The following is a 72089-nucleotide window of genomic DNA, read 5'->3' as shown; positions in this document are numbered from 1 at the left end:
AAATACACCAAAAAATCCAAAATCGTTGTTAAAAACCTTTTTCGGCTAATTTCAGAATTCTGGCAAAGCGGCACCATCGTGCTCCGATAACGGCATCGTCGCCCGTAGCGGTGGTTTGCCTCGGGCTAACCGTTTTTGACCGATTTTATACTCATCCCTGCGAGAAAATACGTTAAGAGACTTCGGTTAGCCGAAAAAATTTAAAAAACAAAAACTTACAGGCAGTGAAATTTTTCGGTGCGGCAGCTCCACCGGCTCACCTTCACGGTTAGATATTTTTCTTCGATCAACGTGTAGAAAATAAAATGGTGAACACAATAGTAGAAGAATCGTACGAAACCAGAAACGGGAAGGGGCTCATCAGAGGTGATTTTTTATTTTTTCGTAGCGGCGTCGCCAAATTTTACCCGCAGTTTTCGGCTCATCCCCCATTCTTTTTGCTCTGATTTGGCTACGGGGGTGTTCAAAATTAAATTCCGAGCGAATAGAGAATTTTTACCTTTTTTGGCAGTTGGAGGTGGCTCCAGCACAGCGACAGGCGGCGGTCGGCTCCTTTTTTTAGCGACTTGTTCTTCTTCTCCTGTGGGGGGTTGGTGGCCAGGGTTAGAGTTTGGTGTGAAGTGAAATATTTATACATATTTTCTTTAAATTTGTGTCATTTATCGCGTTTGATCTCGACCGTCCGATCGCTTTTAAAGAATGAATGAATCTGAACTTTTTATCGTGATTTGATCTAGACCGTATGATCGCGTTTAAAGAGAGAACGAATTTGGACCGTTCATCACATTTAATCGCGACCATCCGATCGCACTTGATGAGAGAATCGATCCAGATCGTCCACGTGCGCGGGAACACATCTAGGCCGTCCAATTACAGGTATGCGGATTGCCAATGTGGCCTCCCGCGTGACACCGAGTCAGCTTACCTTACCATGCAGCACGCTTCCATTCGTCGGAACTGCTGAGTAAGCGGTCCTACGTGGTATAATTTTTTTTAATTGCTTTTTGACTTCCAGTTTTCGATTTTTCTTTCAAAAATACCCACCCAAATTTTCACCAATTTTTTCTAAAATTATTTTTAATTTCATCGTCCACCTATTTTTTTCTTAATTTTATATTAAATAAAAATTTATAAATTTAAAATTTATATTTTATATTTATATTTTTTAAAATTAATTTCGAGCCAAATCTTGCGCCCGGGTATTATATATATACAAGTAGAAAGAGATAAGTAAGAGATAAGTGATAGAGCTAACTAATGATAAAGACAAGTTTATATAATTTTAAAACAGGATAACCACATTCTCTTATCTCTCTACAAGTACTTGGTTAACTTCGAGTAAACTGAAGGTATACAAAATGTTGATGGTTTTCCCAAGTGTGAAGCACTTTAAACGTCGGGCAATTCAAAACGTAATGTTGGTATAATGGAGTTTGGCGTGTATGAGAGTGGATATTAATACTATATATCCAATGCGGGGAGAAGAGGTAGAATCTCTTAAACATGTCCTAAAGTAATATTCCCTATAAAAAATTTGGAGAGTAAGTCCTTTTTGCATTATACCATATGATCTATTAGGCTACAATGATTAAATTTCAAAATGCACACTCGGCTTATAAAGGAGTATTTTAACGTAGTTTCTATTTATCTTATAGAATATTTGTTAATTTTGCAATCTGTGGTCCTTGCAAGGGCGAAGATTGGTGCTTACTGAATTTGATTGCAAACTTGGGTGGTAATATAAATGAATGGAGCGTGTCAAGCGAGAGCTTATGAATAATGGAGGAGAACATGGTACCTGTTGTAACGTCTTTTGTTGTATGGTCTCCTACTCGAGAAGATACATTTAAGTTAAACCATGATGCTTTGTTAACCTTCAATGGAATAATTTATAAGTTAAAAAAAAAATATTTATAAAATTATTTTCATTTTTGTTTGTATATATATATATATATATATATAAGTAATTTTGTGGTCTTTTATGCTTTTCTATATATTAGTTACAAAAGTTAGTTCATCAAACACATTGTTTATGTAATTTTATAAGTTAAATAAAAAAAAAACTAATCAAATATGTTTTACTTATTTTTAACACATATATACATGCATAGAATTTATAGACTTAATAATCTTATAATTTTTATGTACTTATAAATCAAACCACAATGACATATGCTTTTCAGTAACTGATTTAGTTTCAAATCATAGCTACCCAGATATATAAAATTAACTTAATTAGTATTTAAATAATTTATTTTTAAGTAGATTAATCGATTTGTGCGTCACATAAACACATTTCTCACGTGCAAATGTTGAAGGCTGAGGTGTGTTTCATGCTCGGGGGTTTCACAGGAGAATCACTTTTTAATCAAAAAAAAAAAAAAATCATTCTACGCAAGTAATGATCCACTATAACGTTATTTTATTAATTTTGAATAATATAATATTGTTCGTTCTCTCCAATAATATGGCAAAATCACCGCAGTGATTTTCTTTAGAACACGTGAAAGAATGTTATGGTAAATTAATTTTTTATTGTGATAAACAAGTAATCACTTGTTGGATTGCATGTGTTATGTTTTCTTGTCTATTAAGTGCGAAATATATATATATATTCTTATACTGTACATATTTTTTTGTTAATGGTAAAATATTAATTATTTAAATTTTAAATTAATATTTACAAGATAATGTGAAAGAGCCCGCTTAACATTGTTTCCTAAGCCCATTGAGCTAAAGTTGTGGACTTTAATATTATAATTGTTTTCATGGAATTTTACAAATTAAAATATTTTTGAGAAACCCTTATTTCAAGTATAATATTCTCGACCTTCCCCGGTATAAGGTATCAGCTTCATTGTTTGTAGCTCGGACAACCATTAGTGAGTCGCAAAAGACTAGAGTTGATGGATACTATTTATTTTAGCACAACAACATTAAAGTATTAAAAGTATGTGATTGATCCTTCAGATTCCAATATACTAAGAAGTAGTTATTGTGTTGCCCCTTTAATCATAGCATGAGAATATATATATATATATATATATATATATATATATATATGGGTAATAGCTTGATCTTACGGTATTTGTTTGTCTTCTGAATAGGTACCTGCTTGTAAAATAGAAGGCTATGTGAACTTTGTTTATCATAGGTGAGTGCAACACTTCCAAACCCTGTTTAATTCTAGTTATATTATATGTAATGTAAATCCAAAAAATATATATATATATTTTTCTTTCCTGATATAAAAGCTAATATATCTTTTCATACTTGATTATATTATTTATTTTGAAAATATTTTAGAATTTATTTTTCTATTATATTAAAATAAAATAAACACTATCATTTAATTATGGATCAGCAACTTAGTAAAAGAATAGAATATGAAGATATAATTATCAGTGAATGATTGGGGACACACTCATACCATTTGTTGAAAATACACGATTAGATGATTGAAAATGAATAATTAGCACTGAATTCAACGCATCTTGGTTTCAAATATTAATTAAAAAGTACTTAAAGTGGGTTTAAGGCAATTATAATCTACTTAGTTGTCGATCGCCCATTTCATGCTTGTGAGTGCAAGCAAAAGTTTCCTGCACAACTACAAGTTCCCTGTTCGTGAAACCTCGACCAAAAAGCTTGTTTTTTTTTTTTTTTTTAAATTTAAAAAAATTAATTTAGAACTAAATTATTATTTTTTTTTAAAAAAAAAAAGATGAAAATCATCAGTTAATTAGATATGTAGCAGGTGTTAAGCAAAAAAAAAAAATTATATTAATTTTAAGGTTTCTAATTTAATTATAATAAAATTTTTAATTCGACTAGTTTTAATTATAAATACAATTTATTTCTTTCATATTCATTCTTCCATTTTCAAATCATAGAATTTTCAATTAAGTAATTTAAATTTGATATAATTTTTTAATTAGATAGCACTATAATCTTTAGCCACATGGAGAAAATATTAAGACATGCACAATCTGACTACTACCTCTAAGAATTCAAATAAAAAAACATAAATAAAAGATTAAGTCATCAAAAACAAAATATTCCTCAAACAAAAATCTTATATTCATGCTATTTATAAATTGAGAAGGCAATTTACTGTAGAATTTTTAATTACATAATTTTAACTATTTAGCTGAATTTAAATAATGTAAAGAAACCCAAACAGGTAAAAATAGAGTATTTAATGCTCTTTAATTTTCTGCCTTATTTATTGTGTGGAGGCATTAAGAATTTATACCCATGCAGGAGAGTAAAAGAAAAAGGGGGAAGGTAGTCTCTGTAATCTACTGAGACCAACAACTGTCTCCAACAGTAACCAATTTTAAAATAGAAAAACTCTTGACCCTTCATTTTAGGGTTTTGATCTAGGCGGTCCATCTATCCATTTCATTTTAGTCTTTCTCTTTTTTACACTTAATTCTATTCACCCGCTCCTCAAGATGAAGCCTATTCACTTTCAACACTTCAAGTCCCTCACCATCACTTTTTTAACCCTTTGTGTTTTCTTGTTGCAGGTGCTTCATCTTGAACAGAAGTCGGTGATGTGCTAAGGTTCCTAAAGGTTTCGAGAGTAGATCGGTGAACTGTTCTCTCAAGGTAACGTGTTTTGTTTTGAGGAAGCCCTTTTGTACCTGGTTGCGAATTATATGCCAATCGATGTCGAGGTGTTTCGTTCGTTCGTGAAAGACTAGATTTGCTACGATATGCTCGGTGGCTTTGTTGTCGCAGTTCAGTATTACGAGTAAGTGAGGTACTATTTGAAGATCTCGAAGCAGGTAGGTTATCCACTGAACTTCACATATTGTGGATGACATATTTCTGTACTCAGCTTCTGCGGAAGACTTGTTCACCGTAGTTTGTTTCTTTATTTTTCAGGAGATTAGTGCAGGACCGAGGAAGATACAGAAGCCCGTGAGGGATTTGGGGGTCATCGGACACGATGCCCAGTCCGAGTCACAAAAGACTTAAACTTTAAGGTAATTCCTTCTCGGGAAGAAGATGCCTTACTCCGGGTATTGCTTTAGCTACATGACAACATGTAGTGCGGCGTCGAGATGCGATCGTCTGGGCTATTGCATGAACTAAATGAGATATTGGGTGGAGCATGTTATGTCGCATATGGTAAAGTTGAGGTAGAGCAAGCGGTCGATTAGACGTTTGTACCTCTCCGAATTTGGTAAGATTTCTCCTTCTTCTGCATTTAGTTTTAGTCCGAAAGACAGGGAAAAGTGGCTTCCTTTTGCATCTTCCATCTTTGTATCTTGTAAAATGTCTTTAATGCATTTTCTCTGGCTGATGTAGATCCCTTCTTTTGACCTAGCTATCTCGACTCCAAGGAAGTATCTTGTTTGGCTAAGGTCCTTAACCGTGAAGACTTCATCTAGGGCGCTTTTAACTTCACAAATCTCTTCGTCGCTAGGACCTGTAACAAGTAAGTCATCCACATATACCATAACTGCAACATAGTTTCCTTTTATTCCTTTTGTGAATCGACAGTGGTCGGCTTCTGACTTGGTGAAACCGATGGATTGCAGCTTTAAAGTAAGCTTTTTATTTCGTTGGTAACCCGCTTGTTTCAGGCCGTACAGGCTCTTGGTTAAACAGCAGACTTGCCCTTCACTGGCCTTGAAGTAGCCCTCTAGGGGTTTTAGGTATAGCTCCTCTTCTACAAACCCATGTAATTACACATTATTGATATCTAACTGATATACTGGCCAGTTGCTTGTGGCTGCCACGGCTAAAAGTAGTCGAACTGTGACCATTTTTGCCACTGGTAAAAAGCTATCACGATAGTCTATGCCAAACTCTTGATTGTAACCTTTAACAACGAGTCTTGCTTTATATTTATCAACTGATCCATTGGTATTGTATTTTATTCTATACACCCATTTTGAGTCAATTATTTTCTTTTCTTTTGATAGCGCAGTTAGTTCCCAAGTGTTATTGTCTTTTAGTGCGGACAGCTTGACTTGCATGGCTTCAACCCACTTGTTGTCCTTTTTAGTATCCCTGTATGATATTAGTTCCTTCGTAATAGACAATTATGCAATAAAATTAACATAACCATGATTGTATGCAGGTGAGGTGGACATGAGGAAGGGAGGTTCGGGCACAGGTTGTTCGGTGGTATGGGCAACAAAGTTTTCCATCCAAGCGGGCCTACTTCTCACCCTGGTGCTCCTCCTTGTTTCAGACTCTTGGAGAATGATGTTTGGCAAGGAAATTTCTTTTCTTCTTTGTAACTGATTTTCAGGTATGGTTACTGTGTCGATACTTGGTATTGGTAGTGGTGTGTCATGGTAATCTGGTTTAAGGTATTATGTTTGATATGGGTGAATATGTTCATGGAATATGACATCTCTTGACAAAATCATTTTTCTGTTTATTATATCATATAATTTGTAGGCCTTAGTATCTGGTGCATACCCTAAGAAAGCACATTTTAAAGCCCTAAGTTCAAACTTGTCCTTTTGGGGGTTAATATTTGAGCAAAACATAGGTAGCCGAACAGTTTTAGGTTTGAGTAATCTGGTTGTTTTTTATATAAAATTTCATAAGGAGTTTTTCACTTTAAAACAGAGCTTTGCAAAACGTTTATTATGTGTGTGGTTGTGAGTATGGCTTCGTCCCAAAACCCTTTTGGTAATTTTGATTCAAACATCAATGCCCTAACAATTTGCAGTAGGTGTTTATGTTTCTTTTCCACCACACCATTTTGCTTTAATGTGTATGTATAGGTTTTTTTATGCATGATTCCCCTTTCTTGAAAAACAGTTTTGCATGAGATGTTTATGAACTCAGTGTCATTATCTATCATAACTGTTTTGATTGTTTTCTAAAATCGGTTTTGTATTAGATTGTAAAAATATTTTAAAATATTTGGTACACTCGTTTTCTCTTTTAATAAATAAGTTCAAGTGGCTCTTAAAAAATATCAACTATGGTTAAAAAATAGAGTGTATTAGAAATACAATTGACTGGATAAGGTCAATATGTATTAAACTAAAAATGTCATTGGTATTGATGGAACTTTTAAGGAAAGACAAATGTTGTTGTTTTGCCAATGGGCATATTTCACAATCATGTAAAGCTACATTGCCTGGTAACTTTAGACTGGGAATGTGAGTCAATTTTTTTGTGGATGTGTGGCCGAGTCTTTTGTGCCATAGTTGTAGGCTATTTTCTTGGGTGTGGCTGATGCATGCTTTGTTAGAGTCTATCTTCACTCAAGGTGTACAGGCACTTCATTATTGTTCCCTTCTTCAATATTTTGTTAATTGTTAAATCCTGCACAAAATAATGGTTGGGATGAAAAAAAATGTAAGTATTTAAAGCTTGGGTTAGCTTTCTAACAGAAATAAGGTTACAAGTGAATTTTGGTATATAGAGGACATCCTGTAGAATTAAATTACCTTTGTGGGTTAAATGACTCATGGTTCCATCTGGTAGCGAGATATGCACTGTAGTTCTAGTTTTATGGGTTTTGAAAGCATTTTAAAATCATGGCATATGTGTGATGTGGCACTTGTGTCTATTATCAAAGTTCCTATATCATTAGAGGCATGTAAAAAATAGCATTTAGGTTGCTTACCAGCAAGGCCAGAGTAGCCCACGCATTCTGTCGACTCTGCCATGTTTGCTCCTTGATTTTTCATGTACTTACTGATCTCTTGTTGTATGAGTGTGACCATTTATGTCCCTCAGTTTGTGTTGGATGCTTCTGTTTTGGTGCCATCTGGGGCATTGTTTACCACTGTATTGGCTTTTTTTTTTGTTCCTTTTCTCTTTGAGTTCTGCAAACCATTCTGGGTAGTCATGGAGTTAGAAGCATGTGTCCTTCGTGTGCCCTGTGTTTCTACAATAAGTCCATGTCCTACTGTTTTTTTCAGTTTAAAAATTTTGGATTGTCTTTCAGGTTGGTGTAAAATACAGCAGGTGTTCCTTCAATTGAGTTGATATTATGTTCTTTCGTTGTTTTTCAACACTAATCACCATGGAATAAACTCTGTTCACACCGGGTAAGGGTTCCATGATCAATATTTGGTTTCTGACATGGTCGTATGAGTCATTAAGACCCATTAGAAATTGGATCAGATTGTCGGTATTGTTTATTTCACTGTGTTATATTGCAGCATGGCAATGCAAGTAGGTGAGGGCCTTAGGTGAGTTAACTCATTCCATAGCAATTTGAGTTTTGTATAATAAGCTGTGACAGAAAAGTTAGATTGTGTAATGGAACTTATTTCACGTTTTAATTAATACAGCAAAGGCCCGTTGCTTTCACCATACCTTTATTTTATTTCATCACACGGGTTTTTTGCTGATGTGGTAAATAGGAAGGCGCTAGCGAGCTCTTTGTTCATCGAGCTTAGGATCCAAGACACCATCATGCTGTCTGTTTTGTGCCATTGTTCATATTCTGCTACATCAGGCTCGAACTTTTCGCATCTGCCATTAACGAGAGCGAGCTTGTCCTTGGCTCTCAACGCAATCACCATGGCTTGGCTCCAAGACAAGTAGTTGGAGCCATCAAGAGTAATTGTAACAAGTTACTTTCCAGGCTGATCCGAGTTTAGGAGTGTCAATACATCTGTATTACGGTTTGCCATTGAGTAGTAGAGTAATAGTATAGTGTAAAAATCAGATAAATCAGTACTTATCACAGGCAATGCTTTGATACCATGTAAAGAAATCCAAACGGGTGAAAATTGAGTATTTAATGCCCTTTAATTTTATGCCTTGTTTATTGTGTGGAGGCATTGGGAATTTATATACATATAAGAGAGTAAAAGAAAATTATGATCTAAGCAGTCCACCTGGCCATTCCTTTCAACCTTTCCCTTTTTTACACTTAATTCTTTTCAAGTAACAATAGTAATTATGATAGAAATAATAGTGAGTAATAACAATAGCCATAATACTAGTGATCAATGATAATAATTATAATGAGAGAAATAATAACAATAATGATAACAGTGATGGTAGTAATAGTGATGATAATAAAAATCGAAGTGAAAATTAAAGAATATAGAAACATCATTTTAGTGTTTTTAATTAGTGTTTATTCATCCTTAAATATATAATACATGCATGTAATAATTCTATTTTTCTGTTTAAGCTGATATAATCTTTTTTTCTAAACTAGCTCTTGTACTTTCAAAACATTTAAAAAAAAAAAATCCCTAATCGTCAGTTTTCCATTAAGTCAATATTACATCAACAACCATATGTTAAATTTTTTTCAATTGTTAGAGATGACTTTTGAACTTATAATTTCTTGGTCTAATGCTCAAAATTGATAATTTTAACAAACTTATTCATTATGTCTTTGTTATTAATAGTTTGTTAATAAAATATTTAACAATGAAGCTATATTTTATTTGTCAATAAAAATGTTAATACATACATATATATATATATATGTATAAAAGGTCGATAAATTATTACTACTAAAAATATTTTTGTCAATTAAATTTTGTACATATATATATATATATATATACTAATTTCATATATATGAAGAAATATATGATTACAATGATAAAATACTTTTTCTTAAAAATGAATAATGTAATTTTGGATATATGATTATGATTGTGAATTTATTACTATTGATTATATACTAAAATTATGCTTTAAATTTGGATGAACGAATTTGTTTTATGAATTATTATCTGATGTATTAATAAATTAGACAATAATTTATAAACAGAAATCATTTATCTAAATTTAATGCATTATATTAGTACATAATCAACCAATATAAATTCATAATCAAACTGATTAAGCACATTAACAATTATCCACGTTGGAAACACTGATAATCAGTTCATAGTGGGACGAACTGTGTTCAGCATCAACATTAAAGAAACATACATACACGTATACACACACACACACACACACACACACACACATATATATATATAGAGAGAGCACAGACGATGTTGGATTATTAGAGCATGAAACATGGAAACATAAGGGCGGGCCCCGTATAACATCATGAAATTTGAATTTAGAGGAATATCGGTCTCCATTGATGTTAAAATTCGAGATTAAACATAACAATAAGTGACGTGGTGAACTGGTGGTAGATTGACCATATCTATATCTATATATATATATATATATATATGTATATCTCTTTATTTGTACCTGTGATCATAAGTTTATTAATTAATCAATTTCTTAAAACGCCATTAATTATTATAGACTTGCGTCATGTTGGTATCATTGATGATGTCATGAAAAATTCAATGGAATATTAAGAGGGTTTATCATTTTTAAAAAAGACCCTGGCAATTTACCAATCAAATAGTTAAATTAAATTAGTAAATGAAATGAAACATCTTTAACAAAAAAGGTATTTCATACAAAGGTTATTATATATAATATAAATATATATATGATAATTATTGTTGCTATATACAATAAGCTAGAATTCATGTGACAGATTATGGCCTCCAATTTCGACTTTACGATGAATTGATGATAAACTACTATAAAGAGCTTTTCTTCTTTTTGGACATATTTGCTTAGATGCATTACTTAATTATGTGTGTATATATATATATATATATATATATATATATATCGGCCGTCCACGATATACATATAAAACAATAGGCTAGAGGAAGACGTGGAGAATCTTTCACAATTTATCACTTGCAAATATTTGGGACAATTATATGGCATGGTTTGCCGTATTTGATGGCAGTAGATTACATATATATATATATATCTATAGATACACGAGTAGCATAGAAATTGATTTGTTATGGAGAGATCCAGAGCCACATATCTGTCAAGTAGTACCCAATATGCAGAGGTTCTGGTAAATAAGAACTTAAACAACTACATTTAAATAAGTAATTACTATTAACATGAGAAAAAATATACATCACCTCTTTAAAAAATCATTTTTTTTATTCTAATAACCATTTTATTGGCTATATATATTTTTATATATTCAATATTAATATTATCCACAAGGTAACATTTGGAAAGTTGGTGAAACATGAAAAGGAAAAAAAAAAAAAAAAAAAAGAGAGGCAAATGAAAGCAAAATGGGGATGCGAGGTTAGTTGACTTTTGTCCAATAATTGAAGAGGAAGTGGGAATTTGAAGTGGATTGGCAGCTGACTATCTCAATGTATACACACACATATATATATATATATATATGCGCCTTGTTTTTCTTTTTCTTTCTGAGGAATAATTGGAAATTTGAATATGACGTGGGAGATATATATAGGCGACAATATCAGCTGGTGTGACACCCACAAAATGATGAGTACACTCCTAATTCATTCTAGTTGACAATTCTGCTTTTCAAATGGATGTTATTATAATGTTACAATATAGGATTCAAATTTTATTGTTCAATTCGATTAAGTATTAAAATGATTCAAATGTTATGAATAAATTGTAATTTAGTATTAAATTTAAGTGAATCTACAAACATTGATAATAAATCATAAAAGTCAATTTAATTTTGCCATTCATTTAAACTTTGTTAATATTTTAGCAAAAGTTTAGATAATATACGTTAAAATTAAATCCAATCATATATTTATATGTTAAATATGTTATCTAAATATTTCAATATTTATTCTTAATATTAGACAAAATTTTATAAATCACACCCCATCTTATAGGGTAATAACTGGAGCACACTTACTTAAATCACGTACACTCGAATTATGTAAAATAACTTAATTTTATTATGTATAAAATAATCATATAAGGGTTACATCTCTTAAATATAAAACATAAATATATGTACAAGACTTTAAATTTCTTTACTTGCATTACTAAACAAAAGTACGAAATAATAACTTTAATTTCAAAGTCTAGCTTCATAAATTTCTTCCATATCATCGTTCACTCTATAGCGATACCTTCAGTATCTGAAGGGTGATAGGAGTGAGATAAAATATCTCAATAATCGATACTATAAAATTACAGCATAGTACATGTAATATACAGTTTCTTTACACACAACAAAACATATATCATATAATCTTTCTAAAACATATACGAATCAGAAGATGAAAGTACAAATCAGAAAATAGATTCACGTTGTATACTTCATCATATTATAGAGGATAAATCATTTACCATACATTATGCGTAAACACATATATTTATCATTGTTCCCCATGTATCCGAATACGGAGTACCTTGAAATAATGTTAACCCCCGAATACATAACAGTTAAGGCACGCTTATCTAACTTTTTTTCCATACACCCTGAATACAGAACGATTATGTATGGGCATATTAAAACCTAGTATGATGCAGGTGATTTCAAAATAATTTCTTTTCATAATAAATGATACACACATATCAAAATCACATTTCGAAAAGACAAAAAAAAAACTACACTTATATCGAAATAAAACTTTAACAAATACTTACTTTGTAAAAATTCAGAACTTAAATGGAAATAAAGTCATAAATTAAATGCAGAAACGAAATAATAGAGTTAGAGTTTACATGCCTTACACAATAATTTAGTATGTCCAATAGGGATATGAGAATGCCCATTTTAAAAGAACAAATGAAAATAAAAAAAATAAACGAAAGGTAAATAACTAAGCAATCCTAGGACAACTTTCACTAGCTTTTGAAAAGAGTTCGGGTGGTGAACTATTCACAACTCCCTTGTTGATCGGGATCTAGATCTTTGTCCTCTTGATCTGAAATAGTTAATGAATGGGTAAGCTACACTAACCTAGTAAGAATATCACATCAATCACAGATACGGAAAACTGAAGATTGGTAGAAATAAAAAAAAACAACCAATTGAGCCCTTAATTTAATGTAAATTCATTTACTATAAAGAAAGCTATTTATTCTATATTGTGTAACAAATCTTTTTCAACAATAACTTATGAAAACTTATATTTATGCACTATTATTTATTACATATAAGATGATAAGAAATGCTCATTTTATATTTTTAACCACTTACCGGTACCCTTGTGGGTCTATAAGGATGTCCTCCTATTCATGAATATAATATCTAATTAAACAATTAACCGATCGTCCCCACACCCTGTCCGGTAATGGGCGACAAACATTCCACCACCTCAATACTCTGTCTAATATGAAAGTGAAGCATATCTCCCAAGCCTTACTGGTAAGGGACTTTCTAATCTCATCCGACTGAGGTAACGTTCACAGTAGGGTTCCCTATGTACCAGGCCTATCTGCCCTTTCCTGAGTACCCAGTAAATATTTTCCATACAGATTTTTATCAGCATAATAATTAACCATGCAATAACCATATCTCATTTTATACTCACAGTTCACTTAAACAACAATATAATTTAACATAGTCAAATAACTAATGACCGAAATATCAGTACACAATGCAGGGGAAACAAATAACTAAATAATCACAAAGATTCTAAAAATCATCAATTGAGTTATGCATAGTATAATAGTAACCAAATATAAACAATACAGAAAAATAAATAGGAAATCAAAATGACCATGAACTAACCAGTTCCGACTCCACTAGTGACCTAAAATTATTTTTAAGGTTTGCTAATTTTTCATAAAAACACACAATTATTAACATTAAACCGTAATTTATCGTAACAGAGAAAATTGTGAAGGATCCTTACCTAAATCAGTATTTCAGAATGTCGTGCTGTCTATTACGGTTTCTAATGGGTTCCGAATTTCTTGAATTATCCCTGTAGAATTCAAAACATTTGTCACGTATCTAAAAATACCCTAGAAATTCAAAATTGGTATAAAAAATCTTTTTCGGCCAACTTCAAGGTTCCAGCACCGTGGCACCGCCGTGCTCCAAGGACGACACCACCACTTGCGACAGTGGTTTACCTCGGCCTGCCCGTTTTCAGTCAGTTTTGGTCGGTTTCAGCCAGCTTCATACATATCTCTGTGGAACAATATGTTATGGGGTCTCGGTTGGCCGAAAAAATCATAAAACGGAGACCTACTAGTGGTGGAGTTTTCCTGGTGCAGTGGCTCCGCTATATCAACTTCGCGGTTGGGAGTTTTTCTTCGGTCAGCCTATAAAAAATATAACAGTGAACAAAACGGTGAAAAAATAGCACGAAACAGAAAACAGGAAGGGGTTCATCAGAGGAGGTGGTGGGTTTTGCCCGCGGCGGCACCGCCGGGTTTTACTCGCAATTTTCATCTCACCCGCCATTTGTTTTGCTCTGATATGGTCATAGGGGTGCTTAGATTCGAATTCTGAGCAGATAAGAGAATTTTTACCTTTTATGGCGGTTGGAGGTGGCTCCGGTGAGGTGGCGGTCGGCTGTCAGCTCCCTTTTCCGGCGACTGGTTCTTCTTCTCCGGCGGGAGGCTGGCAGCTAGGGCTCAGGTTCAGTGTGATGCGAAATGTTTATACTCATCTTGCTTTAATCTGGATCGTTCATCACGTTTGATCTAAACTGTTCGATCGCGCCTAAAGAGAAAATGAAACTGGACCGTTCATCGCATTTGATCTCAACCGTCCGATCGCGTTCTAAGAGAAAATAAATCTGGACCATTCATCGCGATTTGATCTCAACCATCCGATCACGTTTAAAGGGAGAGCAAATTCGGGCTGTCCATGCACGCGATATCAATCCTAGGCCGTTCGATCGTAGGGTACACGGATCACCTGCGTGGCACCGACATCAGAGTGTCTTGCCACGCGGCGTGCTCCGGTTCATCAGGGTTGCTAACTAGGCGATCCTACATGGTAAAATTTTTTTTATTTGCACTCTAACCCCCAGTTTCTGATTTTTCTTTTAAAAATACTCTCCGAATCCAAATTGTCACCCATTTTTTCTCAAAATTATTTTCAATTTCATCTCTAACCTATTTTTTTCCATAAATTAAACAAAAATTAAAATAAATTTTTTATATATTTAAAATGTTAAAATTAATCCTAAGCCAAATTACGAACCCGAGTATTACAAAATAAATACAGAAGACAAATTAAACACTTGTATATTTTTATACTAAAAATACGTAAAATATTTCAAAACTATATAGGCTATGAATTCATAATATTTACTTACCTTATGTTTTTAGCAGTCGTAATCTTAATTTCGGAAGAGTTCGTGCTTTATTTATAATATTTTTCTTTCAAAAATTCGACAGAGTTTTGGGATGATTTGTTATTACTTTCTTGATTTAAAAATATCCAACATAATACTCAAAAATTATTTCTAAAAATTAAAGAGAAATCGAGCTTTAAAACTTAAGGAAAAACTTACCTTTCTAACAATTTATAACTTCCTTTTGATTGTGAGCCTTTTTCCTCTTCCCTTTCTCTTCCTCTTCTCTCACAAATTTAACAGAGTTTCACTAAGGTTTTTATCTAAAACCTTAAAATACTCTCAAACATCATACGCTTCGTACTCCCTCTTCTTCCTTCACCTCTATGTTTCTCACTATTTTTTTTATTCGAAATGCCTCTTCCTCCCTTCTCTCATTCCCTATTTATAAGAGTTGAGAGCTACGAGATAAAGGTTATCACCATGCCGTCATACCATTTCATTTAAAAGTTATTACATTTCATCATGTCATTGTACCTAAAAGATTATCACTTTTTATATGTCGTTTTATCTAAAATATCTTTTTACATGTCAGTTCATTTAAAAAATTATCACTTTTCACATATCACTTCATCTAAACGTTATCACTTTCTGTTATGTCATTTTATCTAATAATTATCATTTTTCATTATATCATTTTATTTAAAAGGTTTTCACCTTTTTTTCATACATGTTCATGCTTATTCTAACTCTTTCATCGCTATTCATCTTCTTACTGTCTGACTCTAAATTATATTTTTGACCTTATTATATATTTTTAAATATATATAAAAGTTAAATTAAATATTTCAAATATAAAAAATTAACTCAGAGATATTTTCAAGCTATCAAACATAATTTTTCAATTCTTTTTAATTTTCAATTATTCTTTAAATTACATAAATATGTAATAAATTGTATTGCAAATCTCAATATTGGATTTGATCCACACAATTTATGGTTTATTAATGTATACAAATTAAATTTTATAAGAAAAAAGAAAGAATAAATTACATTATGATTTTTAAGTTTTGAGCTATTAAAATGAGGATCATTAATTACTCAGTTGCTATGTCCTGAATAAAATATTACAACTCAATCAATAAATTAAAAGCAGTTAAAAACAACTCCTAAAATACAAATTAATTTTCCTGGTGTTTGTTAAGATTCATCAATTATCTTTAAGAATTTGTTTATTTTCTTTTTAAAATAAGTTCTTCCAATATTATTTTTATAAAAATAAAAAATATATTTATCTAACATCTGTAGTTAGTGGACTGGATCATAATATTTATTTAAAGCATATGAATATGATTGTAATTCAAAAGTTATAATTTTTTATTTTTATTTTTATTATAAGATATGAAATAAATTTTATTTTTTTGTAACACTAATATTAGAATAAATAGAATGCACGTGGCAGTACGTATCACATTGGTTATTTAACAAAGAGACTGCTCTATTTTTTGGGCATGAATGCACCAGCCCACACAGCCTCTTGATTTCTCCATTACTAGGGATTTAAGTCTACCAGCTCAAAATGGAGTGGGGAAATTTAAAATTAATGAACCAATAAATTTTAATTCGCTGATTAATTTTTTTTTAATTAGAAATAGGTAAGAATTATTCGGCTATTTAATTAAAAAATATATATATTATCTAATTTCTTTTAGAATAAAAGCAAATCTAAAAATTTTTAAGACTAATAGATAATCTTACTAAATCTTAATATTCAAATTATATTCGAATTCACTCATAAACTCAGATCAGTTAAAATAATTATAGATTCAGTATCACATTAAACTAAATCATCAAGAAAATATTAATTATTAGTAAAATTAATTTAATTATTCTTTACATATGTATTTCAATTAACATGATTCAATGAACATAAACATATTCATGGTATATAATTAATTTGATTATTTATGCCTACTAATTTTAAAATTATTAACATACAATTAAAATAATGAATATATACAGTGTATATTATTCTTTACTTATTACATATTTAAGAATTAATTTCATAATATTTTTATTTATTTTTAAGAAGAACATGTATTCAAGCTTACAATTTTTAAGATATACGTTTTATATAATATTTTATTTATTAATACTATTTTATTTTTTATAGAATAAATTATTTAAATTAATTATAACAATACAAATGTAGATGAAAAACAAAAACAGACATTCCTCCACTCGGTTCAGCGCAATTTATTGGAGCAAATATGAAGTTTCAAATAAGTTATACACATTTAGAGATCATTCGAGGTAACAAATGAGCAGATTGATTATGAAATATCCTTGAATAAAATTCCAGTCCAGGGGAAACACACAATAAATTTCTATGGACAGATTAAATTATGTCAAACCATCAAAACCCAAAAAAAAAAAAAAGCTCTACATAGACTGTTCTTAAAAGTTAAGATTGCTGTCTTACAATGATCCTAGACGAATGATAAAATCTTGTGACAGTTTTATTTCTTCAATCTTTACCTTTTCACATTTTTCTCTGATGTGAAATTGGGGTATCACATGATTATAGCAATTTGTGTTATAAGAATCTGCTGTTAATACCTATCCCCGTTAGGCTGCATATCCAAAAAAAAAAAACAAAACAAAAATGAAAAGGAAAAAAAAATCCAGTGAGATATTTTTCTTTCCAAGCAATTCATAATTGAGACTGTAATAAATTGATACTCACATGATATGCAACGACTGATCTGCAGTAGTTGGTGTTTGTGAGGACTGTACTGGTGGATCCACACTCACTGTCTATAAGAGATACAGTTGATTTATCAAGCTTAATTGACCATGGATACTGATAATTTTGAGCTGTTGTGCCCACATGCGAAGACGAACGCTGCATTCTCATGGCTCTTGGAATGTTCCTTCCTTCAGTTGACATTCTTCTCCGGCTAGGCTGCCTTTCGAATGAATCCGGCCTTTGCTTTGGCGCACTCTGGGATCGAGCTTTAGCCCTCGAAGATTCTGTATTAGCCATGTAATTTGGGAACAAATAGGCCCCAGATTCTGCGTAGTCTGGCTTTGGGAATGAGAAAGGAAGTTTAGATTGATCAGGTTTGGAGATAGCAGAATAGAACTGGGGACTGCTCTGTGCTGTGGTGAAGCAGTAGTCCTCAAAATGGCCACTGAAGGTTCTTGGACTCATGTCAGTTATGGCTGATGGAGCTGGAGATAGCTGGTAATTTTCTTGTTTTGAATACACATGATTTGGTGTATAGTGAGGGGAGGAGAATCTATGCGCTGTTTTTTCAGTTCCTGAATTGTTTGAATACATATTTCTACTCTTCAAACTTGACTTTGCCTCACCAATATCCATTTCCACAATCTTAATGTTCTCCTCCATGCCTCTATTACTCTCCTACATATATATGTATATATAGGCACACAAATATAAGATTTCCCTTCATTCAATTCAATATTTAAGAAATAAGACACTGGTTCTGATCCTAATTCCCAATAATTTATGTTTTTGTATGAAATTGAAAGAGCAGAAAAATTACCTGATGATATACGTGTCCATATCCGTTGATGTCCTGAATGGATTTTCTGTGGGTAGATTCTTCAACCATCCGGATCCTCTGAGCTCGTGCTCTGGTCTGCACTGTAACCAATGCTTGCATGCACCTCAGTGTAGCAGTAGCCTGTTTCCTCACCAGGTGACCTCTCACTAATGCCTGCAACTTCACCAGTCCTCTCAACGCACACAGTGCTTTTCTTGCCTGCAATTAACAGATGTTTGAATGGCATAGCTCGTTTAAGCGTGTGCAAATAATTCAACAAGTTAACACAGCGAGTGGTACCAGGTAAGCACGGAAGAACGATTGGATTTTGATGGCAGCAACCTCTTCAATTGCGCTGGTTCTGCCATTGGCAGCAGCCGTTAGTCGGATCACAGCAGCTGCAGCCTGTACGGCTGTCACTGCGGCTGCAGCTGTAGCTGCTGCAATGGCCATGGCGTGTTTCTTCTGCTCATGATCTTCGATATCCAATGCAGGCTGGACAACTGCCGCGGGAGGAGGAGTAGCAGGTGGTTCCATGGATTTTGAGTCGTTGGGAGGTGTTGCTGAAGATCGGCGGAAGCTCCATCTCCTTTTCTCTTTAGGAGTTGAATTGGGATTATGAATCTGAATTGGAGACGAAGAAATCTGATTGTTTGCATTTGGCTTGTCCTTGTCTTTTTCTTTCCTCCCGGTCAAGAAAAGTCTAAACCATTTCCCCGTCTTTCCCATCTCTGAACTAGTCTTGGTATCATGAAGATGGGAGAAGAATCTTCCCCGAACCTTTGAAGACTTATTAGGAGATTATATCTCAGCTTCTTATTTCTTTCTTTTTTTTAATATATTTTGACAGCTCGATCTGACTGGTTCTGTATACTATTCCTTTATGCGTAGTAACTCCCAAATTAAGAAGGGGATTAAATTTTTCTCTTATGTCAAGTTTGCGGGATAAGGAGAAAAGAAAGAGAGAGGAAAGTTCCCACCATACACAGTTAAAATTAACTCAGCCAAGAAGTTTGTGATTTTCCCATATTGCTCTTTGGGAATGTAAGTAATAAAAATTTGAAGGGTATTTTGGGAAATTTGGTGATGGTATATGTGACATGGGGGAAGTTTCAGAAAGCACGTGGAAATGTTTCATCATTGTTGAAGGATGTAATTTTACATATTGAAAAAATAAGTTATCTGATATATACCAAGACTCTTGAAACAAGTCATCTCACCTTTGAATCTCTTTTATTATTTTTCTGAACCCATAAAAGAGTAACAAATGTGTGTGTACACCCCATGCAGGACATGGGTATCAAAATTCAGAAATGCAGAGGAAACTGAACGATTATTACGATAGTTTTGTTCATATATATACATATATATATATATATATAATAATATATGGTCATGTATGTTGACCCATTTTCTCCAACTGTAGGTCTTGGATCTCATCCAAGTTAAAACTGCTTCGTGGAATGTCTTTGAAAATACCCATTTAAAATCCCCAAAAACCATCATGACCCTTGCATTTGTAAGATTCAAATCGCTATTTTTATTTAATTTTTGTCTTCATTTGCAGTGCGTCTAACCGACATGTATGTGGAAGAAATTATTTTATAACTTAATGTACATAATCACCTTCAACTATATATATATATATATTATATAGCGCTGGCGGGTGGTGGTGTAAGAATGGGATTTGGGCCCATATTAAAGATCACGGACCATTTGTTAATCATATAATGAGATAATTAATTAATTTTTTTTGGGTGCAAAGAATGAGATAACTAACTAGTTGGCAGTCACATGGTATGCCTCCATTTGCTGGGTGTTTGCTTCTGGGAAACAACGCAGTGGTTCTTCCTCTTTCATCCCTATTTACAGTCTTCTCATCATCATCTGGTCAAAAGGTTCCAAAAAGAAAAAAAAAACTAAAGAAAATAGCTAAAATATTTGAACTTACATAAATTACTATAAGTTTTCGAGCTTCTACTTTTTTTTTTTTAACTCTTTTAAATGAAAAACAGGTAAAAAAAGTTGAAAGAAATGACAAAATGCCAGATTATTAGGTAAAATTGAGTATCCTAAAACTACTATTTATAAATATATATTTTAAAAAATAGCAATTAGCTTGTAACCATAATTAATATTTCACTACCACTTAACCTACCTATAATACATTAAATCCCCAGTATGCCAATGAGCAAGTGGACATATGATTCTACAAGGAACATGGTTTATGCAATGAAATTATTAGTGCACAAGGTAGTAATTATACCTATATATATACACACACACACTTGTATTTATCAGACCACACTTTTAACCGCCCACAATGTAGGGATTATGAGTCACACACTAAATAGTAATCAAACTTCCTTTTAATATATATTCTTAACAATTAACATCTTCTGTAATAAATAGGCACTTAAATGTATAATCTTTCTAACTAACAATATATATCAAGAAAACTAAGAGGATAAATGATAAAATACTCCAAATTCATCAGAGAATGAGCAAAAAAATCACCACTAGAGAGAAAATTTTATTTAGAGTTTTATAATCATCCGCTTAAATGAGGGTTTTGGAGAATGTAAGGTACTTATACCTCGGGTAGAAATGGTGCACACCCACACCATACCACTCTCTGCGTGGGTTTAATGAAAGATCGCATTTTGGACTCCCTTGCATTTTGAACTCATTCCTTTTTGCTCAATGTCTATTAAAATATTCCCTCAAGATAGAAAGTAAATGTTTTACTCTCATCTTGATCATATATTAATTAAGCAATCCACTATATAATGATTTTTTAAAGATATGTAAGTTGTTGGTTGCTATTAACCTTGTTTGTCATTACACTTCCATCTTGGATTCTTTCTTTAATCAAACGAAAATCTAATTTAATGTTTTCTCATGTGGAATACAAGTTGGTAGCTATGTGCATGGCTATTTTATTGTTATAATGCAACACTATTGCTTCTAGATGACTAATCTAAAGCTGTTCAAAACATATTTGCTCTAAAGTAGCTCCCAGCATACACTGGTGATCGCTTTATATTCAGACTCAACTAAGAATATAAAGACAATGTGATATTTTTATATTTTCAAGATACTATTGAATTTCCAAGCATAATATAATAGATTGTTATAGATTTTCTTGTGTATGGGCATCCTACATAGTTATTGTCAATATAAGTATTCAATTTTAACAGCTTTAGATTAGTCATCTAGAAGTAAGGCTTGAGTAAAACAAATCTTATCTCGAAGTTCCTTTAACATACCTTAGAACCTTATAGGCATCATTTAAGTGTTGATTCCTAATACTTAAATGAATTGACTTAAAGTCTGAATTGAGTACGCCAAGTTTGGTCTAATGAGTGTTAAGTACATGAGTCTACCAATTAGCCTCTTGTACAACATTGGATCTATAATTGGTTCTCTTTCATCCTTGGATAATTTGGTATTTTGATCTAGTGGTAGTGTTGAAATTCTACCACCTGATATAGCTATATCATTTAACAAATCCAATACATACTTACTTCGGCACATGTGTATTTCTCTTCTTAACCTGACAGCTTCAATTCCAAAGAAGTACTTTAAATTTCTTAAATCCTTAATTTTGAATTCATTATTCTGCTTCATTTTCAATGCATTTATTTTATTTTCACCATCTCCTACCATAATTATATTATCAACATAAAAAAATAAAACTATAAAACTCTTACCACTTATTTCATAAAGAGACTGCAGTCGATATTGAATTAAGTACACAAAGGGATTGCATGATTGGTAATTTTATTCGTTTAGATCTCCATATAGGAAAGTACTATTAATGTCAAAATGTCAAGCTTTTATTGCTACAAAGTTAAGAGTATTCGAACTGACACTATCTTCATCACTGGTGAAAATGTCTCATAATAAGTTAAACATTCTCTTTGGGTTAAACATTTGACCACATATCCATTCGCTTTAAACTTCACCTTGATACCCATTTATACCCAATTATGTTGTGTATCTTCTCTTATACCCATTTATGTTATATATATCTTCTCTTAACAAAATAACAACTGCTAGACATTTTAAATCAAAAAAGATCCATCACACAAACATTTTTTTTTATGGCACAACATTAAAAAAATTACTTAATAAAAACTATTAATACTTAGAATCTCAATGGCAGACAGTAGACCCTTGTGGAACAATCTTTTTAAAAGATATTTCTTCATATTTCCTTTTGTAACTGCTACATGACACTTTTCTTGTCTGAGACTCTTCTAATGCAACCTTGATTTAAAGATGCATGCTATATTTTGTAACAAGATTAAAAATAAATTAACTTTCGATTTGATTGGAACATAATAAAAAATTTTAAATTCTGGTTCTATTATCTCCACAATGATATAAATATACAATTAACTAACTTTGTTTTAGTGGTTATTTATATTTTGGTCTTATTCTATTTTATGCTAAAGGTTCAATTTTCGACATGTGCAGTGCAAAATTAATGTATATTATTTGTATTAAAAAATATTTATAATCCTTCTTAAATTTTCTCTTACACAAAAATTTTTCAACTTTTAAAAAATAAACAAAAAGTAATCTATTTTTTATTATACTAAATCCCCATTCTCTTAAATTTTTAAATCTTAGATAAAACATATGCAAGTGAATAAAAATCAATCACAACTTTCACAAATATTTAACTTTAACCAGACCTAGCATCATATATGGTGTTAGTTTAATTAGTCAATACATGGAGAATCCAACTGAGAATCATCTCTCTGGTGCAAAAAGAATTTTTTGTTACTTAAAAGGAACAGTTGATTTTGGAATTCTTTATGTAGCTAAAACCATAGAAAAATTTATTAGATTCTCTAATAGTGATTTTGCAGGTGACTTGAATGATAGGAAAAGTACATCTGAATTTATTTTTCTGATGGGTTATGGGGCTGTATCATGGACATCGAAGAAATAATAAATTGTTACTTTATCTAGTATAGATGTCGAGTTTATTGTAGTAGCAACATGTTCATGTCAAGCTATCTAGTTGAGAAGATTGCTTGAAACACTCCATACTAGCAGCAAGGTTTAACAACAATCTTTTGTGATAATGTTTCAAGAATTAAACTTTCCAAAAATCTAACTTTACATGGAAGAAGCAAGCACATTAATATTAGGTTCCATTTTCTTCGTGATCTTTGCAACAATGGAATAATTGATTTAAAGTTTTGTAAAAGTCAAAATCAGGTGACAGATATTATGACTAAACCACTCAAGCACGCTATGTTTGTTAAACTTTAAAGGATGTTTATGTATATTCATCAATGGAAGTAGCTCAAGACATAGCTTAACTTACCTAGCTCAAGAAGTTAAGTTTTAAACTGATTTATGCATATATTAGTTTAAGGGAGGGTACTAACAGTAACTTACTTATTTACTAAAGATATTTTATTTTTTAAATATTTTTATGTTTAATACTTTAATAGTTACTAAGTTTTAGTATTTCAATTTATGTTAGTAGAATTTCAGTTTATGTTAGTGGGAGTTCAATTTATGTTAGTGGATTATTACTTCCTATTTTATAGAAATTACGGGTTCATTGCTTACTGATTTCAATGCCTATTTATAGACTAATTTGTTATCAATTTAGATAAGCTTTCACGTTCAGTTTCTGTCTTTTTGCTCTATCACTCTTATTTTTGCAATCTATTAAATTTTAATCGATAATGATATCAGAGTTATAAGTTTTTAGTTCATCTGAGAAAAGTAGTACATTTCTTTTACTGAAACTATTATTGTTAATGGCATTTGACAGTTTTGTACAACCTGGAATCCTCGTTTCAATGGTCAGTATAATCATTAGAGCATGTTGACGGAAAATTTCCTTAGATCTAAGGAGTACTGGTAAGTCATTTCAGAAGAGGTTCGAAAACCAGCAATTAAAATAGCTGTGTCTGATATACATAAAGCAGAAATTGAGGGATTGAAGTTGAAGGACCTCAAAACAAAAATTATGTATTCTAAGCTATTGATCATTCGATCTTAGAGACCATCTTATGCAAAATACCTCCAAGTAAATTTGGGATTCAATAAAAAAGAAATATCAAAGTTCAACAAGATCAAAGTATGCACAGCTTAAAGCTTTGAGAAGGGATTTTGAGACTTTACAAATGAATAATGGAGAGTCTATTACTAGTTATTTTGCAAGAACCATGGATATAAGCAATAAAATATGGTTTCATGGTGAGAAAAATAGAAGATGTCATCATTGTAAAAAAGGTCTTGCGTTCTTTGACATCAAAGTTCGATTATGTTATTTGCTTGATTGAAGAATCTATAGATATAGATGTAATCTTTCTTTATGAATTACAAAGCTCCTTGCCGATGCATTATTTTCTCGGTATAGAAGTTATGCAATCACCAGTTGGTATTTTTGTTTTCCAAAAGAAGTATATTATTAAGATTTTGGATAGGTTCAGAATGAAGGATTGTAATTCAGTTTGTACTCTAACTGAGTTTGCTCAAAGTTGATGAAAAATGAAGGAGGGAAGAAGATAAATGCCACCTTATACAAGCACATTGTAAGGAGTTTTATATATCTAACTTCAACCTAACCTGACATCATGTATGGTGTTAGTTTAATTAGTTGATAAATAGAGAATCCAACTTAGAATCATCTCTCTGCTGCAAAAAAGAATTTTTCATTACTTAAAAGGCACGATTGATTTTGGAATTCTTTATGCAGCTAAAATCACATAAAAATTAATTGAATTCTCTAATATTAATTTTGCAAGTGACTTGAATGATAGGAAAAGTACATCTAGATTTGTTTTTTTGATGGATTCTGGGGCTATATCATGGACATTGAAGAAACAACATATTATTACTTTGTTTCATTGTAGCAATAACATGTTCATGTCAAGCTATCTGGTTGAGAACATTGCTTGAAACACTCCATTTCCAGTAGTAAGGTTCAACAATAATCCTTTGGGATAATGTTTTAACAATCAAACTTTCCAAAAAGCCAACTTTACATGGAAAAAGCAAGCACATTAATGTTAGGTTTCGTTTTCTTCGTGATCTTTGCAACAATGGAACAATTGATTTGACGTTTTGTAGGCAGATATTATGACTAAACCACTCAAGCATGTTATGTTTGTTAAACTTCAAAGAATGCTTGGTGTATGCTCATCAATGGAAGTAGCTCAAGACCTAGCTTAGCTTACCTATAGTTGTTAGAAGTTAAGTTTTAAATTGATTTATGCAAATATCAGTTTAAGGAATGGTGTCAACAGTAAGTTAGTTATTTGCTGAAAATATTTTATTTTTTATAAATGTTTATGATTAATATTTTGATAGTTACTAAGTTTTAGTATTTTAGTCTATGTTAGTGGGATTATTGCTTTCTATTTTATAGAAATTATAAGTTAGTTGCTTATTGATTGTAATGTCTATTTATACCCTAATTTATTATCATTTTAGATAAGTTTTGAAGTTCAGTTTCTGTCTTCTTACTCTTATCAGTCTCATTTCTATAATATATTAAATTTTAGTTAATAAAAATTAAGATATTTAACAACATGTAATACATGGTTATATCCAAATGGATATTAGTTTGTCAACGTATAAATTAAGATATTTAACAGTATTGTAATGTCTATTTATAGCCTAATTTGTTATCATTTTAGATAAGCTTTCAAGTTCAGTTTCTGTCTTCTTACTCTATCAGTCTAATTTCTATAATATATTAAATTTTAACTAATAAAAATTCAAATATTTAACAGCATGTAATACATGGTTATATCCAAATATATATTAGTTTCTCAACAGTACAGAAAATAAGATATAAACTCCCTAAAATTATTTTCTAGAAGTGCAAAAAGAATTTATCACATACACATGTAAGTACGTGTATTTTAAGAATTAATTAATAAAATATTTATTTGGTTTAGAAGTTATCAAAATAATGTACCTTATGTAAAATTTACGTAATAAAATGGATTTGTTAAGAAATTAATAAAACATACTCTAAAGAAAATGTTAAGAAGATAATAAATACATAATAATATGTCATCAGGAGACTGAAACATGCACGTATACATACTCAATTATCAAATGATATTATATGCATTGAATAAGTTCCTAAAAAATAAAAAACAATTTGATTAAATTAATCCAGATATTTAATAATTATGGATAGTTTACATATGTAGAAGCAATTAATGGAAGTTTGACGGTCGATTTGGGATTTGAATTAATTCCATTAAATTAATACGTAGACGATCACAAGAGTGCCAAGTAACCACAAATTAAAATTAGTAATAAACAAAGGAAATAGTTCAAACTATTAATTACTGGAACACGGCAAAACCCTTATTTGGAATCAACTGGCCTCATTTTCTTGACTTTTATACCTTGTTTGACTTTCTTACTTACTTCATTTAAACCCAACTTTTTGTACCTATCAACTGCCTTCTTATTCTTTCTCGAACTCTAACAAAAACCCTAATTAAATCTCTTCAAGACAATTAATGAACATTAAAGAAAAGTAATGGCAACCGCTAATTAAAGTATCATCCTCACTAATTTAACAATAGTGATGGAGAAACCCTAAATATCAATTGGGTTACAACCAGAAATACAGCCAATAATACTTCAAGATATATAATATTAGATCGTTTTCAATGGATTGAGCAAATTTCTACTCATGGGAGTAATATTTGAATTACGGAATCTAAAAGAAATTAAATTTTGTAGCTACGGTATAAATAGTAAGCAAGATGCAAAGAAGAAGAACCGCCAACAACTTCGAATTGAGAGTAGAATGGAAACAGTAACAAATTATTTGTTTATGGGACTTGAAAGTCCAATCCTAAACTCACTTTATGCCTCAAATTGCAAACATACTGCCAAAAATGTTTTAATTTTTAAAAACAATAATTTTGAAGGATAAAATAATAAGAAATGAAGTGATTGATTACAAAAAAAAAAAATTAGAAACCACAATATCTAAAATAAAATATTCTGATTACTCTGTCCTTTAGTAACCGCCTGTAAGCACAGTAAACCGTTTCATTTTTCGGCATCAAATCGGGTAAGAACCACTCACCCTGTTCCTTATCATAGAATTGAATTTTAAATAAATAATAATACGGTATTTTATACAAATTAAATAGATGTGCATAATTAATTACGGATTACTAATAGAGCCCAAATCTGACACTGTTCTCTGTTAATTTATTTTATAGTCTAAAAGTATGATAGACACCCCTGCCAGTGAGAGGATCCCGAGCCACCCTGGTACGACCCTACTCCCCCACAGTACCACCCAACACAACCGCAATATGATTCAATGCCCCAACCACAGTACCACTTGGCACTGCCACAGTACAATCCGGTGCCCCTCACCGTATCAGCAAATACCACCACAGGGTCCCCCAATCTACCCTCAGCATGGCCCAGTCCTTCTTCCACAGGACCCAATTCCTTCCAAGATTGACCCAGACTACATAGAGAGGTACAAGAGACTAAATTCATCTACTTTTATAGGGAGATCCTCTATTAAAGATGCCGAGTACTGGTTAGCAGAGATAGAAAAGGCCTTCAAGACCTTAGGGGTGACTCCCAAACAGAAGGTCAACTCTTGTTACCTACATGCTAGTGGGAGAAGCAGACCGCTGGTGGGAACTCAAACAGACCACCCAGCCTGTTCCAGTTACTTGGGAATAATTCCTAGCAGTCTTGCATGCAAAGTACCTCCCAGAGCATCTCCGACATCTAAAGGAGAAGGAGTTTGTCCAGTTGGTCCAGGAAAATATGACTGTGTCAGAATATGCTCGCAAGTTCCTGGAGTTGGGCCGATACTCCCCTGAGACGTTATTGGATGAAGGTAGGAAGGCTAAGAGGTTCGAGTGGGGCCTCCGCCCAGAGATCATACATCATTTGTTTGTGCTGGAGCTCAGGACTTATTCGGCCTTTCTGACCAAGGCACAGCTAGTGGAAAGGAGCTTCTGCACCCTCTCTCATGCAGTCGGGAACCTCAGACCCTCAGCTCCACCCTGCAGACCAGCACCTACTGTGCTTGTACAACAGAATAAGAGGCTTAGGCTGGTGATTCAGGCTCCCTCTCAGGCACCAGTGACAAGACGCGGCAAGATCTGTTAGCATTGTGGCAGAGATCATGGGGCCCGACCCTGCTACCGCCTCAATAACGCCTATCGCATATGTGGTAGTGCCCAACATTATGCGAGGGAGTGCCCAAGGACTAGAATCAGGGCAGAGCTTACAATCTCACCCAGCAGGATGCTGAAGCTAACCCGGACGTGGTACAGGGTATGTACACTATCTGTAACTATCTTTCTCATGTTTTGATTGATACCAGTACATCACATTTATTTGTTTCACATGTTTTTACATCAAAATATAATGTATTACCTGATAAACTTGATTTTATGTTGTTTGTGTCTATTGTTCAAAGTATGACACTATTGGGAGAAGTTGTCTACATGGCTTATGTCGTAGAGATAGCAGATAGAAAATTAAGTGTGGACCTAATAGAATTACATACAGAGGATTTTGATGTAATTTTAGGAATGAATTGGTTAGTGGTGTATCACGCCACCGTAGATTGTTTTAGTAAGAAGATTGTATTCAATCCTCCTAATGAGGAGCCATTTATAAATTAATAAAATTATTTACCACTTATTCCTTCATGGCAAAAATCAGGACAGAATACATCCCCAAGACAGCCTTGCGAACCAAGTACGAATACTGTGAGTTCTTAGTCATGCCAATTGCGCTAACCAACACCCCAGCCATCTTCATATATTTGATGAACAGAGTCTTCAAATAATTCTTGGATCAATTTATTATCGTATTCATCGATAACATCTTGGTTTATTCAAAAAGCATAGAGGAACATGCTCACCATCTAGCTCAGGTTTTGCAGGTTCTTAGAGGAAAGAACCTATATGCAAAGTTAAGTAAGTGTGGATTTTAACTTGAGCAGACCACCTTCCTAGAACACATCATATTAAAGGATAGAGTGTCAGTGAACCCTGAAAAGGTTGAAGCAGTGGTCGGCTGGGAGAAATTGACATCAGTTAAGGAGATCCGTAGCTTTCTGGGAATGGCAGGCTATTATCGCAGGTTTGTGGAAGGGTTTTCTAGTCTAACTGCGCCCCTGACCCGACTCACAAAGAAAAATGTCAAGTTTGAGTGGAATGAGAACTGTGAAAGAAGTTTTTCAGAACTAAAGAAGTGACTAACTACTGCACACATGTGTTGGCCTTATTGAATGGATCGGGGGGATATATAGTTTATAGTAATGCCTCCTATCTAGGCCTAGATTGTGTTTTAATGCAGTATGGGAAGGTCATAGTCTATGGGTCCTGACAGTTAAAGAATCATGAGAAAAACTATCTCACTCATGACTTATAGCTTGCCGTAATCACACATGCCTTGAAAACTTGGCGCCATTATTTATATGGAGAGACCTTTCAGATCTATACTAATCACAAGAGTTTGAAACATATATTCACTCAAAAGGATCTCAACATGCATCAGAGAAAGTGGATAAAACTTCTTAAGGACTATGATTGTGACATCTTGTATCACCTAGGTAAGGGTAACGTGGTAGTCGATGCACTCAGCAGAAAAAGTGCAAGTACATTAGCCTATTTGATGGTTTTAGAATGTAGGCAGATTGGGGCCACACAACAGGTACAGCCTCAGGACTTGAGGAGAGTCACATATTTGGGTCATCTGACCGTTTAGTTTGAGTTAATCTAGAGAATAAGGGAATCTCAGTCCACCGATTGCGTCCTAGTAGCCCTCGAGAAAGATGCAGAACAGAGAGTTAGCTCAGAATTTCGAGTCTCCGCAGATGGGTTGCTCAGATTCCAAGACAGGATGTGTGTTCCAGGTGACAATGAGTTAAAGAGGGACATCATGATAGAGGCCCATAACTCAAAGTTTGTCATGCATCCCGGAAGCACTAAAATATACCAAAGTATGTGACCCTGATTTTAGTAGAACGGGATGAAAAGAGATATAGCTGACTTTGTTTCTAAGTGTTTTGTATGTCAGCAGGTCAAGGCAGAGCATCAACGCCCAGGTGGGCTACTTCAACCATCACCGATCCCAAAATAGAAGTGAGAACATATCACCATGGACTTCATGACAAGATTACCTAAAGCACGCTCAGGGCATGATGTCATCTAGGTAATTGTTGACCGGCTTACCAAGTCTTCCCACTTCTTAACCATCAGGATGACCGATCCCTTAGACAATTTAGCAAGAATTTATATCCAGGAAATAGTCAGATTGCATGGAGTACCAGTGATAGTAGTGTCCAATAAGGACCCCAAGTTCACTTCTCAATTTTTGAATAACTTTTAGCAAGTTATGGGAACGAAGTTATCCCTTAGTACTGCATTCCACTCTCAGACTGATTGACAGTCAAAAAGGACAATTCGTACACTTGAAGATATGCTTCGAGCTTGTGTCCTTGACTCTAGAGGCCATTGGGATGACCATCTACCCCCGATAGAGTTCGCCTACAACAACAGCTACCAAGCAAGTATTGACATGGCTCCGTAGGAGGTGTTATATGGGCGCCCATGCAGATCACTGATTTATTGGAAAGAAATGGGCAATAAAAAACTGTTCGGCAAAGATCTGGTAGAGGAGACTACATCCAAAATAGTTAAGATCAGGAAGAACATTCAGACGGCTCAGACCAGACAGAAGAGTTATGCGGACACCCGGAGGATAGATTTAGAATTTGAGAAAGGTGATCAGGTGTTCTTTGATGTCACTCCTTTCAAAGGAATCAGTAGGTTCGGCATGAGAAAAAAACTGAACCCCCGATTTATTGGACCATTTAAAGTCTTAGATAGAACTGGTACCGCCGTCTACAGACTGGCACTGCCTCCAGAACTTTTCAATATCCACAATGTGTTTTATGTGTCCATGCTACGTAAGTACAACCCGGACCCCTCTCATGTCTTGACCCACGAGTCTCTTTCACTCTAGAAGAATCTATCCTACGAGGAAGTACCGGTCGGCATTGTGGATCGAAAGAGTAGATTACGCTGCAACCGAAAAATTTCCTTTATAAAGGTCATATGGCATAACCACACACCGAATGAGGCTACATTGGAGCTAAAATCAGACTTTAGAATCCAGTATCCCCAGCTGTTCGATTGAGAATGAGAGATAAATTTGAGGGATCAAATTTCTTTTAAAGGTGCGAGAGTTGTAACACCCATCAAAACCTTTTTTTTCATTTTTTATTAATAAATATAATAATTTATTTATTTAATTTATTTTATTCTATTTTATTTTATTTTAATTTATTAACGATTAAATTGAAAATAATTTTGAGAAAAATGAGTAGAAAATTAGGTTCTGAAGATATTTTTGAAAGAAAAATCAAAAACCGGAGGCCAAAACTTAATTTAAAAAAAATTTATCTCATCAGACGCCCGGTCAGCAGCCCCGACTAACCAGGACACGCCAAGTGGCAGAGGCGCTTATGCGGGAGGTCACGCTGGGGAGCCACGTGGCCGATCTGCATGTGCACGATCGAACGGCTGAGGTCCGTTCCTGCGCGCACAGATGGCCCAGAGTGAATCGCGATGGACGGCCCAGATTGGATGGCGATGAAAGGTCCAGATTCACTACCTATTAATCGCGATCGGATGGTCCAAATCAAATGCGATGGATAGCCCAGATCAAAAGCAGATGGGTATAAATAACCTAATCTGCACCCTAACCCTAGCCGCCAGAACCCCTCGGCGGAGAAGACAACTCAGCCGCCAGGGAGCCAACCGCCGCCACCTGTCGCCGCCACCTGCCGTCGCATCGAAAACCTTTCTGACCGAAAAAAAAAGGTAAAAATTTCTCCTTTTACACGAAATTAAATTTTAAGCCCACCCACGGCAAAATTGGAGTGAAAGAACTGGCTAATTGGCTGAAAAATACCGACGAAGCCCGGCGGCACCGCCGCGGAAAATTTCACAAACTACCTCAATGAGGCCCTTCCCGATTCCTGTTTTGCATAATTTTTCTACCGTTGTGACCACCATTTTCTTCTTTACAGGTTGACCGAAGTGAAACACTCAACTGCAATATGAGCCGAATGAGCTGCCGCACCGAAAAACCCCCCACCGTTGAGTTTCAATTTTTCGTATTTTTTCGGGCCACCGAGGCCCTTTAGCGTGTGTGATCACAGAAATCGATGCAAAATTGACCGAATTCAGCCAAAAAAGATCAAAAATGACCAACTCGAGGTGGACCGCCGTCGCTGGAGCACAGCAAAGCCGCCGTGCCGAATTTTTAAAATTGACCGAGCGGGCCCTAAGACTGATTTTGGATTTACTTGGAATATTTATGGGTACTATAAGCGCGTTTTAGTTCCCGAAAAAAAATTCAGGGAACCTAAGGATCGCCCGTAGGCGCAGTAAATCGTTTAGCTTTTTGACGTCAAATCGAGTAAGGATCCTTCACCCTATTTCCTATCATAGAATTGAAGTTTAAATAAATAATAATACGGTATTTTATATAAATTAAATAGATGTGTATAATTAATTACAGATTACTAATGGAGCCCAAACCGGACACTGTTCTCTATTGATTTATTTTACAGTCTAAAAGTATGATAGTATCTGATTTATCTATTTTATGGTTTAAATGAAATATCCAGAGAGATGGTAAACGGATAAGGTACATGGAGAACCCTACTGTGAACGTTGTCTCATACCGGACGGGGTATGGAGACTTAGTAATTTGACACTCATACCAGACGGGTATGGGGATGGCCTGCTTCACTCTCATAGCAAACGGAGTATTGAGGTTTAATGGCTTAGCGCTCATACAGGATGGGGTATGGGGACGGCCCTGTAATTGAGATTGTTAAGGGAAAGAGTTCACGTGTAGCGGAGACACCCCTATGAAACCCCATGGATACTATTAGGCTGGTGAAATGAGAAATAGTTATGATTTGGTTTATTGTTAATGAATATGAAATTATGATATATTCTATGTTCCTGATTATTCATAAAGTTATTATCTGTATGGTATTATTGTCTCTATAGGTTGTTTTCATAAATTCCACTACGGTAAGTGAGGTAAATAATTTTATGATTAATAAACGAATTTGTTAAATTTAGTACTCCATTAGTTGTTTTGAATATCAACATTTGCTTATGTGTTGGTGATATAGTATGATATTCTTAATAGGCTAGTGTAGCTCATCCTTTATTTAACCATTTCAGATCAAGAGGACCTGGTTTTAGAGTCCGATCCGCAAGAAGATTGCGAGTAGATGCTAGATACTTTCTATTTTCTATTATTTTTCTTATTTCTCGTGTTTCTTTCAGAGAATTCATTTCGTAATGTTGTTCAGCACTTTTAAGTTATTGTGTAAGGAATATAAATCTTAATATTTTATTTCACTTCTGCACTTAAATTATTATATATTTTTTTTTGTATTTTTGGGATTATTACACATTTCCTTCACAAAGAATAAGTCTTATTTTATTCAAATTCAATGATATTAAGAGAAAAGAAAACAAAATACAAATAATAAGTAACAATAAATTATAGAACGATCAAAGAGAACATGCAAGATCGTCCCCTTGCTTCACTAACACAGTAGAATGGACATAAGTCTCCTGTATCTCATGTGTTAGCAAGCAGTTCATCATTGCATAAAAGGTACAAAGAAAACTCATTACTATTAATGCTCCTTTTATTGCTTCTAATACGGAATTATTAGCCAGTAATTTCTCTCATATGGTAAAATGGATGATAATTTTCATAGTTTTCTCCTTATTATTATATAAATGTCTACTCTTTTCCAATTACTTTACTGCCCAACAAGCAATCTTATCAAAGAGATATACAACTTTCATCCCCCACTTTCTATTGATTACTTTCTTAATACTCTCTGCAAATTACTATTCTAAGTAATCAAACACTTTCTTAATGTGTTTAGCAAACTGTAACCAATTGCATCTTTCTTCCTTACTACTTGTCATCTCAGCTTTGTGATTATAAAATTTTTTATACTCCTATTCTAATTGTTCAAATCACCATTTCCAACTTATCAAATATTCACAAAATTATTTTAAATAAAATTTTTATATTTATATTGATAATTTTTTTATGTCGATTATAATTTTGACTTAATCCTCACATGTCAAACACGTGTAACTATCGATTTCATTATTGTTTTAATACACGTGGATAAGATATTTAAAAAAATTTTTAAAAAAATGAAGAATATATATTATTTAATAATTTTTAGATACTCTTTCTCGGCTTCAAATAAATTTTCTCCTTGTACGTATCCTGGATTTTCAAAATCCCACGCCCAAATTGTCATCTTATTTCCTTTCTGAAACAGTAGAAAATCAAATTTAAAATTACCCAGTTATCAATGCATATATCTTTAGGTCAATGCATTTAAATCAAATTTTTTAGAAAGCTATAAAAGTTGTAACCTTTATTTGAAATGCGAGGTAACGAGAAACTTCAACTCTCAACGACCCAACTTAGGGAGGTCCACGAATGTTAAGCCGGTCAGCCACGTTAACTTCCAACTACGACAGCTTCCCGCTCCATTAAAGGCGCCTCAAATCTTGAAACTCCTCCCTCCTTTCTATATCTATTTACTTCGTTCTCTCTGCATATTCAATTTCTAGAGATGGCTTCTGTTGCCGCCGTGATTTCTCTTCTCCTTATTCCCCTTCTTCTTCATTCTAACACTGCTGCGAGCGACTTTTTGACTCCACTTCTCTCTCCCCTTTTCGGTTCGTTCCTTTAATTTTTATGAATTACCAATTATTTTTATTCTTTTGTGGGTATTACACGATTATTAATTTATTTGGCTTTATTGGTTTGATATTTTGATGCGTTTTAGCAACTGGGTGTTGCTTAATTTTTTTTTTTGTTTGATGTGGTTTTGGTAGATGATGTGTGCAAAGAAGTAGAGTGTGGAAGGGGTAGTTGCAAGTCTTCTCCAAATAGTACCTTCTTCTTTGAATGTCATTGTGATCTTGGGTGGAAGCAGACGCGCTCTGATCAAGATCATCTTTTCAACTTTCTTCCGTGCATAGTTCCCAACTGTTAGCTCTCTTTCTCTTTCTCTCTCTCTCACGTCTATTGTAATTGGGAATCTAATTTTGTTTTCCATGTAAGATGCTTTTTTACTGATTTGATTAATAGATAATCATACTGATAGAACATTAAAATTACATCTTGGATGTTATATGTATCCGCTACAGGGTATATTTAATTAGTCCTTAGATATGGGAATACTATGGTATAGTTTAGATCTCCAGGGTAAATAATCAAAGTTTAAAAGATAGAACAGTAGGTAGTTTGAACTTCGGAGTAGAAGAAACACGAGATTACAAGTACTGAAAATTGGTGACGCAGTGTCATGAATGAAACACCTCAAGATTCCTGCTCTAGTCAAACATTATAAGTACAGTTCTGTTTATGCATTTGACATAAAATATTTCCCCATGTTAGTTCAGAAATAGTTAAATAAGAGTTTGACTGGGTTCCTGATTTTGTCTCCGGGTTGGTCAGGCACACTCAATTCAGCCTGCCTTGAAGCTGCTCCCTCTGTTCAACAGAAATCCCCAAGAGCTAATGAGTCAATCTTCGATCGTGAGTAGAAGCTATAACAATTAGGCTGTGTTTGGATTGCAGCTAATTTGTTGTGCTGTGGTTTTTTCAGCCTGCAGGTGGGCAGATTGTGGAGGTGGTTCGTGCAAAAAGTTATCAGAGTTCACCTATGCTTGTGAATGTGAAAAAGGCTATAATAACATACTCAATGTATCTGCATTCCCATGTTACAGAGAATGTAAGTACACTCTACGAGTGCTCGTTGAAAAAACAAGTATTTATAGATATGAAGCTGAGTTTTCGGATGATTTTACTTGAAGGTGCATTTGGAATGGATTGTGCAAATCTTGGGATTGCTTTGTCAAACCGTTCTTCTTCTGGGACGCATGCTTTGCCTGACAGTGGGAAGAACCAAGGTATGTTTTTCATGATTATTGGGACCATGTTTGTCTGGATGAATTTTATGAATGAAGAAGAAAAGGGTATTCAAATTGATCATCATCATGTTCGTTCTGCTGGTTTCAGCTCCAGGAGAGAATGGGTTTTGGTGGGTAGTTTTGACAATGGCTCTGGCTTTGTGGATGTAGTTGAATGACTAAGCAGCAGATGAATAATTATGGTGAGTTACGAGCTTATTGATAAATAAGCTGCGGATGAATATTTTGGTGTTGTAATTAATCAGTTAGACGAGAGATTTTCTCGCACGGTTGCACTCACCACATGTAAATTATGAACCACTGCAATATGATGAGTTAACATGGCAGGAACTGATTTTAAGCCTTTCTTTCGGATATATTTTCTTTCTGATTATTTGCTGAAAATCAATTAGGAAAGTACCTTTAAACTAAACTAGGAATTAAGTGAAAAATTATTCCAAGTTTGTGATGCTAAAAGGCCTTCTTGAGGCCCCATCCAGAATACAATTAATCGTGAATGGATCCAAAATAGTGCTTAAAAATAGTCCCAACCCAGAAACTTTTAGGGAATTGTGGAGTATGGGCTTCAATGTATTTGAAATTTTTCTTGCCATTTGGCATTTCCGACGAATCTGAGCGGCAGCCAACTCTCGATCAGAGAAAATTGTTAGACGCGTGAGTGGTTTGAACATTCATAATTTGGTCCCAAAAAAATTAGCAAATTCTATACCCAATGAAATGTAGTATTTAAAAGTTGTTAATTTGAATGTAAAAAGTTATGGTCGACATTAATTTTTTTTTTTTATATTAATCTTAAAGACATCAATTATTGTAATATCAAAATTTAAGAAATTTTTTCAAAATGTTGCAGAACACCGATTGAAAATCTGAATTTAATTTTACTTTTGTACAAAATGAACCCAGAACAGCAATCAATCATCAAAACCCTACTCGGTAGTTGTATTATAATTTATAAAAGAGTGCAGAAGCCGAGCAATCCCATCTTATTATGAATCAAATCAAATCTTGCTCCTTCGTTTTCGGCGGTGTACAAATTATAGATTATAGATCCTCCACCCTCACACGTGAATTTATTAATATTTCAACCTAACCCAAATTCGTCTTCTTTAATTTCTTTGATTTTCGTGCTGGGTTTTGTTGAGTGTTTTCTTTTTCCCATATAATAATAATATATTGCGTTTGCTTTTTTGCCATTCTTGATTTTCTTTTTCCGCCTAAAGCCTTTCCATTCTTGCGTCAAGAAGCTTTATATTACACACACTGGTAATTATTTTACATTTGTTTTTTAATCAGTGCCTATCGCAGTTAAGGTGAGTATTGGAGATTGGAAGGGTAGGGTTTCATGTTCTTTGGAAACTGGAGCCAAGATTCCCCATGTTTCTCGCTCATTTACGTCATACTCATCTTCCTCCATAACTCGTACCATCCACTTTTAATCTTTTGCTACATATATATATATATATATACATATAAGCTCATCCCAAACCCCCAATCAAATAACATATTATTATATAAATATCTATATCACACGTGTGTGTGTGTGTGTCAAAAATTGAGCTCCATTGCAATTTTGTTGAGTTCGTTTTTTCAAGTTTATATGCGTGTAACGTTCGAAATTCGACTCCATCCGCGCCTAAAGTTCATGAAAGGACAAGGAATCCGGGAACTTAATGGGCTACATATACAAATCATAGGGTATTGTAAATACATATATATATGAACATATAATATTATACATGTTGGTCATCATTTAAAGTCCTGGATAAGAGGAGTATTTTATATATATATATATATGGGGTTTGTGAGAAAGGGCAAGTTCGTTCGTGGTGTGGGGGGGGGGGGGGGGGGCAATGCTCAAAATTCTCCCACTAGAAGTAGATGGATGGATATCCACGTCCATCATCCATGACCAGACACACGTGTACTAACTGAGACCTTCTTTTTCTGTTTTTTTTTTTATTTTTTAATGATGAAAAAACATAAATAGAAATTATAAGTTATAAATACTTTGATTTAAATAATGATGATAGATATAATTATGGAGAGATGGAAATGGTAATTTAGCAAGTGGTGGGTGGTGTTGATAATCAAAGATTCCATTAATATTGAATTTGAATCTAATTTCCCAATTGCATCATCACCTCATGCTCTGTTTATGTCTACACAAAACCACTGAAATTTTCTCCCCTCTTTCTCAAATGGGTAGAAGTTCAACATTTTACGAACCCTCTTGGGAGCCACTATATATACATACATATATATATAAAGACTTGAGCAAGTTGAGATTGAATATTCAGGCTGTGTTTTGACTAAAAGTCAACAGAATTAATTTAATTTTTTTAAAATAATAATAATAATAATAATAATAAGAAAGTGTAGTAATTTTAAGAGAGTTTTGACGTGAATGTTGTAAGGGGGTCCACCAAGGGGTGGAGTTAGTATCAAATTTTAATGATGAAAAGGAGTTATTATGTCCTCATACCACCACATATGACATGCCCCCTTCCTTTCTCACTCTCTCAAATCCCTCTCAACTCCTACACTTGTCTATATATATATATATATATATATATAATATATTTATTAAAATAATAAATTAATATGGGTTGAGAATATATTAAAAATTAATTTAGGAGTTTTATTTGGTCAATAAAGTACTTTTATCTCTGTGAAAAAATGAAATGAACATTAGAATTATTTACTAAATACATAAAATTTTGAAATATTACTAAACAACTTATTAGTTTATATTCATGAGCTTATAAACTTAATCAAACGTGCCTACATAATTTCTTATTTCATTAAATAGCACTTAACAACATCCATACGGCTTTTACTTTTAATCTTGATAAATATTAAATAAATTTCAAACACATTTATTAACAAAATTTTATTATGAAAATTAATTAAAAAAAAAGATTGAAAGATGCATTTTTATTTATTTATTTATTTATTTTGTTTAATATCATAAATGAAGAACCAGTTGATTAAGTAGAGATTTATTTGCTGAAAAGCCGGGGACTTAAACATCAAAGTATTTATTTTTCATAATTAAATGACGCCTCCTACCACCCTTATCCCTTGTTTTAATGCCCTCCCTCCTCTCTCTGTTTAAATAACATTTCCAGACCCCTTTTTTTCTATTATTTAAAAACCCTTTTTCTGATTATATATATTTTTTGTATATTAAATATTTATTTATATAATCCTTATAATATAGATATATATTGCATTTTAAAATTTTAAATAACAAAGTCAGTCCGATTTTGACCCGATAATGTTCATCACTACGCGAAAGCATGACTTGAAAACACTGCTTACGCGTGTTTCTGTATGTATGTATGTATATATATATATATATTGTGGGCAGTAGTCCCAAGTAGGAGTTTGTGAGTGATGATTAATTCTGAGAATAAACTAAGTTTGAAGCATACGAGTTAATATTTTAATGGATGATTCTCATGGATAACGAAAAATCTGTTTCCATTTACATTGGCAAAAAGTACAAACATTCTCCTTCTCTGACTCTCTACTTGAGCTTTCTTTGACCACATTCCTGCAACATGTTTATATTTCTGCCATGCATTAATCAAATATATATGTACACACACACGCGTATATTTTCTGAACTTCTTATGATTCAATGTTAGGAAGAAATAAAAAAATTTGGAATTTTATATTCTAGCAATTGCGTCTCCAAGATCCCCTTTTAGAAATGTACAACACTAAGAATTAGATTAACGTAATCCATTTATTCACCAACTATGCCATCCAAAGGTCTCTTTTTATGCATGTATTATAGGGTAAATGTTAAGATATATTAAACACATTGAAATGATTCGAATGCAACTGTATAAGATTCCAAGGCACGTGATGATGCTTCTTAGTAGGTTTACAAACAGATTAAGTAGACCAAATAATACAAAGTCAAGTCTAGCCCATATACATATATATATATATATATGTTCATTAATTTATTTTCAAATAGCTACCGCACACTTTGGTTAGGAAATTAAGGTCGTGTAAAATTTCTTATTATATAATCATATATTACAGACAATGTAATATGTAAAATTGATACAAAAATGGTATGAAGTAAAGTGGAGGGTGGGTACGTTCCCTTTAATCATTGACAACTTACCAGTCATGGGTGGTGTTGCCTCCTTTGAAGGTTATTATACACAGTCCATAAATCAGTCTCTAAATAAATTAATAAAAATGTCAATTTTCACATTTACTACTCCAGTTCACTAGGTCCCCATTTGCCGGCATATTTTTTTTTTTTTTTTTCCAATTTCTATACTTTATTTTTTTAAAAATATATATATATATGTATTATCTCCATTTTCTTTTATAATAAATTAATTCCAAAAGGTTGTTGTGCTTCGATCCATTTCCTTCTCTCCATGGGGAACGAAAGGTAAATGTTCGAAAGTACTTTTCCCTTGCAAAATTTTAAAGTTAAATGAATAATTAAATTGAATAATATAAAAAAAAAAACACTAGAAGTTTAGATTAGATTAGGCTAGCAAATATTGATTAGTATATAAATCCTAAATTTATAGTTTTAAAGAACCAAGTGTTATTCATCATTACAATTAATTCAAGTACTAATATATTATTGTTACTCTCACCTTTCTCTTAACTTTGTTTTTCCTCATTGCCTTTAAATTATGATAGGATTTCTATACCAACAGATGGATTTTATACTCTCTTTTTTTTTTTTTTAATGTAGAGTAAAGATATTACATATGATTCATTAATTATTGTAAAAATTCTAAAAAGTACCTAATTGATTAACATATTCTATTAAAATTTTAATAAAGAATAATACCCATTTTAGAAATTGTTGTTTAACGTGTGTGTGTGTATATATATATTTATAAATTCTGATATTTGATTTTTATGAGATCACATCTAGTAGTATTGTGTGTACATGAGCAAAATGATACACACACACAATGTCTTCTGTCACATATAATGTATAATAGAATGTAGAAAGATGGAGAACATTAGGTCTACAATGAAGACGAAATATATTAATGTTATTTATAGTGCGCCTAACAAGATAATTATTTGTAATATTATCAAAGATATCGTTGCAGTGTGTAATATGCAAGCTTCGGTAAATATATATATATATATATATATAAAATATCCAAGCAGTAAATATATATATATATGTAATTAAATAACAAAAAAAAGAAAGAGATGAGAGATCGAAAAGGGAGATACGCGACTGCGAGAGGAGAGAGGGTCGAGCGGCATCTACGACCGAGAGAGAAGAGTCTTACCATGTTGCGTGACGTAGCAGCCGAGAGAGAAAGAAAATGAGGCACGATGGCCATGGCGCATGCGACGGTGGAGAAAGGACACAGTTGCGGGGAAGAAGATGAAAGCAAAGAAAAAAAAAAGGCAGAAAAGAAGATGGAGAATAAGAGAGAGAAGAATCATGTCGGGTAGAGAGAGAAAGAAGAAGAAGAAGAAGAAGAAGAAATGAAAAAAAAGGGAGAGAAGAAGAAAAAAAAAATTAATTAGGAAGAAAAATGGAGGGATGACGACCAAATATGATGTTGGTGCACCGCATGTGACAACGTGACATTTTCGGTGACACGCGTATGATGACGTGTGGTGGCGCTAGCGACCGGGACCGCATGTCCAAATGTAAAATCTATTCCTAATTTTGCTTAATATACTTTTCAAAATTATTCATAATTTAATATGTGTTTTCTATTATAAACGATGAAAATTATTCAAACAGTATTCAAATTTTTGAGAGGACCGTAGATCGAAATAGAAAAAATTCTCAAAGCTTTCCTAATCACATTATAGGTAAGAATTATATATATTTCGTACGGATGCATAAATTATATATTTATGAAAACGTGTATGTGTACAGTACATTATGTGTGAATGTCTAAATATATGTGTAATATAATATAAATATAATTAGTATGTCTAATTTATATTTACGTGTGTTTATATAGTGTATATATATCTACGTTATTACACACGTGAATGTATATATATAAAAATATACGATAAATGTGATATGAATTGATAAGAACAGAATTGATAAGAATAAAACTGATAAGAGTAAATACGTGAATAAATAAATAAATATATATATATATATATATGATATGTTGTGTGTGATTGTGTGTATATTATTAAGTATGAATATATGCGTATGTTTCGGTAGAGATTGTGTGTGTGTGAATAAAAATATATATTTTACGTGAGACATGTAGTAAGGGTACATGTCTGTATTATAATATGTGTACACATGCTATGCGTGTGAAATGTACAACCAGTGCGTGTACGTGCAGAATTTGGGTACACTGCACTTATTATGTTATCTGGTACAGATATATAAAGAGTACTGGCAAGTCGTTTTGGAAGGGGTTCCAGAACCAGCAATTAGAACAGCTGTGTCTGATATGCAGAAAATAAAAATTGAGAGATTGAAGTTAAAGGACCTCAAAGCAAAGAATTACTTATTCTAGGCTATTGGTCATCCGATCTTAGAGACCATCTTACATAAAGATACCTCCAAGCAAATTTGGGATTCAATAAAAATAAAAATCCTAGGGGGAAGGTTTTCCGAATGAGAGCAACATTTCTTAAATAAGAGAAATCCCTTAGGTGGAAAGAAAATCCCTCAAGTGAGAAAATTTTCTAATATGAAGAAATTATCAAAAATGAGAGAAACCTCCAAATAGATATACTCTACCTAACAAATTCTAAGTCTGATAGAAGCCCAATGACAATTTAAATTTTTCTAAGAATTCTTATTGTATCCCTCTAGGGAAACAAATATCCTCAATATTCTAAAATTCTTTTCAACTATGTTTAGAGACTCCAATAGTGGTTCTAAATTGTAGGAAAATAAATAACCATATCCTTAGGAAATAGAACTTTCATTCAAGGAATTAAAATCAAACAACGCCTAACTAGAATCCTTCTATCTATAAATTATAGTACTCTTAGAAGAAAAAAATTTCGTAGGCGAGGTATGGTCGTAAGAATTGCCCTCACACCCAACTATTAGTAAATTTTCAATACGTTACTCATCAAAGTAGCGCAGCGAAAGCGTGATGAACCACAATCACCACACCTAGATGATTTTTCTCTTTAAACCAAAAAGAGTAAATGGATGACGTGAGTAAACGGTGACTCATATCTTAAGGTCATACTTAAGAGTAATCACATAATTCTTGGGAACATAGAGTGTACTTGCGAGAAATAGAGCTAAATGTAACTGCTTACAGCAAAACTAATAATTAAATCTTCTACTAAAAAAAATTCATAATCACCTTCGAGGATAATCATTGATTCCTTAACTCTTTAAGCTCATTTCCACCAATCACACCTTAATTGTTAGAAGTTAGAAAAATAATAAGTTAAATTAAACACCTAAACTTAAGGATCGATATGCCTTTAGATAAAATCATAACTCACTAATTATACTAACTGTTTTTTTAAAAATCTGATTAAGGCACCATCCCGTTTAAACTCGCAAATGAAAATTTGGGGACAAAAACTTCAAGAGGAGGGAAGATTCCGACACGAGAAAAATTTTCCTAAGTGACAGAAATTCCCTAACAAAAGTAGGTGTCTTCCTAGTGAGAGAAAAATCTCTCCTAACAAAAATTTCCAAAATAAAGAGGTGACTAATTTCAATTCCTTAATGTCCAATTTGGTGGACCAAATTGTTTAAGTGAGGGAGATTATAATATCCAAGCAGTGGCAAATATATATATGTAATATCCAAGCGGTAAATATACATATATATGTAATTAAATAAAAAAAAAGAAAAAAAGATATTAGAGATTGAGAAGGGAGAGATGCGACTGTGAGAGGAAATAGATGTTGACAACCGAGAGATAAAGGTCTTGCCACGTTGCACGATGTAGTAGCTAAGAAATAAAGGAAATAAGGCATTGTGACCATGGCGCATGGCGATGGAGAGAGGAAGCAGTCGCGGGGAAGAAGAATAAAGAAAGAAAAAGGCATAAAAAAAGAAGGAGAAGAATGATGTCGGGTAGAGAGAGACAGAGAGAGAGAGAGAGAGAAAGAGAAGAAAAAGAAGAATAAGAAGAAGAAAGAAAAAGAATAAATGAAAAAAAGGGAGATAAGAAGAAAAAAAAAGACAAAAAATTAGTTAAGGAAGAAAAATGGAGGGATGACGACCAAATATGATGTTAGTGTGCCGCATATGACAATGTACGCTGATTCAACCATCAGCGGTTGACATTTTCGATGACACGCGTATGATGACGTATGGTGGCACTAGCAACCTGGACTGCGTGTCCGAAGGTAAAATTCATTTTTAATTTCGCGTAATATAGTTTTTAAAATTATTTATAATTTAATCTAAGCATTTTCTATTATAAAAGAGAAAAACTATTCAAAAGGTATTCGAATTTTCGAGAGGACCGTAGATCAAGATAGAAAGGATTTCTAAAGCTTTCCTGATCACACAGTAGGTAAGAATTATATGTATTCCGTACGAAAATATAAATTATATGTTTATAAAAAAGTATATGTGTATAGTGCATTATGTGTGAATGTCTAAATATATATATAATATGATATAAATATAATTAATATGTTTGATTTGTATTTATGTATGTTTATATAGTGTATATATATCTACGTTGTTACACATGTATGTATATATATATATAAATATACGATAAATATGATATGAATTGATAAGAATATAACTGATAAGAACAAATACGTGAATATATATATATATATGATATGTTATGTGTGATTGTGTATACGTGTTTAAGTATGAAATATATGTTTATGTTTCAGTAAAGATTGTGTGTGTGTGTGTGTGTGAATATAAATATGTATTTTATGTGAGACATGTAGTAACGGTACATGTCTGTATTATAATATGTGTGTACACACGCTATGCGTGTGAAATGTACAACCAGTGAGTGTAAGTGTAGAATTTGGGTACATTGCAATTGCTATGTGATATGATATAGATATATAATACATTGTATTTGTTGTGTGATCTAGTACAGGTGCATGAGAAATATGAGTATTTTGTGTTTGCTGTGTGATCTAGTACATGATGATTCATAAAATAATTTAAAATATATAGTTCTGATGTGCATGATGATATTATGTATTTTGTGTATGTATGTGTGTTTAATTATACATATAAATTAACATCTCAAGTAGGAAAGAAACGAATTAAAAATGAGAGAGATTTGGAAATAGTATAGAGTGTAAGGACCCTGAGTATCTACTCATTTAGTCTGAATCGAGGAGGGGAAGGTACGTGTGTGGCTGAAGTTCAGTGAGTATGATGAACCTGTACATAGATAGAGTTTGAAACCTAATTCAGACGTTAATACGTATTTGTGAGTATAGGTCACTTAACAAACGTACCTGCTATAGCCATTGTGAAATTTATATGTGTGTGATATTCATGCGATGGGGGGATCCATTTTACCTTTCTTTAATGACGATATAAACAACATCGCTCGATGAAATCTTAGATATGATATTCTTAGTATATTGTGATTGTTCGAGTGTAAGTTTAATCTTAAAAGAGAATAAAAATTAAGTTATAAGAATGAATATTAAAATATGTTTTATATGATGATTCGTTTTATTGTGTATTTTAATTGTGATGCTTATTTAACATTTTCTTTAATGATAAAAATTATTATATTTTATATATTGCATGAATGTATGTACGTAAGTCTCTGTTATCGAATTTTTTTTCTTACTGAACTTGTGAACCTTATCCCAATTCACCCTCATCCAGGTCAGAAGAAGTCAAAGATCAAAGGAAGATAACAAAAAAAAAATATTAGTTTTTTTTAATATTATAAATTAATTTAAATATCTTAATTATTTATTTACAAATAATTATCTAGTCATAAGGGATATGTATTAAAATGTAGTTCTACTGTATATTTAATAATTATTTGTTCTACTAATTGAACATATTGTGCTAACGTCCGTACTCATAGACATTGGAGTTCGGACGGTTACACAATTATCTTATTTAAAAAGATATATAACATAATTTTTATTTTAATAATAGTAAATGTGGTTCTCTTATTTATTAATATAGCTTATCTAAATGTTTTAATTTATTAAAAATATAAATACCTAATAAATTAACAATGAGAATATACGATTTAAATAACATGAACATCATTAATCTAGGTTGACTGTCATAAAACATGCTCTTTTGTTATGAGGTTTTGATCTAAGTGGGTGTTTGTATATAGCATTATAATAATTGTGTATGTCCTTGTTACATAAATGAGTGTATTAAACTAACTCAAGAATTATTCTATAGAGTTCTCATTACTCATCAAATAATTATTTATTCAATAATATATATATGTTATTAGCATTTAAATATAATTTTATCATAAATAATTGATACAAGAATAATTATTTTCTAATACTAAGAGATTAAATTATTTTTATATACCTTGATTAAACTAGTTATTAGCTAGATTTAACAAATTTTATATTTTTAATAAAAAAGAAACATCATATATAATACATTCAAAGAATTATTGAATTTCATGACTATATCATGCGAATAAAATAATTTTCTAACTAAAAAATTGATCTAAATAATATAATATATATTTATGTATATAATAGATTGGTGGTTATTACAGTTTAATAATATCAATATTCTAAATTATGTTAGAATACAGTAAATAAAAAAAAATATCAATAAGTTAAATTATTACATATAGGTTCAAAATTCACTTCAATAACTTTGAAGAGCTACGAGATATTGCTAAATGTCAATCATAATTTATAAGTAAATTTGATTTGTTTATATAATTAATATAATCATGCAGAGATAAATTAGAATCAAATTAGTATATGTATTATTAATTATATTATTAAACTTAGTTGATCAGCATCGTAATTTTTTTAAAAATTTTAAATTATATTTAAATAAAATAAAAAAATTTATAGTAATTAAAATTATCTTTAAATATACATGAAATACAGTGTATACTTTAGGACCCATAAAACACAAAATTTAGAGCATTTTAGGAAGCCATTGTCGGTTATACAAGAGCTGAGAGCTTTGGGTTGCAAGAGTTTTCAAAGATTTTATTCATATAACAAATTTTAATTATAAAATAAGTTAGTAAAGATATTATATATATATATATATATATTTGTATGTTAGGATAAAAGTAAGCCATATTTTAATCATTTGCTCTTTCTTTCTTTGGAACTATTTAAATTTTATATAGGTGGTAATAGAAACTTATATTTTGATGTTCAATTTTTATAATTATTGCTTATATTATGTTAGATTAACTTTTAATGAATTTAAAATATTATAAAAATAAAATATCTAATTTAATTAAATTGTTGGACAATAATTATTTCAAGTAGATTTTATATAAGGAAAAAAGTCTTTTCAGATACGATAATGAAAATTTTTTATTAAATTATATTTTGTCAAATTATTTTATGCAGTTACAATATATTTGTGGACGTACAGGAACAATTAATTTTTATTATTTGATGAATTTTATTCATAGCTTTAATTATTGCAAAAAATAATATCTAAAAATAAATTATAACATAATTAATAATAGAAAACCGTAAATTAATAATCTGCCCATATTTAACAAAACAACTTCCCAAGCTGGGAAATTGGCGAGACCACAAACCAGATCGGGCCCACCAGAAAACAAAGAGCTAACAACCAACTAGATCGTGACAATTGACAGTCTACTCACAAGATCCAAATCCAACCGTACGATTCAAATAGCAGACAGTAATTCTTTCCATACACTGATCTTGCAGCGCGTGTTTCCCAATTATTCATTTTTTTAATTTTTCTTAATAATATTTATTTATTATTTTAATAAAAATATATATTCCATTAATTAAATACTTAATAACTCTGACTCAGAATGCTGTAATCAGAAAATTTAGATATATCATATTAGATAACAACACCTGAATTCCGGTTGATTAATTATTATTTTTCTCAAGTTTCATTATATACATATATATATATATATAAGCGAACTTTGTAATTTTTGAATTTTTTAACTTTTTCTTACTGTTTTTATATATATATATATATTTAAAATTAAATGTAGAATAAAGAAGGAAAATAAAATTTACAATGTAATTTTATATGATCTGAAAAGAGAGAAAAAATAAGAGTGACTGACACTTTGGTCTCGTTGTCTCTTTCTCTATAAAAACGCAGGCGCAAAGGCAACACTCAGCAACAAGGCTTAGCAGTTTACTTGAGCAGAGCACCGAACTCACTCTCTTGGCTCTTTCTATCTAACATGGACAAACCCGTAATTGACTCCTGGAGACCTGATCCTGTTTTCAGGCCACCGGAGACACCACGGGAGCCAATGGAGTTCTTGTCGCGTTCGTGGAGCGTGTCGGCTCTTGAGGTCTCTAAAGCTCTCGCTCCTCCGCAACCACCTCAAATGCTTCTCTCCAAGACTTTCAGCGGTGGCTGTGTCATACAGGAGGATGTTGCCGGCGAATCGGAGGAAGCTGCAACAGTTTCAGGGAACCCCTTCTCTTTTGCTTCCTCTGAGACCTCTCAGATGGTTATGGAGCGCATCATGTCGCAGTCTGTGAGTACAGAGCATTTGCGGACAAAATTTTCTTTTGGTTTATACTGTTTATGGTCCCTGTTTATTTTTTTATTATGTGTAAATGGGTTCCATGTGCTATTTCAATATCCGGCGTTTTTGTTTTTAGTCCTTGGTTTAATGTTTAAGCATGAAGGGTTTCTTTTTGTTGGTTTCTCTCTTCCTTAAATTGTTTTAGTATTTGTTTTTTTGTTTCCATTTGGGCTGTCGAAGCAAGTAGTCCGATTTCGAAGATTCATATGTAGAGATTTACAAACAAAATTTGCTCTGTCTACCTTTTTCTTAAAATCAATCTTTTGGTTCAAGTTTTCTCTTTTTGGGTCCTGTTATCTCCACACTAATTCCTTGCTCTCTCTGGAAAAGAAGAAACAAACCAAAAGCATCTCACGCCCATCTTCTTTTTTTGGGGTTTTGCAGCAGGAGGTATCTCCACGCACTTCAGGCAGGCTCTCTCACAGCAGTGGCCCTCTTAATGGCACGCAAAGCTGCGGTTCCCTGACTGACAGTCCCCCTGTTTCTCCCTCGGAGATGGACGATGTTAAGGTTGGTTTTCTTTAGTTCTTGTGTTGACCGGCAGATGATTAAGATTTAAGGTTGCCGGAATCCGACATTGTCAATCATACTCTTTACTGCTTGCTACTAAGCGGTTATCTCTTTCTTTTTTTTTTTTTTCTTTTTTCCAAGGAAGGGCGAATCACTGCGTTACTCAGTGACTGACCACTCAGAAAATTGAAACAATAAAACATTAATAACCCAGGCTTTCTCACAAACCAAAGCCCTTTAATCTTTGCTCATATATCTTCTTTTTTATTTTTCCTGTTTCACTTTTTTCAATGAAAAAGAGTTCCACCCAGTAATTTTTTTTCAAAAAAATAATTAACCGATGGAACCCATTTTCAGTACAATCCTAAAAAGTTTTAGGAGAAAGGAAAGCGAAACTCCACCTGTAGCCTAACCCTAAAATTTCTGCAGCATACAAACCCATATTTAATTGTTAAATGTTTGATGAACACATCCATTGTGCGGTTAATCACGCGGGATCAGTTGGTCCCTGTGTTTGTTAGTTACAATACACACGTACAAAGATAATATTCAACATTTATTGTATATGGACCAGGTGGGGGTGGTGCTATTTTCAGTTCTATCTTCCTAAATAATAGCTTTACTAACTGTTTCAAACTTATATCCTTCCATTTTTTTTACAATAATTTTTGTGGGGCATTTTCTGCCACACAGGAAAAAAAAAAATTACAGTTATATGAACGAATTTAAGCCATCTCCTTCTGGAAAATGACCCATTCCTCTTTACAGAACTATTGTCGGGCCAGCAATTCCATCAATCCCCAGTTTCGTACCACGGCTTCAGCCACCCCTGGTGGCGCAGCCCTGCCCGCCGCCACATCTAAGACCGTCGGCCGTTGGCTCAAGGATAGGAGGGAAAAGAAGAAGGAAGAAGCCCGGGCTCACAATGCGCAGCTCCACGCTGCCGTTTCTGTTGCTGGAGTGGCTGCCGCCGTAGCTGCCATAGCTGCAGCCACCGCTGCTTCGTCTGGGGCCGGCAAGGATGAACAGATGGCCAAGACGGACATGGCCGTGGCATCCGCTGCCACGTTGGTAGCTGCGCAATGTGTGGAGGCGGCGGAGGCCATGGGCGCGGAACGCGAGCACCTCGCTTCTGTCGTCAGCTCGGCGGTTAATGTCCGCTCCGCCGGTGATATCATGACCTTGACGGCAGCAGCGGCAACGGGTAATTTTTTAATGCTTTTAAATGTTTTCTCTCAATCCCGGTTTTTGTTTTATATAGCAATTTGTTGATGGGAATGTTTCATGTTGTGAGAAGCTTTGAGAGGGGCTGCCACGTTAAAGGCCAGGACGTTGAAAGAGGTATGGAATATAGCGGCGGTGATTCCAGTGGAGAAGGGGGTGGGAGGGGGAGGTGGTATCAATGGCGGTGGTAGTAATGGAAGCTCTAATGGTAGTTTTAGTGGTGAGCTTGTCCCTGAAGAGAATTTCTTGGGTATCTGCAGCAGGGAATTGCTTGCAAGAGGTTGCGAGCTCCTCAAGCGCACCCGTAAAGGTAAACAAATTTCCATGATGAAATGGCTGTTGCCATCTTTTGTTTGCCGGTAAATATCAACAGGATTTGTGTTCTACTTTTAATTTATTTGCTTTAGTTGGACTGTTTTTACACTGATTGTGGAACTACTTCTGTGTGCACGTGAGGATTCTCTTGTTGTTGAGGTCTTCCCTTAATTCAATAAGCTTGAAATGCTCAATGTAAAACATTCAATAGACTATGGAGGGGAAGCAAGAGAAAGATCACAATCATAGTTATAATTATAGGTTATTAAGAAATTGAGTGCTTTTATCTGGTTTCCGTGTTTGTAATTATGTAGGAAGATTAATCAGGCTACTTTTCTGATCAATTTCAGGTGATCTTCACTGGAAAATAGTTTCTGTATACATCAACAGAATGAATCAGGTACTGCTTTAACCTTTCTAGTTCTATTTCGTGTTCTTTGATGTTGTCTTGACAGATAGAATGTTGCACAATTATTAGCGCATAATGGAACTTTAATCTATAATCAAGTGTGAACTTGGAGAGGAGGTAGAAAGGAAAAGAGTTCTCCGCATAAAAAGTTAAATCCTAAAGCATGATTCTATTTCTTTAGTTGTTTCTCAACTTTCTTTTCTTGCAGGTAATGTTGAAGATGAAGAGCAGACATGTAGCCGGGACCATTACCAAAAAGAAAAAGAGTGAGCTATGATTATTTACCTTTGTCTTTCTCTACTAATGTGAAATGGGTGTGTGTGGGTCTTGTTGATTTGGGGATTTGAGAAAGCAATTCAGCACTAGTAAAAGTAAAAGAAGGATCAAAAGGGTTTGTCTTTAACCTTTTTCTTTTTTCTTAAAATCTTGTTTTGAATTTTCAGACGTGGTGTTGGAGGTGATTAAAGATATGCCAGCATGGGCGGGGCGGCACTTACTTGAAGGCGGAGAGAACCGGAGATATTTTGGGTTGAAGACGGTGAATCGTGGGGTTGTGGAGTTTGAGTGCAGAAACCAGAGGGAATATGATATGTGGACTCAAGGGGTTTCAAGACTACTCACAGTTGCCGCAGAGCGGAGCAGTAGACATAGAATTTGAAATTGAAACTTCGTGTGGCTTAAATTAAATGGGTGGTTCTATTTGTAATGATATTTTGGTATATATATATATATATAGAAGGGGGGAGAGAGAGAGAGATGATCCTTTTGAACACACAACAAACAAGATGTCAAGAAAAAATTTGGTGGGGGGCTGTAATTTTTTTTTGGGGTGTTTCTGCTGTAAAAAGGGTTGAAATTAAAGAATTTAAGTTTTTGATCCAAATGTGGGTGGGGGGGTCGTCCCTGGAATATATAATCTTAAAAACTCAATGTTCTGAAATTTGAAGTAGAAAACAGTAAAAAGGCAAATCAATCCCATGTGATTGTTGTTTAATTTCACTGTTTGGAGAAGAGGGAAAAAGGAGTATCTTGGACTGGGATGGGATGGTCAAAAAGAGGGAGGAAGGAATAAGGTAATAAAATACAAGATGCTGATTCTCGTTTTTTGTTTTCACATGTGGGCTTTTTTTAAGGCTTTAAAATTATTATTATTTATTGGCTCTTAGTTTTAGGTTTCCTCTTTGGCCCAACTCATGATTGTCTTCCACTTTATATCAAAAGTTTTTGTTTGCATTAAGTGATTTGTGAAGTAAACAACAAATCATAATATTTAATTATGGTTATATCCATAATTCTCTCTTAAGGACATAATTTAATTATCATGTATTTATTAAATTTAATTAATTCAATGTTATCAAAGGAAGTAGCAAAGTCTGAGGATTTCATGTTTTGACTTGTCTTGGGGGAAGATGAGTGCATAATTTGAAGATAGAAATTTGAAGTCATGCCAAATTGAGAGAAATGATTGGGTTTCTTGTTTGGAAGAAAAAGAAAGGATGTCTCAGTTAAATATTTATGCAAATCTTTCTTTTTAAAGTCTTTTCTCTAATTGATAAATCATTTGCCTTAAAATCTTTCAATTTCAACTTTATTTAGTGAATTAACTTAAAAAGTACATGATAAAAACCCAATGTTTACTACCCAAGTAATTGCTGCTTGCTAATAATAACACAAAGTTTTAATGACTACATAAATCCATAATCCTCCTTATATATATATATATATAAAATATCTAGAATTATTAATTATTATGAGGTGGAGGAAACTCCTAAAAGCAGAACTGAGTCAAAGGAAATTGTTCATGTGGTCCTCAAATGATGGGTACGACTTAAAAAAGTAAAAAAATTGGTCCACCACTAGGGCCTGCAATTACTCTTGCTAACATAAACTGGGCACTTGCAGCCGAATGATCGAAATCATTGATGTCTTGGGTGCACGAATAACGTTTATTTTATGCCTGAGGGAAAAAAAAAAAACAATTTAATTCATGTTTTGGGTGCAAACATATTTTTACAATTCAATTTCTTGTCTTATTTCATTTCAAATATATATATATATATTTTTCTTCAATACAAAATGCTCCTGAATAAATGTAAAAAGAAATCATGATCGTGACTTATTTACACAATTCTTTATAGGAATTTTTTTCTACACATAATCTACTCTATGAAACCAGAATATTTTCTTTAGAAGAAAAATAATTTTATTGGGTCCTCTTTTCCGTAATGTGCACACCATAAGAAACAATCTCATATTGTCCAAAAATATCTCCCTCCCTCCCACTCTCTCTCTCTCTCTCTCTCTCTCTCTCTCTCTCTCTCTATGTATATCTATGTGTTTTGTGATCCAATTCTAGATTCCATATGCATGACTATTAAATCTTATATAAATATCTCCGTCACACACTACTAATAATTTATATTTTTTAAGACCATATGTTTTGAATTTAGGAATTGTTAGAGCAAGATTACTCGAATTTGGGATGTTTACCAAATTTTTTGGTTGAATTTAAATTTTTTCTCCTTATTTATGATGAAAGCAAAAAAAAAAAAAAAAAAAACTACATTTTATTTGAATTTGCTAAGACTTAGACAATATAGTTAATGCAATCTATGGAACCTAATCGTGATAGTATGTGTATATGCCTAAATTCTCTCAAGTAGCCACTATAATAACGTAATACAAATTTTCATCATAGGTCATTTTTTTTCCCTATAAAAAGAGACCACCATCTTTGAAACTCTTTTTACAAAATAATAAGTTATAAAAAGATATTCCACTCGTATTTGATAAAATTCGAACTGTGTCATTTTTATTATATCTCTATCAAATTTGAAGTTTGAGATAAAAATACTGAGAAAATAAATATTTAATATGCATACATTCACACAAATTAAAAAATAAAATAAAAAATACACAAAACTTAAACACAGTTTAACAAATATGACTACATTCACAGGCAAAATTGAGAAGAAACTTTCTACTTTGATGAAAATTGAGAGTACATTAATATGGTTATAGACCCATATATAGTTAGAATATTAGGATTTTTTCTCAAGATACTCATCAAGATATACACAGAATATTCCTCAGAATCAAGCTACATCAACAACCTTAATATTGTTTTGGATTCAAATCTACTTTATTATCATTTAGTTATTAGATTTTAATGATTTAATATATAAATTTTATTACTTTTAATTACAAATTCATTCATTCATCAATTAGATGATACATAGATAATAATCATAATTGTAACAGCTCGGAACTTGAAAGAAAATAAATTATAAATTAAATGTGCAAGTGAAACAAATAAAGTTAGAGTTTACATTTCTTACACAATAATTCAAATTGCCCAATAGGGTTACGAGAATGACAATTTTAAAAGAAATAACGAAAAATCAAAGAAAGAAATAAAAAATAAACAATTGGGCATCCTATTCGCAACCCTCTACTATCCCAGTAAGAATATCACACTATTCACCGATACAGAAATGAATGTTAGTAAAAATTATAAAAATAATTAATGAAGCTCTTAATTTAAGTAAATTTATTTATCATAAGTAAAATCATTTACTCATACTTATCATGTCGAGATTTCCAAAACCGAATTATAGAGGCAATAATATAAATGATATCATAATCTCATATTCAATCAGTCAGAACAACAAATTTCTCCTTTATCAGCCTACTAGTATCCATGAGGGTCCATAGGGATGTCACTACTACGCGTGAACCTTTATTCAACATTTTCAACTAACAGGTTGTCCCTATACCCCATCCGGTATGAGCGCCAAAAGATACCATCCATCAATATTGCATCCGGTATGAGAGTAAAACGGGTCATCCCCATAACCCGTCTGATATAAACACAAAAATATCAATCATCGATACCACGTCCGGTATGAGGCAACGTTCACAGTAGGGTTCCTTATGTACTTAGTTCGTCCACCATCTCATAAGATATCCAGTAAAGCTATCATTTATCCATTCACTTAATCAAACAATTTTCTGTTTACCTTTAATTTTCAGTTTTTCAATTTAACTGTAAATCATGTATAACAAGCAATACATACATCAAGGAAACACAATTGAATCATTATACCAATTCCAGTATATTATCATGCATTCGAAACCGTAAAATCAATCAATCAGTTAAATATAACAAAACAGTAATAAATAACTAGTTCCGACTCCATTAGTAATTTTTAATTATCGATAATTCTAAATTACTCAAAATACCATATTATTTATAATTAAATTTCAATTCGATAACAGAAAATAATGTGAGAAATTTTTACCCGAATCGATATTCGAAACGCTAAACTTTCAGCTGCGCTTACTGGCGGTCCCTGGGTTCCCTAAATTTTCTTTCGGAGATTAAAACATACTCCATGTACCTAAAAATATCCTAAAAACCTCAAAATTGGTGTTAGAAATATTTTTCGAATTCCGGCATGGTGGTGATTTGCCTCGGGCTGGCCTTTTTGGCCAGTTTTAACCAGTTTTGTACTCATTAATACGAGAAAACACATTAAGGGGTCTCAGTTGGTCGAAAAAAGTCAAAAAACAGAAGTTTATCGGTGGTGGAGTTTTCCGGTGTGGCAGCTCTGCAGACTCACATTCACGGTTGAGTGTTTTGCTTCGGTCAATCTGTAAAAAAAGAAATGGTGATTACATTGGTAGAAAAATTACACGAAACAGGAATCAGGAAGAGTCTCATCGGATGCGATTTTTTATTTTTCCTGCAGTGGTGCCGCCGGGCTTTACCCGCAATTTCTGCATCATCCGCTGATACTTTTGCTCTAATTTGATCATGGGGGTGTTTAAAATTGAATTTCGAGCGAATGAATTTTTTTTTTACCTCTTTTGGCAATCAGAGGTGGCTCCAGCACTGCAGCGATCGGATCTCTCTCCTGGCGACTGGTTCTTTTTCTCTGGCGGGGGGCTGGCGGCTAGGGTAAGGATTCAGTATGAACTGAGGTATTTATATCCGTCTCCCTTTAATCTGGATTGTCTATTGTATTTTATCTCGACTGTTCGATCGCGTTTAAATAGGAAGTAAATTTGGACCGTTTGTCCCAATTTGATCTGGACCGTACGATCGCATTTAAATAGGAAATAAATTTGAACCATCCATCGCGTTTAATCGCGACCGTCTTATCGCGCATGAGGAGGGAACGGATCCGAACTGTATTCGCGCGTGAGAATAAATCTGAACCGTCCGATTGCGGGCACGTGGATTGCCACCGTGGCCTCCCGCATGGCACCGTGTCAGCTTGCCTTGTCACATGGCGCGCTCCGGTTTGTTGGGGCTGCTGACTAGGTGGTGCTACGTGATACATCTTTCTTAAATTACGTTTTGACCCCCAGTTTTTAAATCTTTTAAAAACACTTCAAAAACTCAAAATTTTAGCCATTTTTTCCAAAATTATTTTCAATTTCATCATCCATCTATTTTTTCTAATTTTTACATTAAATAAAAATTCATAAATTAAAAAATTAAATTTTATACATTAATTTAAACTTTTTTTAAAATTAATTTAGGGTCTTACAATAACACAGTAAAAAAATAATCTCCAAATGATTATATATAATAATAAATAGGAGGAGAGCAAAAATTTGAAAGTTTGTATAATGCTATAAATATCATCAAAAGAGAGTAGCCCAACACAACTATTCTTAATAGCCTGTTTGGCTAATTTGTGGGCTAATTCATTTTGTGTGCATGGGAACCAAGGCCACAAACAATTAACACCATGTGCAATGACTTCGATTTTCTTAAGGATAGTTTTTGATGCACTAATTTGGAAAGATATTGTCAAACATTAAAGTAGAAACAATAAGCTACGAGTCAATAAAGATAATCACTTCTTTTGGCCTTGTTTATAATTCCTTTCGCCTTCTCTCAAGGATAAGGAGTTTAATTTCAGCTTTTCCAACCAAGATATTCAAGTCTTTGGTGGGTTGGATCCATGTAGGTGATAAATTATAATTGGAATCAGGACAACTACAGTTTGGTAGGTGTCATGTACTATGACAGTCAGCATTACATGTAAGTTTTCTGTTTTTTTTTTTTTTTTAATAACCAACTGATGCATATTAGAGGAGGTACTAAAGAGTAAAACCTTTGTTATCTTCCTGTACCCCTTGTAAGAATGGTCAAATATGTTTAGGGGTTTATAGAGTGGTTTGTATGAATAACTCGATTCTTTCAAAAGTAAATCAGGTTAAACGTAACAGAAGTAGAAAGAAAAATACGCTTCTATAAAAGTTATTGATCATCAATTTGAATATATTTTTTTAATGAAAAAAATAAGTTAATAGAATTCCAATTAATAAAATCAATACAAAAACCCTATTAAAATTTTAACAAAAGAATTCTAGTTAGACGATGATAAATAAATAAGTGCTTGTATGATTTATTGCTAGTTATTAGATAATCTTCATGGTGTATCATATTAAAAATAATTATGAGGGAAACCTAGGAGGCTTTTCTGAAGAAACCTCCGCCAAAACACCTTATGACATTCTTGAAATTTTGTATTTCATAGCTCTTCCCATTACGAGAAATATTCAACTGTTCATTTTGGAGTTTGAATTTAATAGATTTCTGTAATATAGTTGATAGGTAAATTTAGCATCAAATAATTGGTTAGAGTATGTGACATCTCCATCTATCATCATTGGAGAGACTCGGTATAATTTTTAGTGACATCTCCATCTATCATCATTGGAGAAACTAGGTATAATTTTTAGCTTACGAATAGCATGAGATACAAGTCTTGGCAAGGCTTGATTAAGTAATGCATGTTTCACTAATTCGTGGAGGCTTCCATTAATTGATCTACAATGTGAGACTTGAAAATATTTCACTGTTTGGCTCAAATTTCTATTAATTAATTGAATAAAACATTTTAAATACTGATAAGTTGAATTGTAGTTGAGTTTTTATTATAAAAAAGCTAAATAGAGAAATATTATACCTCAAATTAGAAGTGTTATTATTATGGACCAGCTTGACATAATTACCAAAATAATTAAAAAAAAAAAATTGAATATAAAAAATTGATTCACTTGGGTTGGGTCTTTGATCAAAATTCTTTAGTCCGATCCAATTTGATTTTAGATCTTTAACACCTCTAATCTAAATATATATATATATATATATATATATAATTATATTTTAATTATAGATACTGAGATAATTGATATATATAAATTTGTCTATTAAAAAAATATTTTTGTTACAAAAAATAATATCTTTGCATACTTAAGCTTTCTGTAATTTTCCATGTACTGTCATGGAAAATGCAGAATTCCTTACAACTCCCCTTATAAATAACTAATTGATAAAGAGTGCAAGCAACAGTCTTATTCTATACATACAGCCAACGTGTAAATGTGCCTCGTCTGGTAATTTAACTCTTAACTTATTTTTCCGACAACTTAATCATGCTGCATAGAAATTAAATAATGCTTCAATTATCAAGAGCATTCATATTTTATTATAGAGTTTACCACTCAGAATCTAAGTCCTATTCACTAATTTTATTAAAAGAGATAATTTTTTTAATTGTTAAACAAAAATTTATAATGCTTCTGTATAACTTTCTAAGGTTTTATATTATAAAATGTAAAAAAAAAAAAATATCAGACTTTCATAGAGTTGTTGACCTCATTGAGCCGCAAGTATTTAATTACTTCATAAGAGTTGTATCCAAGAAAGATAACTTGAAGTAAAAGCTCAAGATAATTTTCTACAAACAAGAGGACGTAATATATTATACATATAGAAAGGAAAGAGCCAGAACTATACAGGGCATTCCGAGTAAAGTGTACTAGTTAATCTTAAACCTTCAATAAATATTGGAGCTATGAAAATCTAAAATGACTTGGGAAGTAAATTTTCTGATGCGTATTTAATTTGGAGAGTGACAAGGTTTAATTTCACGCATCAACTACCCTTAGTATATTAAGAAGCGCTAGGAAGAGGTTGACGATGTCGAGATACAGAGAAACTGCAGCACATATATACTCGTCGTAGGTATAACGTTTGATGAGTTCGTCAGTGTCATAAACAATGTAAGCACAGAATAAAAGAGCTGCCAAGCCGCTGTATATAGTTGTTGTTATCTTCCCAAATGGGAAAAACACCTGTCCATTTCCAACAACTCTTTAAGTTATTTAAGGATCAAAAGTTATGACAGAAGCAAACCGTAACACCAATTATCAGAAAATTAAACCTCGTACCTGCATGATCCCAAAAAAACACAGCACAAGGAGAGAACCAAACAAAAAGGGTCCAAGAAACTTGAAATCTTGGCCTCTCTTTACCGCCCAGAATGTGTAGAGTGTTAGGCCGATCACCATAACACTAGTCAAGATTACAGCCTGCAAAATAACCTTCCCTGGAGTAGACATTAATTTGTTTGAATTATTACGCTTTCATTTCGGGAAATTAATGTTATTGTTTTTATTTTTTATTTTTAAATCAAAGGAGGCTGAAAGACAAAAGGGTAAGATCTGTATGAACATATAAACAGGATCAGATTAATTCATGAATTTATCCTTATGAAAATTGGGTTTTAATCTTGATCATATCATACCTGGTGCAAAGGCACAAGAAAGTCCCACGCCGAAAGAAAAGGTAACCGTGAAAAGTACAAGAAGAATGAGGTTGACCGGATGCTTCTTGTGGAAGACATATAATGGGCATAGAACTAAAAACATACAAATTGACAATTTAATCCAGGTCAAAAACCAAAATATACATACAAAATGTGATATACGTATATGTCAAAATTAAAAAACCTCAACATGCAGATAAATATCCTAACAGAAGATTGAAAAAGGAAACATTGAAGAGAATGAGAACGTACGGATAAGGGAAAGGATGACGGAGCCAATGTAGATCGCGAGACCGGCCGGAGTCCTGAGCACAAAGTCGGGGATCCGAGGAACGAAAACGACGACGGATGCGACGGCGGCGGTCAGGAGCAACTGTAAAGCGATGATTATGTAAACCTTCCTGATAAAGGCCCATCTGAATTGTGGATTCTCATTCATTGTAGGATACAATCCACTTTCCACATCGTGTTTTCCCATTTTTCTTCAGATGAATCCAGAAAGCGAGATGGGTTTTTGAGTTCGTATAATTTCTGGGGTTATTTGGGAGGATAGAAAGTGAGGGAAAATGTCAAGGAAAGTGTAGTGTCTGGGAGATTAACACGAGAAATGGAGAGAGAGAGAGAGATAGATATATATAAATACAATCATACGTACGTAACAGGACGTTGATTTGGTATTGGATTATTTTTGGAATGCGGTGCATGCAGACTTTTTAGATGTTCCATAACTAATAGTGAATTAGAGAGAATTAAAAAATAAAAAGTAGAATAATTTTTCTAAACTTTTTTTATTACTAAATATCACATATATTTAATTTAATAATTACTCTAACAAATATAAATATGGTTTGTGAAATTTTAAGATTGAATGGTCCAATTTATTTTGACAAATTCAAGTACTTTATTTTAAAAGATTCATGAGAATTTCCGTAGCCTAATAGATTTGAGGTTTTAATTTTTCTTTTCTATTCTTTTAGTCAAATTATATTATTTTTAATTTTTTTAATTAAAAATTCATACATTTCATTAATTTAATAAAACATGCACACTTATAATAATATAATTTTTTAAAGAAAACACACATAACATAATTTTTTAATAAATATACATAATAACGCATAATTCGTTACTCGAACTTATACTTTTATAAAAAAGAACAAAAATATCCATCATTTAACCAAAAAAAATTATTAGCATCTTCAATTTTAGTGTAAAGTTAGGGTGGTTATTAAGTAGGTTACATAAAATAACCAAATTGCCCACAATCAATCTTTTATATGATCAACCACAGACTGAAGCAAAAGAATTAGAAAAAAATACAAAAAAAAAAATGAAGATAGAGAGAATAATGGCAAAGACTAAGAGAAGAGGAAAAAAACTAGCATTTGATAAAAACCTCTTGTTCATAACGTAGGAAGTAGAGCTTAAAAGCTTCAAAAGTTTTTTTAAACGGAAGAAAATCTTGATTTAACAAATTGGTTTTATCACTAACTACAATTGGTTGCATATATATGAATGGTATTTAGAAGAGTAGATTCTTTAATGGAAGATTATTTTACAATCCAAAATTTTACAATTTGAAAACATATAAAATATATTTTAAGGTGTGTGAATGCTCTCTTAGGATCAAGCCCAATAATGGAAGAATGGATTATGACAGGCCTTGGGCTCACAGCCGAATTACCAAGCGAAGAGTCAAAAAGCAGCTCTGCCAACCAGAAGCCACACGCATTAACTTATCCAAGATTAGCACTTTTGAATGAAAAAGCTCAATACAAAAATCATGGCTTTTGCTTCTTCCTCTTCAGCGATTTCTTCTGTAGCAAATGTTTTTAGGGATGGAAGCTACACAACCATGCTTCAAACAGTTGACCAGTCAAGCACATCCACCATTTATCCTTCTCCACCTCCAAAGCCCCTCTTGATTGCTTTGCCCTGTGTAGCGGGAGAGTTCCCAGTTCTGATTTTGCTCCACGGTTATCTTCTCTATAACTCATTCTACTCACAGCTCATGCAACATGTTGCTTCTCATGGTTTTATTGTCCTTGCTCCTCAGGTAAATATTTCAAACCCTCCTTTCCTTTTCCTACACAGACTACATAGCATAAATTTAATCAACTTGATAATGAAATCTTGATACCAAGCGTTCCTTTCTTTTGCTGTTCGTTCAATTAACGAGTGAGATTTTTGGGGAAACCTATAGTATGAGTGATTGTAAACCGGTTGGTACAGAGGCTGCTGTGAGTGGATATGCTAATGTATAAGTAATACATGTTTCTTACTAGATGAGAGTGTGTCCATTTGGTTAGAACGTTAGCTTCCAAACAATCCGGCGCACAAAATATGCACCCTTCAATCAATTGGTTCCTATCTTATTATGGTTCCAGAGTCAACAATTGCATGTGAAGAAAACAGATGGAATGGCATAATAATATGCAACACATTCATTAGGCTTGATGGCAATCAAATACTTAACATTCCTTTGAGCAGGAGACTACTACCTGATACGCTCATTTAGGCTCACAGAAATGAAGGGGAGTTTTCGGCAAAAAAAACAGGTTATTATAAAGAACGATACTCGACGAGGTGTCTCATGAGGGCCACCTTATCGGGGCTAGCAGAGCTACGATGATAAAAAACATTAGGAGAACATCTGTTTTAGCAACGGATCAACACTTGGTCTGGAGATTGTGTATCCTATCTGAAAATGGTTGAATTCAAAAGGTATTCAAGTGGAAACCTCTTGGTGAAAATGATGAATCAATTGAATATCTCTTACGGACATGTGATTTTTGCTTAAAAATTTTGGCAAACTAGCCCTCTTTTGAAGGACCTTGATGCGTCAATTCAATTTGGTGATTGGGTAAGCATTAGTTGTCTTCTCCCCATAAAAAGCAATGTTTATGGTTTATTCTCATCTCGTGGGGCATATGGTAGTCTCATAATAAATGGGTGCATGAAGGAGTTCGGGGAGAATCACATACTCTTCTTTTTAAATTGCAATCAGTATTTGCAGAAATAGATGACTTGTGCAATAGTCCTATCAATATGCTTCTAGAGAATGAGAAGGATGAAGAAGAGGAGTAAACAGACTTTGTTATGTCCTATTGAAGGTACATGTAAAATAAATATTGATTCTTCTCTTGGTGAGAATCGCTAGATTGGCTTGGGTTTTGTAGGACAAGACTATAGAGGAAAGGTAATATTTACAGGTCTAAGACGAATTCCCTCTCCCTTCTATGTGGAAATTGCTGAGCTTCTTCCACTTCTATATGGTGTTGAAATAGCAATTCAAGAAGGATTCAGGCACAACATTTCTCAAAGGGGATTCCTAAACAATCTTCAACAAGTTAAAAAGCCAATTATGTGGACACCTCTGAAATAGAAATGTTAGTTGAGGGTGTTTATCTCTGCAATCTAGATAACCAGAAGAGAAGTTTTGAGTTTTTGGTCATCTAGATTGCAGGATAGAAGCATGAGAAGACAACCGAGAACTAGAGAGACAGAAACAGAGACAAAGATTTAACATTGTGAATTTATCTCATTACATTTCTTCTACATGTGCTCTCAAACAGTTATACGAGATGGCTGGACCAGATTCAACTGATGAGATAAAATCTACTGCTGCAATAACAAACTGGTTATCGGAAGGACTCCAAGGATTCCTCCCAGCAAATGTTAGGCCAAATCTCAGCAAGCTTGGACTAGCTGGCCATAGCCGTGGAGGCAAAACTGCGTTTGGTTTAGCTCTTCGAAAAGCAGCAACTAAGCTGAAGTTTTGGGCCTTAATCGGCATAGACCCAGTTGATGGAATGGACAAAGGGAAACAAACCCCTCCACCGGTGCTCACCTACATTCCTCACTCATTTGATCTTGATATGGGGGTGATGGTTATTGGTTCAGGCTTAGGTGAAATGAAAAGGAATCCTCTTTTCCCTCCTTGTGCTCCTAAAGGAGTTAATCACGAAGACTTCTTTAATGAATGTAGAAAACCAGCTTGTTATTTTGTGGTTAAGAACTATGGTCATCTTGATATGCTTGATGATGAAACCAAGGGGATTAGAGGGAAAGCTACTTACTGTTTGTGCAAGAATGGAAAGTGCAGGGAACCAATGAGAAGTTTTGTAGGAGGAATAGTTGTTGCTTTTTTGAAAGCTTATCTGGGTGGTGATAGTAGTCACTTAATGGCCGTGAGAGATGGGCATGAAGCTGCACCTGTGGAGCTTCAAACTGTTCAATTTCTTGAGTGAAAATCAATGAGTAACACATATGAGTGGCTAGATAATACATAACGTGGCTGTAGATGACTTTAATTTATTACCAACATAAATTCGGGCGAAATGAATATTTTGTGCTGGTTAGAATTTTTTAATTGGAATCGTCGAAATGGGTTAAAATATCTGAATTTACCTTTTCGATTTTCATATATCATTTGTTAGTTATTAAAAGTGGACCATTATTTGAGACACTATTAATTCATTTTTTACTTGTTAGTTAGGGTTCAACTTTTGTTTTTTATTTAGTTCATTAGAGATTGGTTGGCTAATAAGTATGGTTTTTATAACTATTCTTATGTGAAATTTAAACTTCAATGGAAAATTAACCAAGTATTTAGACATTGTAAATATAAGTACGAATGCTACGGATTAAAGTTTTAAATGGAACCCGTAGGTTGATTTAAAATCATCATTAAGAATATATCAGAACTTTAATAAATAAATAAATAAATAAATAAAAAGTAAATTACCATTTTAATCTCTAAACTTTTAGTTAATTATTCATTTTAATTCTAAATGAAATTTTTGTTACAAATTAAGTCTCAAATTTTTATAATTTTTTTTTTTATTTAAAATCACTAACAATTTTTAACCCAAAAAAAAAATGAAAAGGAATTAAAAATAATTTAAAAATTATGTTAAAAGAGAAGAAAAAATAAATGTTTACTGACGGGTGCATTAGCGAATTCAAATACAAGAAAGTATTAAAAGGAATTTGGAAATTGGGTTTTATAGTTTTAATCCAAGACTAAAAAATAGAAAAAGAAAATGAAGAGAAAGTTTGAAAGAAGGATTTGACAAAAAGGGAGAAGAAGCTTATAAAGAAGTGATAATATACAACCCCAACAAAACTCGTCAAATCAGAATCAGAATCTTGTTTATATTTTTCATTACTCTCTCCCTCTCCTCTGCTGACCAAAATTTTGAGTGAAAAGCTGGTGGCACGGGGTAACGCCTAAACTGACTTACATCACCGACCATCCAATAGACCTTCCTTTCAGATTTCAATACATTTTAGAGCCACCAGGCCCAGCCTTTTCTCTTCTCCTCAACCTAACCCACAAATTAATTATTATTGTTCTATCATTACAGGACAACCCTTTTTTCCTTTTTTTTTTTTTTTTTAAATAATAATACCCACAAACTTAATTAATTAATTACTAAAATTGTTGAATTTCACATTTTCGAAATAATATTTTTAAAAACAAAAAAAAAAGTAGAAATAAGTCAGATCTTGGAAAGCCACTGTTGAACACGCTCTATATATATATATATATATATTAAGCATCGTCCGTCTGATCTGATTGATGTAAACACAAGTGGGTAGGGAAAAAAAAAAAAAGAAAAAAGCATGGAGCCTTTTGTCTGTATGTATTAGTATGCGCCTTTAATTCAATATTAGTAATGTTTTCTCTTAGTTTTTTTGTTTCTATTGCATGAAAATTATAAACAAACAGAGATAATTTGAAAACATGTTGAAAAGAATTTCATTAAATAAGTGGGATATGTTCTTTTGTCCCTTTATTTTCAAGTGTAAAAACTATAAACAAACAAACTAGTAGTAATTTTCTTTTGAAATTTATCCAATAGGGTGGGTATTAGAGAATTATTGTGTTTTTAAAATAATTTGATTATTCACAGAGGACCAGCAAGAGAAGTAGATTTTCTTTTTTTCTTTTTATTTATTATCTCAAAAAAAAAAAAAAATTAATACATTAAATTTAAATTTGTCCAGTATTATAAGTGTTCATTGATTCCAAACTGGACTTCATTTAGAGACACATGACATTATCAAAGATCTAACTGAATTAGGCTTATTTTTCTTTTCAAATTTTCATGTTTAATTAAAAACTAAACAATCAAAATCAACAAAAATTAATATAAACTATAATCATGCACTAATTTCATAATTGACTAAAATCACTAATAATTTATTAAATATTACTTTCAAATTAAATTGAAATAGTTTTTTTTTTTTTTTTAAGTTTTAGTCTAAATTAGACTTAGACCAACTTAAAATTTTATGTCCCCTCCATATTTATACCAAAAATTAAACTGAATTGTGTTTCGTTTTGTTTGATCCGCTGTTCTACTTGATCATGGTGATATTTTATTATTTTTATTTTTATCTAATTAAAAAATAGATTAATAATTTTAATTAATTTACTAAAAATATGAGAAGATATTAATTTATTTATTATTTTTAGGATTTATTTATTTTGGTTTTTTTTACTATTTTTGCAATCTCCTCAAAGCTAGATAAGAGGATTTTATTGTAAGAATTAGGTAAAGTGTAGCAGCCCCGGAAATTCATAATTGAATTTATATTATAAATATCAAATGCGGAAGCGAAGTCAAAATTTGAATAACATCCCTTACACTGAAACCGAAACGTGCTCACAAAATATAAAAGATTAAACTATCTAAAGGAGAAACTTGAAAGTAAAAACTACGAATGTGACTATGGAGTCTTTAGGCGTCCCCTTCGTCGTCCTCCTGCGGAATTGGCTCGGGAACGATGTCCTCTTGATCTGAAATGATTAAATAAGGAATGAGCCACACTAGCCCAATAAAGACATCACGATATCTCACCGTCACGGAGGTAAAGGTGGGTAGAAAACACAAAAAGACCAATGGAGCATAATTTACAACAAATCATTTTATCGATAAATAAGCCTTTACCATTTACTTACCTCGGTGAAATTCATAAAACAATATACGAAAGCAATAACATCATCATCATCATGGAAACATATATATGAACTGTATAACATAATACCTATCACACTTTTCGTAATTCAATCGTTACACAACATATTTTCCTAATTCACCAGTCCACTAGTATCCATGGGGATCCATAGGGATCCCGCTACCCGTTAATCCATAACACTTGAAATCAAATTCCAGGGCCGTCCCCATACCCCGTCCGGTATGGGCGCCAAAACACACAAGATCCCCATACCCCGTCCGGTATGGGAGACCACAATCCCGGTAGGGTTCCCTACGGACCCGGTCCGTCCACCATCTCCCAGGATATCTAGTCGGGCTGAACACATTATACAATTTCCATTCACATAATCTTTCATTCTCTTTTTCCTCAGTCAGCATCATTAATCCACATACAAGCAAGCAAACAGTAATTTATGCTAAACAAACAACATACAGCATCAATATCCCGGTCATTTAATCCATAATCAATAAAACAGTAAAACATGCACACGAAACTATAAAATGAAAACATCGAACCTCATGCTACATTTAAAACTGTAAAACAGGCCAAATAACAGTTAACCGACAAAGACACTAGACTTGGGCTCCATTAGCGACCTTAAGCAATTTCACACATTCGTTGATTCATGAAATACCGTTTTATCATTTATTGAACTTTAAAACCGTGATAGGAAATAAGGTGAGGGGTCCTTACTCGTTTCGGGGTCCGAACACGGCTTCACAGTGCGCTTGCAGGCTGTCCCTAATTTTTCCTGAATTTTCCTCGGGGAACTGAAACGCACTACTGGTACCTGCACGTGTTCCAAAAAAATCCCAAATTAGGCCCAGGGCCCCTTTCGGCCCAAATCGCAACTCCGGCACGGCGGCTCCGCCGTGCTTCGGCGACGGCGCTGCCGCTGGCGGCGGCGAGTCGCCTCAGGTTGGCTGTTTTCAGCCGTTTTCGGCCGAATTCGGCCACACTCGCATCGGTCCCTGTGAGAAAACAACCCTAGGGCCCTCGGGGGGCCAAAAAATCACAGAAAAACGGAGCTTACCGGCGGCGGCGCTCTCGGGTGCGGCGGCTCTCCGACGAGGTTCGTGTTTTGGTGATTCGGCTCCAGTCAACATGTAGAGAAAAGAATGGTGATCACGGTGATATAAAAATTGCATCAAACGGAGGCCGGAAAAGGCCTCATCGGAGGCAAAAACCGAGAGGGGGCGCGGCGGCGCCGCTAGCCTTCGGCCGCGTATTCCGGCCGTTTGGCCGGGATTTTAGCTCCGATTTGGCCACAAGAGGAATCAGCATGGAAAAACGAGTCGGGGGTATGAAATTTACCTCGATCGGCGGTCGAAAATTTCCCCGGCGCGGCGGCGGGTGGCGGCGGTCGGCTTCTGGTTTGTCTTCTCCGGCGAGCGGCAGGCGGCTAGGGTTTGTGGTCTGGTGTGGGGGTTCTATTTATAACCCCTTGCCTTTTGATCTCAGCCGTTCATTTTGTTTTAATCTGGGCCGTTCGTTTTTGATTGAATCTGGGCCGTCCGTGCGATTGCATCTGGGCCGTCCGATCGCGTGATTGATCTGGACCGTCCGATCGCACCCACGCAGATCGCCAACGTGGCCCCTTTTCGAAGCGACGTGGTCTTGCCACGTGGCAGGCCCCGGTTGGCCGGGACTGCTGACCGGGCCTGCTGACGTGGCTGCCGACGTGGCCCCCCCTTTTTTTTTTTTCTCCTCCTTCTCGGTCCGGGCGCTACAGGTAGTCATGTCATTTAGACTTTCTAATGCACCTGCTACATTTATGCGATTGATGACTGATTTTTTGTGGCCTTTCATTAATCAATTTGTCATTGTGTATCTTGATGACATTCTCATCTACAGCTAAACTTGGGAGGAACACTTAGATCATCTGAGGAAAGTATTTGAATTATTACAGAAATATGAACTCCGCCTTAATAAGAATAAGTGTGAGTTTGGGCAAAGATCATTATTATACCTTGAATTTGTGGTGGATAATGGTGAACTGCAAATCGACTCAGGAAAATTGAAGGGTATTAAAGAATGGCCATGATTAACGAATGTTACTAAAGTTCGAAGTTTTATGGGAGCTTGTCACTATATTAGAAAATTTATTCAAAATTTTCTATGATAGTTGTTTCCCTACATGAGCTAACAAAGGCAAATCGTCGATTCGAGTGGACTCAGAAACATGATGACACATTTCATCTTTTTAAAAAAAAAGATATGCGAGACACCTGTTTTAGTTCTACCAAGTCTACAAAAGCCCTTTAAACTTGAGGCTAATGGATCTGAATATGTGATGGATGTTGTTCTGATGCAAAAAGGAAAAGTTATTGCTTACTATTCTGAATGGTTTCAAAGGTCTCAAAAGAACTACCCAACTTATGATAAGGAGTTGTTTGCCCTACACCAAGCCATAAAACATTGATGTGTGTATCTTTTGGGTAAAGAACGGTAGTTTACACTAATCATTGACCTCTTCAATATCTTTAAACACAGTTTAAATTACAACAAGCTCGTCACATGAAATGGATGACCTACCTTCAACAATTTAACTTAGTAATCAAGTACAAAAAGGGAGTTTAGAATAAATTGGCTGATATGCTATCTTGGCCACCGATAACAACACTTTGTTTGTCTGTTGTGATGGAGATTCAGCCAAGTGTACATGAAAAATATGTCAACATATACGACCATGATCTAGATTTTTCTGATATAGTGACTATGGTGAAAATGGAGAAACCATCTGAGTTTACATTGCGAGATGGATTACTCTACAAAGGATCACAATTATGTGTTTCAAGAAAAGCAAATCATATACAATGGATATGAGAAGCTCATACTTCAAAAGTAGCAGGACACTTTAGAGTAAACAAGACTGTACAAAATCTTCAATGTTATGTCTACTGGCCCCAGATACAATAAGATGTAAAACATTTTGTTAAAGCATATGTACTATGTAACACTTTAAAGTCATCAAATAAAAAGATTGGACATTACACACTATTACCAATTCCAAGTACACCATGAAAAAATATTTCTATAGATTTTATGGGAGGTCTACTAACTACTAAACGAGGATATAACTACCTATATGTAGTAGTAGATAGATTTTTTAGATGACAATACTAATACCATGCAAGAAGACCATCACGCGAGAAGAAACATTGAAACTTTTTTCAGACATGTCTGAACATATTTTGGGTTACCAAGCTCTACTGTTTCAGATCGAGATAGTCGTTTTTTTGGAAGCTTCTGGAGATCTTTATGGTCTATGATGGATACGAAGTTGAACAGAAGTACAACTTTTTATCTTCAAACTGATGGTCAAAATAAAGTTGTCAACCGGACTATCGTATATCTTCTGCGAGGTTATAATGCTCGACATCTTAAAACTTGGGATGAGAGCTTACCATATCTGCAATTTATATTTAACTGAACTATTCATACCTCTATTAATAAGTCACCATTTGAAGTTTGTCTTTGCTACTTACCACAAAGTCTATTTAACATTAAATTTACTCTTGAGTCAACATCAAAAGAAGTGCAAGATAAGAACGGTTCAGAGAAGGCTCAAAAGTTCTTAAAATATATTTGACGGGTCCATGGTGAAGTAGAAAATCCGTTGCAAAAAGCTTAGCAAAAATACAAAGCTAGACATGATCAACATAGAGTAAAAGGTGAATTCCAAATGGGAGATCTAGTATGGTTACATTTGAGAAAAGAGAGCTTAAAAGGAGAAGGCAATAAGTTAAAGCCTATTCGTTATGGTTCTTTCAAGATACTTAAAAAAATTAGTGATAATACATGTCAATTAGAGTTACCTAGTTATGCGGAAATATACTCTGCGATCAATGTTAAAAATCTAAAACTTTTTCGAACCATCAATGTTGGATGACGAACCTGGAGAATTTATACCTTCAGTTGAGGATTTGCACGCCGATAATGAGACCCCGTTACTGGAAAATACTATTCTTGAAATGAAAGTCACATAAACTCGTAGGAAAACACGATAAGCATTTCGTGTTGGAAACAAAGGACAAAAACCTAGTGTATCAAAGTGGTTCACTAAAAAAATGGGGGAATCTATGTTTCTCACTCTCAAATTTTAAGATCCAATAGGAGTTGGATTCCTTTAAAGAAATGGGAGTAATGATTATGGGTGATATTTTATTATTATTATTATTATTATTGTTATTATTGTTTTAATTATTTTAATAATTTTCATTTTTATCATTCTCTTTTTTATCTAATTAAAAATAAATAAATAATTTTAATTAATTTAATAAAAATATGAGAGGATATTAATTTATATATTATTTTTAGGATTTACTTATTTTAGTTTCTTTCCTATTTTTGTAGTCTCCTCAAATCTATAAAAAAGGATTCCTTGTAAGAATTAGGCAGAGAAAAACGAAAATTATCTTTTCTTCTTCAAAGATAAACTTTCTCTCAATTTTCCATTGACATCTGTTTGAGAGTTGTCAAGTTCTATCACTCTCATTCAGATCACTACTTTACAATGAAATTTGAATACTCATATTTAATGTATTCAAAATTTTTTACCAACCAATTCTTTCTCGTTAACTAAACTTACAATTTTAATTTCAATAAAATTTTTAATTAAGA

At 33.1% G+C, this 72089-nt stretch overlaps 5 protein-coding genes across 5 annotated transcripts; 3 read left to right on the top strand and 2 right to left on the bottom strand.

The window, feature by feature from the left end:
- Positions 1 to 17364: 17364 nt before the first annotated feature.
- Positions 17365 to 19549, bottom strand: IQD19 (IQ-domain 19). The gene is made up of 4 exons (XM_022043860.2): positions 18920 to 19549; positions 18620 to 18838; positions 17797 to 18477; positions 17365 to 17683 (listed from the first exon to the last, which is right to left on the bottom strand). The coding sequence occupies exons 1-4, from the start codon at positions 19346 to 19348 to the stop codon at positions 17663 to 17665; spliced, it is 1350 nt and encodes a 449-aa protein (XP_021899552.1). The 5' UTR covers positions 19349 to 19549; the 3' UTR covers positions 17365 to 17662.
- Positions 19550 to 35130: 15581 nt separating this feature from the next.
- LOC110815886 (neurogenic locus notch-like protein) lies at positions 35131 to 37024 on the top strand. The gene is made up of 6 exons (XM_022043858.2): positions 35131 to 35424; positions 35584 to 35739; positions 36209 to 36289; positions 36360 to 36485; positions 36568 to 36663; positions 36773 to 37024. The coding sequence occupies exons 1-6, from the start codon at positions 35319 to 35321 to the stop codon at positions 36832 to 36834; spliced, it is 627 nt and encodes a 208-aa protein (XP_021899550.1). The 5' UTR covers positions 35131 to 35318; the 3' UTR covers positions 36835 to 37024.
- An 11877-nt stretch (positions 37025 to 48901) lies between these two features.
- Positions 48902 to 52711, top strand: LOC110815913 (VAN3-binding protein-like). The gene is made up of 7 exons (XM_022043888.2): positions 48902 to 49319; positions 49755 to 49880; positions 50649 to 51084; positions 51178 to 51414; positions 51770 to 51819; positions 52037 to 52094; positions 52272 to 52711. The coding sequence occupies exons 1-7, from the start codon at positions 49017 to 49019 to the stop codon at positions 52484 to 52486; spliced, it is 1425 nt and encodes a 474-aa protein (XP_021899580.1). The 5' UTR covers positions 48902 to 49016; the 3' UTR covers positions 52487 to 52711.
- Positions 52712 to 59509: 6798 nt separating this feature from the next.
- LOC110815846 (protein LIFEGUARD 4-like) lies at positions 59510 to 61077 on the bottom strand. Its single transcript, XM_022043803.2, has 4 exons — positions 60711 to 61077; positions 60438 to 60551; positions 60082 to 60239; positions 59510 to 59985 (listed from the first exon to the last, which is right to left on the bottom strand). The coding sequence occupies exons 1-4, from the start codon at positions 60934 to 60936 to the stop codon at positions 59779 to 59781; spliced, it is 705 nt and encodes a 234-aa protein (XP_021899495.1). The 5' UTR covers positions 60937 to 61077; the 3' UTR covers positions 59510 to 59778.
- A 1090-nt stretch (positions 61078 to 62167) lies between these two features.
- CLH2 (chlorophyllase 2) lies at positions 62168 to 64857 on the top strand. The gene is made up of 2 exons (XM_022043815.2): positions 62168 to 62514; positions 64034 to 64857. Exons 1-2 carry the CDS (start codon positions 62218 to 62220, stop codon positions 64706 to 64708), a joined length of 972 nt encoding a protein of 323 aa, XP_021899507.2. The 5' UTR covers positions 62168 to 62217; the 3' UTR covers positions 64709 to 64857.
- The last annotated feature ends 7232 nt before the right edge of the window (positions 64858 to 72089 follow it).

Source organism: Carica papaya, chromosome 3, assembly GCF_054855325.1.
Source record: "Carica papaya isolate Zhongbai chromosome 3, ASM5485532v1, whole genome shotgun sequence".
Taxonomy (NCBI): Eukaryota; Viridiplantae; Streptophyta; class Magnoliopsida; order Brassicales; family Caricaceae; genus Carica; species Carica papaya.
The sequence above is the reverse complement of the archived record's forward strand: the minus strand, read 5'-3'. Positions and strand labels throughout refer to the sequence as shown.

Excerpts from the sequence above, each read along its gene's own strand:
- IQD19 (XM_022043860.2), bottom strand. The coding sequence starts at position 19,348 with ATGGGAAAGACGGGGAAATGGTTTAGACTTTTCTTGACCGGGAGGAAA. Across the intron at positions 18,839-18,919 it reads CGTTCTTCCGTGCTTACCTG|GCAAGAAAAGCACTGTGTGC; the intron begins GTACCACTCGCT and ends TGTTAATTGCAG. Across the intron at positions 17,684-17,796 it reads GATCAGTCGTTGCATATCAT|CCTAACGGGGATAGGTATTA; the intron begins GTGAGTATCAAT and ends TTGGATATGCAG.
- LOC110815886 (XM_022043858.2), top strand. The coding sequence starts at position 35,319 with ATGGCTTCTGTTGCCGCCGTGATTTCTCTTCTCCTTATTCCCCTTCTT. Across the intron at positions 35,425-35,583 it reads ACTTCTCTCTCCCCTTTTCG|ATGATGTGTGCAAAGAAGTA; the intron begins GTTCGTTCCTTT and ends TGGTTTTGGTAG. Across the intron at positions 36,290-36,359 it reads TAATGAGTCAATCTTCGATC|CCTGCAGGTGGGCAGATTGT; the intron begins GTGAGTAGAAGC and ends TGGTTTTTTCAG.
- LOC110815913 (XM_022043888.2), top strand. The coding sequence starts at position 49,017 with ATGGACAAACCCGTAATTGACTCCTGGAGACCTGATCCTGTTTTCAGG. Across the intron at positions 49,881-50,648 it reads CGGAGATGGACGATGTTAAG|AACTATTGTCGGGCCAGCAA; the intron begins GTTGGTTTTCTT and ends TCCTCTTTACAG. Across the intron at positions 51,085-51,177 it reads GACGGCAGCAGCGGCAACGG|CTTTGAGAGGGGCTGCCACG; the intron begins GTAATTTTTTAA and ends TGTTGTGAGAAG.
- LOC110815846 (XM_022043803.2), bottom strand. The coding sequence starts at position 60,936 with ATGGGAAAACACGATGTGGAAAGTGGATTGTATCCTACAATGAATGAG. Across the intron at positions 60,552-60,710 it reads CGTCATCCTTTCCCTTATCC|TTCTATGCCCATTATATGTC; the intron begins GTACGTTCTCAT and ends GTATGTTTTTAG. Across the intron at positions 59,986-60,081 it reads GTTTTTTTGGGATCATGCAG|GTGTTTTTCCCATTTGGGAA; the intron begins GTACGAGGTTTA and ends GGAAATGGACAG.
- CLH2 (XM_022043815.2), top strand. The coding sequence starts at position 62,218 with ATGAAAAAGCTCAATACAAAAATCATGGCTTTTGCTTCTTCCTCTTCA. Across the intron at positions 62,515-64,033 it reads TTATTGTCCTTGCTCCTCAG|TTATACGAGATGGCTGGACC; the intron begins GTAAATATTTCA and ends GCTCTCAAACAG.